The following is a 72,089-nucleotide window of genomic DNA, read 5'->3' as shown; positions in this document are numbered from 1 at the left end:
GTGAATCATCAGATTGTGTGCGGCTCAAAACTCACCAGCTCTTCTTGCACAGATGATCTGAAGAAGAATCACAGTAGGAGCAGCAAACACTGCGATCTCAACAATAATCACAATCACTGCAGGAAACATGAGAGGAAGAAGAGAAACTGTACATGACTGAAGTCAAGGGTATTCAACTATCAACAGTTATTGATGAAGCATTTACAGACTGACTGATAGTTTAATGTTATAAAGCTGTCAGTATAAATCGGGGGTCGGCAACCCGCGGCTCTAGAGCCGCATGCGGCTCTTAAGCGCCGCCCTAGTGGCTCCCTGGAGCTTTTTCAAAAATATGAAAATGGAAAAAATATTTTTTGTTTTAATATAATTTCTGTAGGAGGAAAAACATGACAAACATTCTTAAAACCCTTTCGCACGTACGATCACATCGGTGTGATTAGAACGGTCAGTGCATGACGTGATCAACTGCTAAATTCAAATGTGCTTTCGCGCGTTGGCTGGCGCTGAGCCAGAGACAGGCGCGCTCAGAGCTGTCATATAGCACAACTTTTCAGTGTTTTCAACCACATAATGTTTATTTTAGGTTTCAGACATATAAGTACTAAAAAAACAATACATTTAGAGTTTGTAAAATACACACTGATGTTAAAGGAAGAGGCAATAATAATCCTTTCCATTATAATTAGACACGTTTTATTCATATCAGATACACATTGTGTAAGTAACTTTAAAGTTTACTCTATTCTTCTCCCAGTTCACCAGCCACTTATTTTTATGTATTTCGGGAGAAGTGGATGAATTCACGTGTTGTAAATCCAACAGATCCGATTCTCTGAACTGCGTCTGCGGCACAAACTAAGATGGCGGCGCCCATCGCGCATACAGCTCAACTAACGCGATCGTTATAAAGGTGTTTAAACAACAAAACACTTCCACTTGCATATATTTGACAATCGGAATATCAGATATTTCATGCCATATCTAACAAATTTGTGAATATTTTGAATAAAAAAGGAAAAATGACATAAAAGCAGATCATCATTCATTCAGCTCTGTTGTTGCTGCGGTGTGTCACGTGACACGCAATGACGCGTCACCATGGAAACCATAAAGCGACACACGGTCGCCTTGAAAAACTCACGCTGGGGGGGTCAGTCAGAATATTTTAAACTTACGTGTGAAAGGGTTAAAGTTTTTCAACGTTGTAAAAATAATACACGAATAAATAAAACGAAACATAATACATTAAAATTATAATGGAAGTTAAACTTAAAGCACCGTAGTCACGTGGTGCGTCATTCTCTCCAGGATGCGCTGCAGGGAAATAAACATTTAATCATGAATGCTCATTATGTAACGTTATTTGTAGCCTTCTTAATAAAGCTAATATAGACACTTACAGCATGTGTTGCCTTCATTATAAGGCTTATATAAGGCTTTTAATTTTTTGCGGCTCCAGACAGATTTTTTTTTTTTTTTTTTTGGTCCAATATGGCTCTTTCAACATTTTGGGTTGCCAACCCCTGGTATAAATGAACGTGTCGTACCTCTGTATAATGATACAGCATTCACACAGACTTCAGTTTCTGATGCTGTATCAGCTGGATCTGTGGATCACGTCTGTTAGTTCAGTTCAACACATATACACAACATCATCATCACATAATACTTCAGCTTCACATCACAGAAATGATGAATATGTGCACGAGTCTGTCATCTATTATCTTCTTACTTCACTCTCAAGCTGTCAGGAGGAGAATGACTATCGCCATTCACCAAAGATAAATCTATTTATACAGTGATCATGTGATCATGAACCTTGTGTAGGAGCTGCTGCTTTAGTTCGGCTTGATGTCTTCTCAGAGTTTGAGCTTCTGACTGGAATCAGTGTTGGTGAAGCGACTGGAGATGCAGAAGATGAATGTTCAGACGCATCATCTGTAGGACATTAACATCATATGTTCATATCGATCATGACCTGCAGTTTGTGTTCCATCATCACAGTTTACAGTGGCAGTAGTTGAGAAGAGACTGTACTGTATTACTGTATAACTGTATTACAGTGTTACTGTATAATTTATTCCTGGTTTATATGAGAGTGAAACACAGTTGAGCTTCTGCAAATAAACCTTCAGTTTGAATGAAGGACATAAGCCTTATAATTCCTAAAGCCGACCTCCTACATGGGTCATACTAGGCTTTAATACACTCTGATTTATGCAATATATCATGTATGACCCATGTAGGAGGCCAATATTGGGAATTATAAGGATTGTTAAGCAGTTTATGACTTTGACCACTGATATTTTACAACTCCAAAACGTATGAAGCCATCAGAAAGAGTAGAGCCAATCTGTGGAAGTTTTCACAAATCTGTCAGAAAAGAGTGTTTTCTCACCTGAATACTTGACAGTGTATCTGACTGAGGTCTCAAGCTGATTTCTGTGAGTAAGCTGACATCTCCACTCTCTGTTGTCATCTTCATTCAGGAGTGTTGTAGTCAGACTGATGATACAGCGATCTGGAGCTGATGATGATGATATCTGATATCTGGAGTCTGTCTTCAGATCAACACCAGTCTGATTCACCCACAACAGCTCAAGTCCCTCAGAACTGACCCTAACATCACAGAAGAGATATGAATACAACTGACAGGAGAGAGTCACAGAGCGGCCTGGACTGATCTCAGTCTGTGAGGATGAAGATGATGATGATGATGATGAGGATGATGATGATGACACTGAAACTGAACACAAGACACAAATCACATACTCTTCAATCATCATCTGAGTTTAAAGGGAGAATCTGCACTTTTTAAATTGATCACATAATCATAAACTTACCATGAAGAACATACAGAAAAACAAAAGCAACAGGTTCTTGTTCTCCATTCACATATTGTCTGCAGTTGTATAATCCATAATCTTCTACTGTGACGTTCTTGATGTTCAGAGAGCAGTCAGACTCCAGACTCAGTCTCTCATGTCTCTCTGTGTCTTTATTCTTCATCCCTCGATAAATCAGTTCAACTACTGAATCTTCTAACCCTGAATCACTGTTCTCGTTTTTTTCCCATACAGCTGATTTGCAGTCAGAAAGAACATTACAGGACAGAGATACATTTTCACCAGAACTGATGAACACATGAGTCTTAGTCACTCCACTGGTTCCTGAAACACAGTATATCTCAGTGATCATTATGATATATATTAATAAATGAAACCATAAAACACACCAGCATAAAAAGCAGTTTTAAATCATAGTATTTTTTCCTGACTTAAAGCAAACAACACACTCTCCAGAATAAACTATTAGTCTTTATCAGAGAGCTGTTCAAATCACTGACACACTCTTAATATGAAGATAATTCTTCATCATCAGATGTTTGAGTGACACTATGTCCAGTATCAGGAATAATACAGTATGATCTGTGTGTATCAATACACAACTCTGAGATCACAACGTGAATGTGTGCAAGAATAAACTGAGCATGTTCAAATGAACTCTTTCCAGACTAATTCCACTAAATGTCTTTAGAGAAAATACAGATTTCTTTACCTGTGAGAAGTGAAGAGAGAATGATCAGTCCCAGCAGACACAGATCACACTTATCAGCCATTTTCTGTTTCTGTCAGTCTTGCTCTTCATTATATATAGTTACAGCTCCTCCTTTAAACATCATCAGCTCCTCCTGTGGTTATTAACTTCCTTTCATCTGACCAACCGAGTGTTTAAATGCGTTGCTATATAGTGACACTATACCAGTGTAACTTTGTCCTCTCTGTAGATTGGGATCATATAGACTCTGAACTGTGTACTTTAACACTGAGGATTTTGCTCTGTGGTCTTGAATGGTCTTGACTCTGAGTGACACTCAACTTTCCTCTACAGATGTATAGATGCTACAATTTGTTAATAGTTGCAATAGTTGTTCTCGAAATAAAAGAGAATGTGTGAAAAGTAGCTGGTTGAAAATGAAATAAAATGTTCAAATGAAGATGTGTTGAATTTGCAGGGCGAGCTCAAACTAAAGCCTAGTTTGAGCTTGGCCTGCGAACTTAAGGGTCATAGGAAGAGAGTGTATGTGTGTAGCTATAGTTACATGACATGTTTAGGGGTGTTTAAACCACATGTGTTTTTGAAGAGAGCTTGGAGCATCTCTTGCTTCACAGATAGAAAAGGTGTGAAGCCGAAGAGAGGACAAAGGGGCTGAAACAGGAACTTTTCATATAGAGCTTTTGGTGTGTGTGCTGCATAAGACAAGGGTGATACGATCTGTAGATAATCTGAATATGTGCTTTCACAAGCTTACGTTAATGAAAGTCCCAAGCATTACCTTATACGGGAATTAACTGTACTAAGGCCTTCTTGCAAGAATAAAGTACTTCAAAGACAAGTGGGTTTGCTTTTCACTGCAGTCTCACCACTAAATAGATCATTTCTGCAACAAGCGTGACAGCACCAACATGTGTGTTAGATGGTTTAAAAAGGCTTGTGTAGATAGTTCAGACATCAAATGAAGGAGATCTGGTCTGGGTCTCTTTGATTAACTCAGATAAGAAAATAAACAAACAGGCACACAGAGCACGATCGCCTTGGCAGAAGGCAAAACAAAACAAAACAGACAGTATTAATCTCTTGGCTTCGACGGGAACAGCGTGCGCGTGTGTCACGTGGAGACCCAGACTTCTCTCTCTCTCTGAGAAGCCCGCGGCTTTTATCCGCTCTCTCCACGGCAATTACTGGAATTATAAACAGGTGTTAATCATTCCCTCATTCCCCAACTCACATCACGCTGATCTCCCGACAGTTCTTCCGACTGCAGACCGTGCTAAACCACGCCCCCTCTGCCACATACCCCCACCGCCCGACTCAGGCCAGGGAGCCGTCCGAATATTCAGGTACAAACCTGCGATAATATCCCGTCAGCCCCAGGAACTGTCTCACCTCCTTTTTGGTCTTGGGCCTCGGGCACGTCGCAATTGCTGCAGTCTTGTCAATTTGGGGACGCACCTGCCCGTGGCCCAAGTGGAAGCCCAGATACCTAACTTCTACTCGCCAAATCGCGCACTTCTTCGGGTTGGCCGTGAGCCCCGCTTGCCTCAGCGACCTCAGGACCGCCCGCACATGCTCCATATGCCGCTGCCAGTCATTACTGTAAATGACGATATCGTCCAAGTAAGCAGCGGCATGCAGTGTGGGGCCGGAGGATCCGGTCCATGAGGCGCTGGAAGGTTGCGGGAGCCCCGAACAAGCCGAAAGGAAGGGTCAAAAATTGGTGTAATCCAAACAGCGTAGTAAAGGCAGTTTTCTCTTTGGATAATGGTGACAGGGGGATCTGTCAATATCCCTTAGTTAAATCCGATGTCGAATAAAATCGAGCAGTGCCTAGCCGATCAAGCAACTCGTCTACCCGAGGCATTGGATACGCGTCAAACTTTGACATGGCATTGACTTTTCTGTAGTCGACACAGAACCGGATGGAGCCGTCGGTCTTGGGAACCAAGACTATCGGGCTAGCCCAGTCGCTGTGGGACTCCTCGATTACCCCCAATTTGAGCATTGACTCCAATTCTTCCTGAACAACTTTTTTCTTGTGTTCAGGCAGTCTATAAGGCCGACTGCAAACTACCACGACTGGCTCAGTCTCAACATGGTGCTGAATTAACTTTGTGCGGCCAGGCAGAGGCGAGAACACGTTCAGAGAATTCCTTTTGCAACTTGGCTACGTCAGCGAGCTGTGACGGAGAGAGGTGGTCTCCACTAGGAGCCAGAGCGAGGGATTGGCGTTTAACATTCGCCTCTGGCCCGAGATCCTCCTTCTCGCCAATCACCGTCGCAAGCATCGCTGACTGTACTTCGTTCAACTTTTTAAGGAGGTTTAGATGGTAAATCTGACATGCTCCATCTCTGTCTGAACGACGAACCTCATATTTGAGATTACCAATGCGTCGTGTGACCTCAAAGGGCCCTTGCCACTTTGCCAATAATTTAGAGCTAGTCGTTGGGAGTAATACGAGTACTTTATCTCCTGGTGCAAAGCTTGGTTCCCCTATTGTACAGTCGAGCTTGTTTGTCCTGGGCCTGGAGCAAATTCTCCATAGAGAGCCACCCTAAAGTGTGGAGATTTGCTCGCAGGTCCAGGACATACTGAATTTCGTTTGTGCTGTTTGACGGTCCGTCCTCCCAAGTCTCCTTAACCCTCTGAGGTCTGAGCTGTTTTCTGGGCCCTGGAGGTGTTCTGACATGCTCTGACATTTCTGATTATTTCTGTTACTTGTGACATTTTCATGGCTAAAGTCTAATTACACTATATTCAGCACAAACTCTGCTACAATAATATATCAGCAGCATGTATGTAAAAGTTTGTAGTTTTGAGATAATGACATTTATGCGTGGTTTGTGAAAATACAAAAAAAAATTCTCACTGAAATAAGGCCATGAAACTCATACTGATTATTTCTTCACAAGACTTTTGAAAATTGTATGACGTAGCCTAGAATATTTGCTCTAAAACTATGTGAAAAATCACCCGGACTGCTCATTCAGATAAGACAATATATTGATTTAAAATTTTTACGACGTGTTTTGTGTGAAAAAGCTTTATGCGGAGGTCATTAATATGTAAGCTTTTCACACCTGAGAAAGACAAAGACCCTCCCTAACGGCCCTATTAGGAGCTATCAGGCCCTGTCATTCTGAGCAACCTTGCACAATACTGTAAATGAGGAGATTTAAAAAAGAATGGCTTTTAACCTGTTAAGCTGCAACCCCACTTTTGAAAAATCCCCAGAAATGACATACCCAAACTGAAACAGATACAGTTCATGAACCCTTTGCACTAAAAGCACAAGTATGATCTCGTTTGAAAGCTGACACCTGGCAGTTTATTGTAAATGTAGAATTATTGTCATAATGAAAAAAATTGTTATAAATAGCTTCAAAGTTTTGTAAAGTTATTAGAAATTAATTTTTATGAAACATCCTCATGAAAATAAAATTGAAGTTGGCACTGTAGCAATCTAGAAATGCACTACAGCTAAAGCCACGTCTAAACATTTTATGTTTAAAATCTGAAGATAATAAGTCCAAAACTCTGTATTTAGTTAAATGTTTTTCAAGACCATGTCAAATGACTTTATTTTGATTTGACGCTAAAATGCTACTGATGTTTATTGTCATCTTCTAACCATCTATCCAGTATATTGTCTCTATTGTTTTGCAAAACAATCCCCATTCAGTGTCAGTCTCCCCATGCACACATTCACACCTCTCCAGCCTGGTTATGGCTCTAAATATGCATTTCTTTTGTCTGCATTATAGTTACTAACGACTGGCTATTCACAGGCTATTCATATGGTTTCAGTCCCTAATTTCTTTTCTCAAAGTTCACCTCACATTTTAAACTGTATCAAATGCATTTCTTGAATAAAGAAACATTTCAGTAAGCATTCAAAAAATAATAAAAGTATAACTTCTAGGTGGCAGGTGCACCTAGGGCTAGCTAGCATGTTAGCTTAGCACACCATCAATACACGACAATTTATGAGATTAAAACCATGTTTGTGCTCCAAACTTACTTCATAACGCAAGTCGAGTATTTTAAATAATCTTCTGTGATCTAATTTGGCTTCAGATAAAAAAATCAGACAGAAAATATACTATTGGATAGTGTTCTGCACAATGATAGTCTATACAGATTAGCATTACATTATAAATATAATCTATTATTATGAAAATACCTGGCATGGCTTGAAAAACACAGGTAACTCAAATATCATTGCAATCATGTTTATTGTCTTCAAAACATCTTTATCTGCATGTTACAGCGCGATCTCTGTAGCTTTGTGTGTATCAGTGACGTCCTGGAATGTCACATGATCATGGCTCTTCTTCATGTTCTATATATGGACTATTATTGTGCATGTAGCGCCCTCAGGCTATTGGTATGAATTGAAAACACAGTATCAGAGTACCAAACGCTCATAAAGATTACATCGACGCATTTGGGTATAAATTCAATAAATATTATTCCTGTCTATAGAAATATGATGTAAATCTATGAGAATCTATCAATATTTCTCCAAATCTGCACATTTTTGAGCTAAAGCCCTGAGGGACGTTGTTTTGTGTATCGCTGTCATGACGACAGCACAGAGTTTTTTATGAATGAAAGCGGCTGACGCGCATAATTCATATTAAAGGTATCGACTCATTTTTTCATTTCATAACTCCTGACACAAATTAAGACATAACTGTCACTATGAGTTTCTCAGAATACAATAGTGGTCAAATACTGAAACTTGAGTATTATATCTTTTTAATTATGTATAGTTTGTCAAGGTATAACATTAAATCTGATAGTAATTTTGAATTAAATAAATAAATAACGCTTCAGTGCGCGGGCGCACTGGCAACGGTTAACAGATTAAATTGTTTGGATTTATTTACAACACAACATAATCCAAAGATACACAACAAATGCAAAAAAAGCACTTATTGAAAACAATGATCCAAAGACAGAGACCTTTGTGTCATTCCTAAAAACATTGTACATACCTTTCATTTCCAAGGTGTTTGATTTTCACTTTACCATGTTCATGTACAGAGACTCATGTGAATGTTGAAGACCTCAGTGGCATCTGGGCCCTGAAAAAAAAAAAGTGAACATACTGAAATCAAGAGAAAGGCCTGCACGATTTTGGAAATAAATATTAGATTTTTCTGGTTAAAATTGCTTTTTAAAATTTACAGAATACACACACACACACACACAAATGTTTCCAACAATATATAATATAATGAACACCAGGTTTGTTGTGCCTTGTAGGCATAAGCTATGCGCAGTGCTGGATAAAATAATAACAATTTCAGTACACAGTTTCAGTAATAATAATAACAGTTTCAGTAACAACTAAGCTAGAGAAAAATATATTGATTATCATGTTACTTCAAATGTTTCCATTCGTTATGATGATATGAAATGAGATAATTTCAAATGCGATCGCGCTGCAAAATATGATACATTCAAACGCGATCGCGCTGCAAAATATGATACATTCAAACGCGATCGCGCTGCAAAATATGATACATTCAAACGCGATCCTGTCAAATATAAAACATTATGGTTACCATATACATATCTACGTTTGAGCAGATATCCACAAACACAGTAACAGTAAACACTAGGGCTGTACTCAACCAAAGAAAATCTTGGTCGACTGAAGTCCTGAAATTTTCGACTAAAAATCGACTAAAATCGACTAAAAATGACGTTAGAAAAAAAAAAGTTAAATTAATTAGATGCGCACTGTGCGCAGTACTTGGTAGCCTTGTTGTCCGCCTAAATGAATCATAAATAAACAAACAACTAGTAGGCTATTTGCAGTATATTAAATCGTTTTTGACCTAATTATTTTGCACTGAAATGAGTCTGACACTTGAGTCTGTCAGCTCTGACAGCGCTGCATCACGTGCACCTGCGCAATATCATAGCTTATGATTTCCGAAAATAGTACTATGTTGTCAACTAGTGATATCATCACAAGAACTGTTGAGGAATATGCAACATAATTTAGACAATTATTTTTGTCATATGTTATAATAATAAGTTATAACTGTCAGACACTATCATTTCACCGTGCAACAAACCAGATCAAGAGCAGAAACGAAATAAAGTGCATAACTGAAAAATAGGCTCAAAACTAACACAACCAACAGCACAGCGCAATTGCGCATTAGGCTCCAAATAAAAAATAAAAAAGTTAGGTTATCACACTAAAACATTGAAATATGCAAATTCTGATATGTTCATATAGCCTACTCAAAACAGACAGGGCAAGCTAACGCAGACAAGTGAGCTTACCACTTTTAGATGATATGTCATGTTTGTCGTCGAGCTGTGGAAAACTTGCTTGCAAACTTTGCATTCGACCTTTTTCCTGTTATCAATTTTAACAAAATGCTGCCACACTGTCGATTTCTTTGTTGTTGACATGTTAGAAGAGGACTGACTATTAAACACTCTCACAATTAAATAAATAATATTCAGCATCAAACCTTCTATGCTCGACGCTCTCTCTTGGGTTGGGCTAATCCAAAAAAGATGAAAACAAGGGGGGTGTTTTGAAGACAGACTCTTACAGTGAAACAAGGGTACTCTGAAAACACCCCCATTAGCAGTTAGTGCTTTCCACCTGATGAAATGAGCGCGCCTCAGCGCGGCAAAACTGATGAAATAAACGCGGCAGAAAATCGACCAATCAGAATTTTGGTCGAACCAGAACGTATCGACCAATTAATCGACTAATCGACTAGGACAGTACAGCCCTAGTAAACACGGGTCTAAATATTATATTATTCCCCCATATATCTAGCAACAGTTCAACTGCAATGTGACATTTATGCAACAATAACAAACTAATATGTAAGAATTTCTTACCTTACATCTTTCTTGTCTTCAAATCGCGTTCTTCTTCTTCTGAGGTAGCCTAAATCCAATGTAAGCTCAGGCGCGTCTTTCAAACTCGACGAAAAGTGAAGTGAAGTGAAGTGGTGTTTTGTTGTTGAGGTTATGAGCGAGTTCGCGTTCCATGTGGAGATTTGCATGTCAATCTCTTTTGCGCGAGTGGGCGTGGCCAAATTAAATCTAATGAGCAAGCGTTTGAGAAGCTGGACATCTTGTTGGTTTTATACAAATTACTTAAACAGAGAATATTTGTTTTCGTTTTGAATTCGATCATTTAAAAGTACACACTTATATGTTTATAAAGGTATATGGCTCATAAATGTGTGACAAGTATTCGCTGAGTTTTGTTTCAGTTTATAGACGTGCTCAAGAAAACAAAGTTCACCGCGACGGAGAGGCAGAACGCACACCCTGATTATTTTCTTTATTTTACAAAAGCACAATGTTTTGATTTGATTGTAAGTGGACACATACAAAAGTAGAAATATCAAAGATTCTTTTTTTATATTTCTTTTTTCTGTATGACCATAAATGACGGAGAAATTTAAGTTTATAGTGCTACAATGTGAAGAAAATCCTCAGAGGGTTAACGACGTCCAGCACCCCACTGGGGTTGGCGGCCGTAAAGGAGCTCGAAGGGGGAAAACCCCGTGGAGGCTTGCGGGACCTCACGTACCGTGAACAAAAGGGGTTCCAGCCACTTATCCCAATTTTTGGCGTCCTCGTGAACAAACTTCCGAATCATGAATGTCAACGTGCGATTAAATCGCTCCACCAGACCGTCTGTTTGTGTGTGATAGACGCTGGTTTGGATCAATTTAATGCCCAATAATTCATACAGTTCGCGCAACGTGTGTGACATGAACGCCGTGCCCTGGTCCGTGAGGATCTCTTTGGGGATCCCCACGCGGGAGATTAAATGGAAGAGGGTGTCCGCAACACTCTTTGCTGATATGTTGTGGAGCGCCACTGCTTCCGGATATCGTGTTGCATAGTCTACGATGACTAATGCAAAACGATGTCATTGTGCCGATCACTCTAATGGCCCGAAGAGGTCCATCGCAATCCGTTCAAACGGGACCTGCATTAATGGAAGTGGACTCAAAGGAGCTTCTGGAGTGACCGGAGCATTTACAAGTTGCCATTCACGGCACGGCGCGCACCATTTACGTACATCACTGTGAATACCCGGCCAAAAGAATCGGGCCATGAGGCGAGTTAGTGTCATTACGTGACCTAAATGCCCGGCCATTGGATTTGAATGTGCCTTTTGGAACTAATAACTGGGTTGTAACCTCTTTTGATTGAGTGTCTTGCGACACTTGGTACAACCTGTCTTTTATAATTGCAAAATAAGGGTAAGTGATGGGGCGGTCAGGGTGGAGCATCTGTCCGTCAATAGCCTGGACCTGATCGAATGCATTGAGCGTCTCATCCTGCGACTGCTCCAGAGGAAAATCATCGTGTACAGAGAGAATTAGTCTCCCTGCCGAGCTCATTTCTCCTGGAGGTCGACAGGCAGGTCCCAGATCAGATTCTCCCACCTGAATCACCCTATCCTTACCCCAATGCTTTTTGGCGCAAGAGACATCCGCACATAAAGCCCTCGTCAAATCAGAAAAAGCAGGCCAATTGGTTCCCAAAATCAGCGGATGTCCGAGGTGCGGGTTAACAGCCACCTCTACTCTATGTTTTTGACCACTAAATTTAATCATCGCCGGCATTAAAGGGTAGCCCATCACATCCCCGTGTACACACCTGACCTGAACCGTGCGGCTCCTATCCAATGCCCCCGGCAGTATCAAGCTTTGGTGGTTGGAGGTCTGGTTACAACCTGAATCCACCAGAGCTCGATAGGTACCCCCCCGATACTCACCGGTATTTGGTACCGGCCGGCCTGATCGGGGGCAACCCGCTGGGGGTCCGGGACCCGGACCACTGTCCCCACCTCCATAACCGGGCAGCTTTCGGAAGTATGATCCGGATCGCCGCACCTCCAGCAGGTTGGCCCGGACTTCACCGCCACCCTAGTGGCCGGAGATGGGGATTGAGGTTTGCGTGGAGGAAGCGGAGGAAGCCGCGGGGCTTCTGAGACTGGCGCCCCGGAGTCCCTGGGCTGGTACGGACCTTTGTGGGAGAACGGCGGGTGGGACCGTGGAGTAGGGACCGGTCGTGCTGAGGTAGGGGTGTCTGGGGAACCTGCGGACACAGAGAGAGAGGAAGAAACAGAGAGAGAGAGAGAGAGCTGTTGGGGAGAGAAGTGCCGACCCGACCACGCCACCAGCTGATCCTCGGCCAGTTGGATGGCCGACTCCAGCGACGTCGGGCGGTGGCACTGGACCCATTCTGCAGTCTTCTTGGGCAGGCGGGAGATAAACTGTTCCAGTACCACCTGGTCGATGATTCCCTCGACGTTGCGTCCGTCGGCCAACAGCCACTTGCGGCAGGAGTCCCGGAGCTGCTGGGCGAAGAGGAAGGGTCTGACGAAGGGCCTGAAGCACTGACGATGTTCCTCTGGGCTACGGCCGACCCGCTGGAGAATGGCCCTCTTCAGATCAGTGAAGACCAGGAGGTTCTGGACCGGTAGCTGGTGGGCAGCCACCTGGGCTTCCCCGGTGAGAAGGGGAATTAGCCTCAGGGGCCACTGGTCGGTTGGCCACGCCGCCGATGTTGCTGCCTTCTCAAAAAGGTCCAGGAAGACTTCCGGGTCGTCTCCTGGACCCATCTTGCTCAGGGAGAGAGGGGGTGGCTCGGTCCGAACCTCCCGGTCTGCCCAGCTCCAGAACCTCTCGCGGCCCTCATGTTGGCCCTGCGCCAGGAGCTCAAAACGTCTTTCCATATCTGCTCGCATCCCGACGAGGGCCTGGTGTTACGCATGCTGGAGGGCCACGAGGGTGTTAATAACGTCCGCAAGCGGCGATACAGGTGAGGGAGACTGGCTGGCAGCGGTACTCTGGTCCATCTTCCTTCCTGGGTTTCGGCACCAGTGTAGATAGTTCAGACATCAAATGAAAGAGATGGACAGGGTCGGCAGGTCTGGGTCTCTTTTATTTACTCAGATAAGACAATAAACAAACAGGCGCACAGAGCGCGATCGCCTTGGCAGAAGGCAAAACAAAACAAAACAGACAGTATTAAATAATCTCTTGGCTTTGACAGGAACAGCGTGTTCGTGTGTCACGTGGAGACCCAGACTTCTCTCTCTCTCTCTGAGAAGCCCGCGGCTTTTATCCGCTCTCTCCACGCCAATTACTGGAATTATAAACAGGTGTTAATCATTCCCTCATTCCCCAACTCACATCAAGCTGATCTTCCGACAGTTCTTCTGATTGCAGGCCGTGCTAAACCACGCCCCCTCTGCCACAGCTTGATACATAAACATATACACACATAAATAAACATAAATAAATAAATAAATGAGTTCTTGTAAGTTTTGTTGTTTCATAATCTTGTAAGTGGGCAGTGCTTTTGTTGAACAGAGTTCTTTAGACTGGATAAAAGAGGGTGAAAGTGATTAATAGAGAAGGTCGTATGTGCTTATTACCACCTATAGTTACATTTTAAAGTCAAGCGCCCTCTAGTGCTGCTGTTAATAATGACAGTGTCGTGTGTACTTGTCAGGGTTCCACCAGATTCACTCACTCCTCCCACTCGTTCTCACTCCTCCCACTCGCTCATCATCTCCAGAGTACTAATCATCATCACCTGCATCTCATCATTCCACCACCCTTTATATTCAGATCCTCTACTCATACTCATTGTCTGGTCTCGTCTCTACATGACACACAGCCTCCCTAATGCTACTTACCTGCTACTCACCTGTGATTCATCCGAAGTTCCGTCTGCCTTCTTCAGTCATCAGCCATCCTCCTGAGGTCTTCCATCCTCCATTTGAAAACAGAGACTTTGATTATTCTTCAGTTAAGTTTCTGCCTGATTATCATCTGCTTGCATACTCACCATATCTCCATCTGGTTCCGTGTTTCTGTAAATAAAGCTACATTTCACTTACCACCTGTCTGACTCCTGTTCCATCTGTGACAGTATTTTGTACAAATACTATTTGTTGTACTATTTGATGTGCTTTTTTTTCCAAAAAAAGCCATATTGGAAAGTAAAGATCAAAATAATTAATCTTATTTAAAAAAAAATACTTTAAATTATAAATAAATCTTGTAACAAAGTAAAAAAAAAAAAAAAAAAAAAGCTGAAAATGTTTTAAAAGCACTGCAGATGATAAAACCATGATTTATATCATGATTTATATCAAATCAAATAATGTATTTATAAAGCACATTTAAAATCAACCTCGGTTGGCCAAAGTGCAGTACATGAAAAAAAAAACAGAAAAGGCAAAAATAACTAGAAAAAATAAAAATAAAAATGAAGACAAGAAACGCAGTAGAATTACAAAGAATTGAAAGCACAAGAGAAAAGATGAGTTTTAAGCACAGATTTAAATTCAGCTAGTGTAGACACAGGTCTAACATATAGTGGGAGGTTATTCCACAACTGAGGGCCAGCCACTGCAAAAGCTCGATAACCTTGAGCTGGCGGTGAGCAAACGGGCAGCCGCGTTTTGGACCATTTGAATACGAGAGATTGCAGACAGAGGAAGCCCAACATATAGTGAGTCACAGGAGTCCAGTCGTGTGGAAATGAAAGCATGAATGACTGTCTCGATGCTGTCTCTACTTAAAAATGATTTAACTTTGGCTAGCCGGCTGTAATGAAGCTTCAGGAGAGTGAGGATCCATTTGCAGTTTTATTATAATCTTGGTCGTACAATCAGGGGTCAAATCACCAGCAAACACAACATTAGAGATAAGGCAACTCGTAATCCAGAAACAGGCATAAGGTCAGGGCAGGCAGCAAACTTACAGAAATCAGTCCAGTATAGAATATAGTCCAGGGCAGGCAGCAAAGAATCAAGACGAGAATAGACAGTCCAAAAGTAATCCACGGGAAGAAACGCTCAGAGTTGATCACCAGGGTAAATACAAAACTTCGCAATGAGGGAGAGTCTGAAAGCACCTTAAATAGTCCACTGATGAAGGTCAGATGCAAGGTAATTAGTGCCAGGTATGTGGGAAATGTAGTTCAAATGGTTTAATATTCAGGAGAGGGTTCCCTCTGGTGGTGAGCAGGAGGAACCGCGGGAGTCTCGATTGTGACACCGGCGAAGGTGATAAAAACTAGCGCTAACTGTGCTGTTAATTTGTTTGTTTAATTTAAGACTGCTATCAAGATAAAAACCCAATTTTTTACGTTGGTTGTGAGGGGTATGACACACCAAATCTACTCATGATAGTTCCCAGGGGTAACATATACAGAGAGAACAGTAGCGGTGCCAGGACCGATCCCTGGGGCACACCACAGGTGAGGTGGGTCGCTGAGGATGTGTGAGTGCCAGTCGAGATAAAAGGATCTTATGATCAACGAAATCAAATGCTGAGTTCAGATCTAATAGCACCAGGGCTACAGTGTCCCCAGCATCAGTAGTCATGAGGATATCATTGAGGACTTTTAGAAGAGCAGACTCAGTGCTGTGAAGCGGTTTGTAGCCAGACTGAAAGATGTCAGAGATAGAGTGAATGAGCTAATAATTCTGCAGCTGCATAAAAACAGATTGTTCTAGAATTTTAGATATGAATGGCAGGTTGGATACAAGTCTATAATTCTCATATACAGCAGGATCAAGTGAGGGCTTCTTAGGAATGGGAGTCACAGTGGCGACTTTAAAACAGTTGATAATTGTTGATAATGTTCAGAAAGTCAGATCCAACAGTATCGATAACCAGTTTTAAAAAGCGAGAGGGAAGAATATCTTGGGGAGAGAAGGTGGACTTTAATTTCAAAGTTATTTCCCTGCATGTCTGGAGGGAAACCAGCTCGAATTCGCTCCACTATACCCAAGAAAAAATAGGATCGGGTGCCAGCTGATTGAGAAATGATAAACTGTGATTTAACAGAGGGGTTAAGAACAGAGTCAATGGTTGAAAAGAGAGTTCTGGAGCAATGTGAATTCCTCTTACTGATATCAGACAGGAATTTGATCTTTGCTGCCCTTCCTGCCTTTTGAAAATTATTTAACGAGGCAGTCAGCATCTCGAATGATATTTGGAGCATGTCTTTCTTCCATTTTCGTTCAAGCCGTCTGCACTGCTGGCGTAATGTCTTTTATCCATGGCTGAGACTTATGTTTGTGATGGATGAGCTTGCAAGGTGCGATGGAGTCAAGAATGTTGGAGCATTTATCATTAAAGTCTTGTATTAGTTCACTAACATCTAAATCTGGAGTAAAGGAGCCAGACATTAGAGCATTATCAGCCTCCAGGTGCCGGTCAGAAAACATGTCCTGGGAATGTGAGGTTAGGGTGCGAGACCAACGTACATGAGATGGTGCTGTATTGGGTGGAGCTGGAAGAAGTGTAGAAGAAAATACTGGTCTGTGGTCTGAGAGTGGAAGGTCACTGATTTCAATATCAGCCACCGATAGACCGTATGACAGTATTAGATCTAGTGTATGACCGTGACAGTGTGTGGGACCATTTACCCATTGAGCAACATTTATAGAGGATATTACATTTAAAAAGTCTTAAGCTAAAGCGCTAGCAGGGCAGCATACATGAATGTTAAAATCACCAGTTATTAAAATATGGTCATATCTCATCAAAGCATCCCCCAGGAGATCAGAAAACTCATTGATAAAGTTACTAGATGAAGCGGACGATAGATTAGCAAGAGTAGAATAGGATAGAGGGAATTTGAATGAATTTCCTGGACTTCAAAGCTCGTAAAAGTGGCCGTTGACAATAAATGATACTGAACATTGTTTTAAAACCCTTGAAGTCCCCCTGCCCTGCCGGTTAACCGGGGAGTGATAAAGAAGTCATACTCCGGGGGAACCAGTTCGGAAAAAGGACTGATATCACCTGCTTTTATCTACGATTCCGTCATGAAGAAATAGTCCAGATTGTTAGAAGAGATGAGGTCGCTGCAGATGAAGGTTTTGTTTACTACAGATCGAACGTTGGCGATGGCCATCCTAAGTTGCGGTGGATCATGTGACGAGTCGGAAGCTCTGCGAAGTGAACACAGGTTGTGATGATTCACATTCCTGCGTCGGAGCCATGGAGAGATCCGTCGAGTCAGCCAGAAGGGTGAAGAGGGGATAATCGACCGAATCCACGATGATTTTGGTCCGCGGCCTTTCGAAAATGTGATAATGCCGGATTGAATCCGACGAGGTGGAGTTCGACACCGAGGTGAAGCCCAGTGCCCAGGCTGACTTCAACCGAACCGCAACGCTCCCCGTTTTCAATCGTCTCCGCCGGCGTCTCCTGCATGGAAGTTCACAGACACGCCAGCATAGGTGGCCGGGTGAGTAAAACTCATAGTTGTTTAGATCGGGATAAGTTCCGAGAAGCTTTGGCATGGCATGATGAATATCTAAAAGTTGTTGCCGATCATAAGCGATCAACGAGTGACAACGTAGAAGCAGCAAAGTCCATAAAAACATAACAAGTAACGCAATGGGTAGACGGCAAGCCGCACACACTATCATCTTCAACCTTCATGATTTATATATTTATATAAAGGTAATGTTGTTAACAGTATCACCATTTGACCATGTGCTGTTCTTGTGGTGCTGAATAATGAAATGCAATGAACCAAGAGGAAGATGAAGAAAGATAAGAAGAAGGGAGGCGTGGCCAGGCGTTTTCCTGACAGTCGTAGCTAAGGTGTGAATTTTAAGTGTGTTGTTTCATTTTTTTATATTTATAAGTAGTCGTGTTGATTGTTTGCAATTCATGTGGAACTAAGTAAGTGCATCTTGACGTTTTGGTTACAAATCAGCTGTGAATGCCATCTCTCTTTCTCTATCTCTCTTTCTTTTTCTTGTTTATCTCTTTCCTTATTGTATTTCTTTGAGCTTTTACTTTATCATTTAATTATTTCTCTTTAAAAAACATCTACAAATGGCATCAGAGTCATTAAAACAATTTAATGAATGTCTGGAAGCGGCAAACACCATTGCTGATGAGTTGGAAAAAGTTACGTTTTTCATCATGCCATTTACCTAAATTTAAAGAAAATGGCTCTGCACATGCCTCCCCAAAATATATCATTTAGTGTTTAGATTTAGACTAAAAAGAAAAGAAAGAAAGGGAACTGAAGTCTCCAATGTTTAGAGACCAGCACGGGAACATCCTAGCACAACGTGTTTGGAAGAATCGATCTGGTCAGTAAAATATAGTAATACTGTTGTTCAGTGATGATGCCACTTTTAAACTTTTAGCACACACATTGGATTTATCATCTTCCCAAAGTCAGACTCAAGAGTTTTGAGTCTGGAAATTAAATATTTTTTTAAGTAAAAGTCATTCTAACCCTGAGCTACTGTGTCTGCTGTGTTTTTCTTACACCAACATGTTCTAATTTTTAGCAGATTGGATAACAGAAGACTCTACATTACCCATGAGCCTCTGCATTACCCATGAGCCTCCACATTACCCATGAGCCTCCACATTACCCATGAGCCTCTACATTACCCATGAGCCTCTGCATTATCCATGAGCCTCAGCATTACCCATGAGCCTCCACATTACCCATGAGCCTCCACATTACCCATGAGCCTCTACATTACCCATGAGCCTCTGTCACCATCGTTACAGAGACACAGCTAGCACAGCTTGATTACTTTTATATTTCAGATTTTACATGTGGCATTACATTACACCTCACCTGTTACATAATTGTTATTATTTATTGCACATTTAATAAATATTTATATTCACATAGCAATATATTTCATATTCATTTGTATACACAGACTTAATATTTAATCTCAAGTTTTATATCCCATTTTAAAACATTTTAAAACATTAAGTAATTTGTAATTTGTAAATTAATAGTGAATAAAAAAGTTGAGTAAAACAGTTAGTGGCATTAATCTGGTGTCTCAGTGAATTATTAAAATACACAGTCAACAAACATCACATGGTGTCAGAGGAAAACCATGGAGCAGTTGAAGCCTCCTAACTCCATATGTTCACCAGAGCACAGGGACCGAACCAAACCATTGATGCACACGTGACTCACTTGAAGAATAAGGCGAAAGACTGTGAATGTGGACGATTAACTGATGACTTGAGTAAAGGTTGCATTGTCTGTGGTGTTAACAATGACACCGTGAGAGCTAGGCTTCTCAGGGAAACGGGTTTGAACCTAGCAAAGGCAGTGGATATCTGTCGTGCCAATGAAATAACACAAAGCCATATTATGAAAGTGAAGAAGAGGCTGTGAACAAAATCACGAGAACAAAGTTAACTGTCAGACAGGCGAATTTCAAGCACACAGGGAAAGAGAAGGAAGAGTGCACGAGGTGTGGTTACGTACATGAGCCAAGGAAGTGTCCGGCTTATGGCAAAATGTGTAATGAGCGCTCGCGGAAGAACCATTTTAGCCACATGTGCAAAACACCACAACAAAAAGGCAAACCTAGAAGATTGTAGAAAAAAGTCCATGAGATTGAACAACAAGAAGATGCTGAATTGTTTATACAGATGGTGGACAACCAGAATGCCATTTAATATCATAAATATTAAGGATCTGTATAACGTGGGTTTTTAATACTCAGCTAAACAGGCCAATAAGAGACTATTAACTACAGATGGTGGACAACCAGAATGCCTATTACCGCCGCGCCAGCCGCCGCGGCGAAATCACCGCGGCGAAAATAAACCAGCCGCATTTCAAAGTCGTTCCCGAAATGACCGCCAGGTGGCGCAAAGGGACATTGTGCAAAACAGCAGCAATTGCCGTATTTTAAAATGTAAGTGGGTTAAATATAAAACCCTAAGCCTAATAGGCACATTTTTCATATATATAAATAGGCCTATTAGGCTACAACAGAATAGAACCAAAGATAGAATCAATTTTAGAACTGAAAAAAATAGAATCAAAAGTTAAAAATAGAGACGATATTAGGAGCAATGACGCTGAATATTTTTACTATTCTATTGAGGAAATAGATAAATGAAGAGCTCTCGTGAGCGATACAATTGCATAGTAATTTATAGTGATTTCAAAAGCACTCCTTAAAAAAAAAAATACATGGAGTAGTGTGGCATAATTTTTGAGAGACTACGCGGAACGCGTTTTAGTTAAGATCCTGGTTTCAATGCCCTTAATGTATATAGGCTAGGCTACTGCTTTAAAAAAAATGTCACAACGCGTTTTGAGATTGTTTTGAATTAAACATTGAAGTTTAAATAGTGTTTTGGCACACCAGGCCGAGTGGCATTACGCATTGTTCAAAAATCAGGTTTTATTCTGGCATGTTGAATTGGCGTTAGAATTTTTTTTTTAGATTTATTAGATTTAGATTTTAGATTTCGTTAGATTTATTTTTCTCATAACAGCTAAAATAACTTAATATATGCCTTGTCTTAATATGACCTACTTAATATAGGCAATAGGCATATAATAATAAATTAGCAAAACTTGGCCACTAAATATTTAATTTTCAATTATTTTAATTATCACAATTAAAGTTTTAATTTTATTAAATTGAACAAGCGCAACAATCAGCATTTAATCAAATATTCTAAAAGATGTATTATTAATAATAATGTTATTTCAACATAATATTTCGTTTTTTCGACATAATATGTGTGCGTGCAACAAGCAAGATGTGTTTGTAAATCCGGTGATGCGTGCATTGATTTTTATCAATAAACTAGTGTTTTCTGACAGTGTCGACTGCAAAGATGAAGTTGACGATCGCCATATTTGTAGTGAACGCACCTAGAGAGAAATGCACATAAAGACATAATCAGAGAGTAGACTTTTTCTTTTCGTTTTGAATTATTTCGTTTGAAGACATTTCAAGCTTTGTGTATTTGATGTATTTATCATATCTGTGTGAGGCATACGCAGAGTTTCGTTAAGTTAGGAGGATGAGATGCGCTCCAGCTGACGTGCAATGCAAGTGACCGCGCGGGCGCCTCCATGATTAGTGTCTGTTATATTTGCTTCTTACTTATTAAATCCAGGCAATTGGTTGATGAAAAATTGATTAAAATTAAGATACAATATATAGAAAACGAAATTCACTTTAAAGAAAGGTTTTCTACTAAACAAAACTTAATGAAGTGGTCAAAATCATGTCTGACCCACTCCATATCCATCTCTCGATATAATGCATCCTATCTTACTCGTGCTGTTCACTTTTCATATTCAACATAGATGGAAAAAAATAACATTATAATATTTTAACAAATATGATACTAAATGAGATTATTTAATGGCTACGACAGTATAGTAGGCCTATAGACTCTATTTGTACAAATTGCTGCACATTAATTTAATTAAATTAAACCTTGTAACGAATTCACACTGTAGGGTAGACTGTGTACAGTTGAGACACCTTAAATAACTTGCGTTCGCAGCAAGCACAAGTTGTGATTTTTGCTGTGCACTTGCATATTAGTGTCAGCTGGGAAGGAAATATAGAGACCAGACCTCTTGGAACTTTAATTGAATACATAGCGTTGGTAAAGCATACTGAAATTACATCCCTACAAATTTATTAGGCCCTACTGAAAATAAATGTATCGAATTTAAGCAAAGTAGCCTAAATGTTAAGACTGTAAGCCCTTTGCTTTTTTACGTAGCCTATAAAGGACTCTTATAGCCGACTTTGTGTTAATTTAATTTGTAGAGGATTTTTTTAACTCAAACATTAACACTGAAATAAATTAAACTAAATTATTGTAATTTTTTTGGCACACCACGACGAGTGGAGCTATGCATTGTTCTAAAGCCAGGTTTTATTCTGGCATATTGAATTAGTGTTCGACAAACGCGGCGGCGCGTTCATTTGAATGAAGAGCGCTTCTCGCTCGTGTGAGCGAACACTGGAACGTTAGGCCATGTCCCAACGAGTGAATCGTGGCCGAGTGGTTGAACTTACGTTACAATCATTTAGATGACACGGGTTCGAATCCCAAACTAACTTGGACTACTGATATTTTTATGTTAGCCTATTAATGCATTTTATAGTCTATTGTTGATGCAGAGAGATTTGTCTAGTTCTAAAACATAGTTTTTTGCTTATAGCCTATTTACAAAATAAAATCACCATCCATTTCCATTTTACACTAAGGAACAAAGTATTCTGTTGCGTTCATGGTTCCAGTGGCAGTAATGAATCCACGGCTTTTCAAAATGTCACAAAGCGTTTTGAGATTGTTTTGAATGAAATATTGAAGTTTATAATTAAGTGTTTTGGCACACCACGACGAGTGGCAAACTCTTTGTTTTGTTTTGCAAACTCAGCTAGCCTGTGGGGGGTTTGGAGAAGGCAATAGTTGCTTTATCGTGGGGGTGCAGGACAGAGGTGTTAATGTTCCGTCTTTCATATGGAGAGTGTCGGAGCCAGCCTGATGAGCAGGCAAAGGCAAAATTATTTTAAGGATTAATCTCAAAATCTCCAAAAGTCCATAGCCTATGTACAGTAGGCCCTATATCTTATTAAATTATATATTGTAGTTTTATTGATTGTATTTAAAGGTTTTCCACACACAATTTCAATTTAGCAGATACAGAGCTCTTTAATTCGCGACCCACCTCATTTTATTGTAAGGTGAATTCAGCAAGGCATGTTGTATCTTTGAAGGAACAAAAGCTATTTGTTACAGTTTTTTCTTTCGTGATTTGTGTGGATGACACACAGCGACATATACAGTATTATCAGCTGTATGGTGTTTTTTACGCTGAAATGCTTAATTTCGAGAAAGACCCGCCACGTGCAGTGAGGGAGACCAAACTTACTAAAAAAAGATCCAGCGCGCGAGAGAGAGGCAAAGAAAAACGCCTGTTCTTAATTTATGTTGCTTTGAACTTTTTTCGTTTTGTACCGTTTTAATTGTTTAATTTAGCTGCAATTTCTTTGACAATAGAAATTTAAAATGTTGCAAGAATAAGATTCTGTGTTTCTTATTTTGCATCACAAAGGGAATAAACTCTATCGATGCAACCCTGTTTAAATAAATAAACTGTCCCGACACTTTATTTATACCTTGAAATGTGTGATGGGTTTTCAAACTTAATTAATTTTCTTTTTCTTTTACATTTTCATTGTTTATTTTTTAATTAAAAGCAATACTGTATTTAAAGTATTTTGCTGATTTGTTCGATCTGTTTTGAAAAATGTCTTCCGTTGCTATGGCCGGGTATCACTGTCAGTCATCTCAATCTCATGAATGATTCACACACACAAAAAAAATAATTTAGCAGATTAAAGACGAGCTTCATCATCTTCATTTTCTGGTGCAATCGGCTGACAGTCTTCCTTCATCAGATGTGTCGTCTTTGCAGCGGCTCAACTGGAATGTAGCAAATTTATGTTGTAATGTACAATTGATAATTAAACAAGATGATTGACTTTAATAAACAGATGCATATTTAAGCATCAAGAACGGAAAAACAAACACTGTCGGCTACACTGAGATTCGATCTCAGATCGTTTGAAGCTCCGAGAGGCTACTGTTAATGCATTGACCACAGAGCTATCGTCTGAATAGCCTAGCTCTACTATTTTCTCTGTTTTAAAAGTTTGTTAAATTCTTTTTTATTTTTTTATTTTTTTAACATTGGCAATTTACTGTCTCGAAATTATGTGTCAAAAAAATTAAAAAAAAGTGTTTTTACAAGACCTTGTGCTGTTTATTTATTATTATTATTATTATTATGCAGATGTTAATTCAGCCATTCTGTTGGATAAAAATTGTCCCTAATGTAAAATGGAAAAGAATGGTAATTTTATTTTATAAATATAAAATATTTAATATAGGCTATAGGAGAAAAAAACAATATGGTGTAGCAATATTTTAGAACTATCAAATCTCTCTGCATTAATAATAAAAAAGTAGCCCATGTTTGTTCGGGATTTGAACCCGTGTCATCTGAATTATTGAAATGTAAGTTATAGCCTACCACTCGGCCACGAATTTGTTTTGTTTTATTTTGTTTGAAATGTATTTTTACATATTTTGCTTTCGTTAATGTTAACCAATTCTGTTGTAGCATAATAGGCCTATATTTTTTCCCTAAAAGTTTGTTTTATTCTGTGACCTCAGCTCAGATTACTGCCGCGGCAGATTACGTCATAAAGAGAATAAACTGACACTTTTCAAAGTCTGTGATTACAGCGCCACTCAGCGGTAAAAGGCAGCAAATACACATCCCAATTTTGCCGCCACGGGAACGGCGGCGGTAAAAGTTACCTGGCTTTCCTGTAGCTCAAACAGTAGAGCGTTGGCGCTTGCACGCCAAGGTCATGGGTTCGATTCCCAGGGAAAGCAAGAACTGATAAATGTGTAAATGAAAAAATAATGTAAATGTGTACTTTGAAATGCAATGTAAGTCGCTTTGGATAAAAGCGTCTGCCAAATGCATAAATGTAAAAGTCTCATTCATTACATATTCTGGCCACACGATGGAGACAAAGGGTAAAGTAAGGCTTAAATGTGGTTACAAATGCCTCGTTTCCACTGAGCAGTACGGTACGGTACGGTATGCATTTATTTGCGTTTCCATTATCAAAAGTTGTGAATGGTACCAAAATGCCGAACCGTACCGTACCACTTTTTAGGTACCCTTCCATTGGGGTACCTAGCACAGTGGAACGGTACTAAAAGGTGGAGCTAGACTCACTGCAGGACGTTGATTGGTTGACAGAGAATCGTCACTTGCGCGTGCTACAAGGGGAATGACAACATAAGAAGCGCCATTTTTTAATATACAGTTTAATATAATACTACTGTTACTGTATCACGAAATGTAATTTTAAGAGTTTTTCAGGCGAGAATGTAGTTGTTTAAAGCTCAAATCTGTGGTTTATTTATAAAGATGATTTTTTTTTTCCCGGTTGTGAGATCCATGCGTTCAGCGGGGCTCGGCGCTCATGTTTCCCGGCTGGATGAGCCTTTCCTCGGCTAATCTTCTGACGTTCGTCGCTTACTCCGACGGTAGTGGTTAAACATGAGATATAATTCGTCTTGTGTAGACCTAACGGGCGATCTTTGCTCTCGTGAATATATAATGAGTTCCCTGTCAATCGTTTTGGCTGAGGGCTAAGTTTAGTTTCATATTATAGTTATAGGCTATTTGTATTTAACTTTACTTGTAATGTTAGACTAGAGCGCTGCATTTGGATATTTGACTGAATTGTTTGCTTTATTTCTTATTGTATAGCTTCTTGTACCTTTTACTTAAACTTTTATATTGGCTATTATTGATAAAACTGAAATTTTACAAAAAGAAATATGGTTTCTTGTCATTTTTTTATTACAAGATTATCACTGATGTTTATTGCAACATTTGTACAAACGCATATATTGCCTGGAATATGTTTAATTATTATTTTTTTTTAACGAAAAGAGGTAACGTTAGGGTTGTGTTTTAAATTTCGTTTTGTTATAAATAGAATAACGTATAACATGCAGTGAATAATCAATATGCGTTGCGCATGAACCACATTTGTGTCCCTATAATGTTTAATTTATTTAAATGAAAACGAAAAGAGGCAGAGTGGTGTTTTATAACATATTTCGTTTTATTGTTGCTTAAAATGTACATACAGAGCAAGTTAACAGAGATAACCGGAGTAGCAGAGCGAGCTGAGTGACGCTTTTAAAAACGCGCTGTACCATTTGCATGTAGGAGTCGCACATGGCAAGTAGCCTACAAACTTTGCGTACTTGATATTGAGAAAAGCCTAATGTCGGCGCTTGTCTTCTTGTGACAAACATGTCGAGGAGCAAGAACAAGATCTGCTGCATGTCATCCATTGTAGTTTACTATGTTCTTCTTCGCGCGAAAATGACGTTGATCGAAACACCACGCCTATCAAGTAAGGGTACTGTTGGCAGTGGAAACGCTAGCCAGATCATGGTTAACAGACCCGAACCGTACCGTACTGTCCCGTACCGTACCGTACCGTACTGCTCAGTGGAAACGAGGCAAAAGACAATGAGTTTGACCTAGAACTCCACATTGTAGAAGAGGATTCACCAGCAATCCTAGGAAGAGAAGCATGCTCAAAACTCGGACTGATTAAAAGAGTGTACAAAGCAGAGAACAAAGACCAGACTGACATTCTGAGTGAATGCCAAGATGTGTTTACTGGTTTAAGATGTGTACCAGGACTGCCCCAACTACAGCTCAACCCAGATGTTGCTCCAGTCTTAAGACTTAATTTTGTCTTCAGGGAAATCCTGGAAAACTTTAAAAACGCAATGTATGCAGTTCTGTCCTACCCATTCAGAAAACTCCTTTTCCTCTGTTTCCAGGTACGAAACGATGGGATGGCTCGCTCGATAAGAGTCCACAGCCAGGACAGGATTCAGGATCACAGCAGCAATTATTCAGACAATCACAAAAGAGAAAAATAAAACACAAGAAAAAAACCTGGCCTTGCAAAAACAAAGCCAAAACAATCATCAGTAACTCATTCAAATAAACAGTTTCTAATGACCAAAATGTCTGTTTCAATTATTTGGATATAGGCAACACATACATGCTAGTCACCATGTGCTTGATTAACACACTAGAGTCTGTGTACAGAGCTAGCAAAGCTAGCAGCGCATGGCACACACTTCACAACAGAAAAAAATAATCTTTCAAACATTTAAACATAACTATATGCACTCACAGATTGTATTAGAAAACACTTAAAGCATTTTCAAACATTTTTTATATCACTCATCACATTTTCAAAAGTATTTTTCACATTAAGAGTCCAAAAACAGTATCCACATTACCTAAATACATCTCTTATGAAGAAATTGGAACTCACCAAGAAGAAATATAAATTTCAAGAGACAAAAAAAGTATTTTCTCAAAGAAAAAGATTTAGTTCAGATCCTATCACGTCAGTGTCTTTTCTTCTCGTCGCGTTCAGATTCACATCGCACTCTTCTCAAAGCGTGGGCTTTTTAAAGAATTAATACCTCATAAATCTACTTCTCAACTTGTTAATAATCTATTGCTGGATTATTAAACAGTTTGTTCTCACTCAAATCACTCAATCGCATCTGCTCTCACTCTCGTGTCGTTCGCAATCTCTCTACATTTCTGCTTGTGCGCGATCTTCTGGAACTCTCCAACAGGGGGCGGGGCTAACCTTTCCCCTCACCAATCAGCAATCAGTTCAGGAACCTTTTCTTTCTTTTGGGATTATTTATAATAAAATAAATACATTTTACTTCATGTTCTTTTCTTACTATTAGTTTTATAGCAATATAAATAAAATAATACTAATTTTAATATTAGTGACCCGAGTTAATGACCTGGGTCACATAAATCAACTATTTAAATGTACATTCATACATCTTATTATTCAGACATGTGTCAATAATTAATGGTTAATTCAGGTAGTTATAAAGCATTTAGTTGTGGTCAGTTAACTTTTTTTGTGAGCTCATCTAAAGTGAGGACTAGTTATGCCTTGTAAAGCTTTTACAAAGGAGATTTTACAGTTATCTTCTAAACAGAAAAAGGAAACAAACACAACACAGTGATACAGAACATACAATATTTAAGATGTATGAATGTACATTTAATCGTTTATTAATCGTTTAATTACACTTTCTAAGTGATCTTATGAACCACTGACAACAACTCCTAAATAACCAGTTTGTAAATAATGCAATACTTAATTTAGAAATTATAAATTGATCATTAAAAAGTAAGAAAATACAATTATTAAACACATTATAGTTATGCTTATTGTATATTATGATCGTTTCGCTAGATAAGACCCTATTCCTCAGCTGGGATCGTGCAGAGCTCTTTGAAACTGCATTGATTTGGATTTCAACAATTTGGTGACCGTTGAAGTCCATTGTGTGGAGAAAAATCCTGAAATGTTTTCCTCAAAAACTTAATTTCTTTTCCACTGAAGAAAGAAAGACATGAACATCTTGGATGGCATTGGGGTGAGTAAATTATCAGGAAATTTTCATTTTGATGTGAACTAATCCTTTAAGTAATGGGGGAATGTAGTGTTTGTGTATTAGTCAGGAGATGGCGCTGTAGTCCACATGTTGTCACCTATAAAGGTGTAGAGCAGGGATAGGCAACTCCGGTCCTGGAGGGCCACTGTCCTGCAGAGTTTAGCTCCAACCCTAATTAAACACACCTGAACAAGGCAATCAGTGTTTTCAGGATTACTAGATAGATACAGGCAGGTAAGTTTTTATCAGGGCTGAAGCTAAACTCTGCAGGACAATGGCCCTCCAGGACCGGAGTTGCCTATCCCTGGTGTAGAGTAAGAGTTGAAGTGTGTTGTACATGCTGACCATTATGTAACATCTGGCACTGTTGGATTGCTTTAGGATTTTAATAAATCTATAAGAATTGACAATTTTCTTGGCCTCATGCTTACCAGGATTTAAACATTACAACATCAGCAATTGCTGGTATACTGGAAATCTCTGAACACATCTAGTGTGTGTAATCAGAAATGTCCTGTATCTGATCATCTCTGTGCATCTCAAGTGTATGGACGTGTTTCACTGAAGTTTCACTGAAATGTCCAATGTCCAATTAAAACCGTATTGAGGACAAATGCCAGCATTTTCCTATTTCCATGTTGTGATGTGTATAGTCACAGCGTGTTCAAATAACAAGGTCACATGAGACACAGCCTCTTCTAACCGTACACACACTGGGAACTATATTCTCAGAAGGCGAAGCACTGCTACTTCTGCGGAGTGATTGAATCGGATATTCAGTGTAGGATTGAAAATAATCCAGGATATCTGAAACGAACAAAGACATTTGCTTTACTGTTTTCCACCCCTCTTTCTCCCACAAGGAGCATGGCTGATAGTGATCAAGGCCTGTAGGCCCAGATGTGTGTACTTCGGGGTCGATGAACTGTCACACCTTTAGTGCGGTGGAGGGAGATGTGATTATCTGATTGGCCAGTTTGAACGTCTCTCATTTGGGTTAAAGTCACATGGTCAGGAAAGGATAAAACAAGATTGCAACTGTTGCTCTGTCTCTTCTTCTCTGGGTCCCTTTCTTAGGGGTCTCTCTCTCTCTCTCTCTCTCTCTCTCTCTCTCTCTCTCTCTCTCCCTCTATACATACTCTCTCTCTCTCTCTCTATCTCTACCTCCTCTTTCCTCTTACTGTCTACACTCTCTCTCTCTCTCTCTCTGTCTATCTCTCTACTCTCTCTACCTCCTCTTTCCTCTTACTCTCTCTCTCTCTCTCTACACACTCTCTCTCTGGTAACATTTTATGCTGGGTAGGCTACAATTAGTGGTACAAGTATCATCATCTATTTTGTAACTATTTTAAGTGTGACCATAACCATATTTTCATAACCTAACTCTAACAGGGTCTAGAGGGCAGGTGGTAGGATGACTGGAGATTAGGCCCAAACTCGAGGCACGATGCGTCCACTGAAAGAGCAGATAAGACAGATCGCCAACTCTCTGGACCGATGCCAGAACCAGCAGAAGGGCAGTCTTTAAATTCATCAACTGGGTTCAGAGATGATCACGGCTCTATTGTGATCAAACTGTGAGTTCTCTCACTCAGCAGTAACATGTTTCCAGACCTCAACAGTGAGATCACAGCTATGAAAACACTCAGGAAATCATGTAATGTCACACTTAGAGCACAGCCCACTGACACCTTGCTGTAAAGAGAAATCTATTTATTATAAACATTCTCATCATCTGGCAATGGAATTTTGCTAAATAGTCCTTTCTTAAAATTAAACTGAACTAAAATAATCGTTAATGAAACCCAAAATAATTTTTTTTACAGTTCCCATCCCTGATCATTATCTCCTTTGTTTCTGCAAAACTGACTGCAGTCTCATAATTACTGCAAGCTGACAGGTAATTAGCAGTTTAAGAAAATAGATGATTTAATGAGAATGATCTAAAAGAGTAAAACTGTCCTCATTTTCTAGCCTGCACTGTGTTTCACAAACAACAGTCTATTTTAGCCCATTATGGCCCATGTCGGAAGTCACTTTTAGGAACTGAATGGCTTAGATCAGAACTATTTCACAATGACAGTATGTATGAAGCCAGAGTCAAAATTAATCTCTGAAAGTTTTGTCTGTTTTCTCACCTGAACTCTTGACAGTGTGTGTGTCACCAGGTGACCACATGTTGTGGGGCGGAACTAAAATTACAGAGTTTTGTTTCCCATAAGGAGGAGGCATTTAAAGACGGACCAAAACAAAGCCGGCAATTTACACGTGATGTCCTTATCGTTGACGATGGACAGGTGTGCAAGAGGGAAGTGTGGGGTTTAGTGATTGGCTAGCAAGACTCGTCAATGTGTTTTTAAGCTTGTGACTTACAGTCTTTGAGTCGAGAGAGTGTGGGGTGAGACGGATTCGCGGCGAGTTCTGGATTTCCGACCGGGTGCTGGCTGGGGACGCAACGGTGGAGTTTGTAATCAAGAGAGGATAACGAGCACGAGTGACGTAGAAGCAGGACTGCCTGGGGCTGTGGATTATCGAATCTGACGAGGCAAGAGAGAGATCGGCTGAGCTACGATAAGCTAAGTGAACATTCCTACACAAACATACTGCTGTCTTGCTGGTGCTGTAGCCAACGATTCACCTGCCCCATTGCACTGTTCTATTGACTTCCATACTGGATGTGCATACTGCTGTCTTGCTAGTGCTGTGGCCAACGATTTACCTGCCTCATTGCACTGTTCTATCGACTTCCATACTGGATGTGCATACTGCTGTCTTGCTAGTGCTGTAGCCAACGATTCACCTGCCCCATTGCACTGTTCTATTGACTTCCATACTGGATGTGCATATTGCTGTCTTGCTAGTGCTGTAGCCAACGATTCACCTGCCTCATTGCACTGTTCTATCGACTTCCATACTGGATGTGTATATGGCTGTCTTGCTAGTGCTGTAGCCAACGATTCACCTGCCCCATTGCACTGTTATATTGACTTCCATACTGAATGTGTATACTGTTGTCTTGCTAGTGCTGTAGCCAACGATTCACCTGCCTCATCGCACTGTTCTATCGACTTCCATACTGGATGTGCATACTGCTGTCTTGCTAGTGCTGTAGCCAACGATTCACCTGCCCCATTGCACTGTTATATTGACTTCCATACTGAATGTGTATACTGTTGTCTTGCTAGATTTGTAGCCAACGATTCACCTGCCTCATCGCACTGTTCTATCGATTTCCATACTGGATGTGCATACTGCTGTCTTGCTAGTGCTGTAGCCAACGATTCACCTGCCCCATTTCACTGCTCTATTGACTTCCATACTGGATGTGCATACTGCTGTCTTGCTGGTGCTGTAGCCAACGATTCACCTGCCCCATTGCACTGTTCTATTGACTTCCATACTGGATGTGCATACTGCTGTCTTGCTAGTGCTGTGGCCAACGATTTACCTGCCTCATTGCACTGTTCTATCGACTTCCATACTGGATGTGCATACTGCTGTCTTGCTAGTGCTGTAGCCAACGATTCACCTGCCCCATTGCACTGTTCTATTGACTTCCATACTGGATGTGCATATTGCTGTCTTGCTAGTGCTGTAGCCAACGATTCACCTGCCTCATTGCACTGTTCTATCGACTTCCATACTGGATGTGTATATGGCTGTCTTGCTAGTGCTGTAGCCAACGATTCACCTGCCCCATTGCACTGTTATATTGACTTCCATACTGAATGTGTATACTGTTGTCTTGCTAGTGCTGTAGCCAACGATTCACCTGCCTCATCGCACTGTTCTATCGACTTCCATACTGGATGTGCATACTGCTGTCTTGCTAGTGCTGTAGCCAACGATTCACCTGCCTCATCGCACTGTTCTATCGACTTCCATACTGGATGTGCATACTGCTGTCTTGCTAGTGCTGTAGCCAACGATTCACCTGCCTCATCGCACTGTTCTATCGACTTCCATACTGGATGTGTATATGGCTGTCTTGTTGGTGCTGTAGCCAACGATTCACCTGCCCCATTGCACTGTTATATCGACTTCTATACTGAATGTGTATACTGTTGTCTTGCTAGTGCTGTAGCCAACGATTCACCTGCCTCGTCGCACTGTTCTATCGACTTCCATACTGGATGTGCATACTGCTGCCTTGCTAGTGCTGTAGCCAACGATTCACCTGCCTCATCGCACTGTTCTATCGACTTCCATACTGGATGTGCATACTGCTGTCTTGCTAGTGCTGTAGCCAACGATTCACCTGCCCCATTGCACTGTTCTATCGACTTCCATACTGGATGTGCATCCTGCTGTCTTGCTGGTGCCGTCGCCAACGACTTAACAGCCTCACTGTACTACTCTATCGACCCCCATACTGGATGTGCATACTATCGTCGTGCTAGTGTTGTATTTAACGACTTAATTGCCTCACTGTGCTATTCTACTGACTTCCAGATTGGGCGGGCATTGCTGTTGTGACCCACCAGCCTTACTGTAATATTCTATCCTGTGTCTCGCTATCATCAGTCTGCATTGTCGCTTAAGGATCCCAGCTCTTTGCTCCAGCCAGGCAACTGTAAATCTATCATCCAGTTTGTCTCCTCCCTGACATGTAAATAATGGAATAGTCCATCTCAGTGTCGCCGGCGCCGCCTGCCTGTCATTGTTCCGAGTCGACCGCCTGCTGATTATTGGTGTGAAGATTGTGGTGAGACCTCACTTGAACCTTGGGGTGTTGTGGTATTTTCTTCTGTTTCAAAGAGTATTCTACGTTTGCTGTGGATTCCCCCCAGGCTTCGTTGACGGGGCTGTGGCAGACTAAGCGGTCAGCTGAGGGTCAGGGAGCAAGCCGGTGACACCACACTGCTGGTTACCTGCTGTGGGAGGAACCAACTCAGCTGAGTGGCAGCACCCTCTAAGTGGGGGAGCGTGGAGGAACTTCGGACTTAAGCCGGGCTTGGAGACACAACGTGGAGAAAAGCAGTTGTTCTGCTTCAAGAGATATATCGTAGTAGAAGACAGTTGCCTTGCTTCCAGAGACATTTTAACTATTGAGACTTCAATAAATTCTTTGTTTTAAACTCACTTGACAAGCCTCTGAACTTTATTGGTGGGTGTGGTTTGCTCCTCGGGGTGGTAGGTTAAAAGAAGGGAATAACGCCCTCATCTCCTGGTCACATTTGGCGTAGTCGGCAGGATCACTGCCCTGAGTGGAGCAACCACCCCTCCAGTATGGTAGATGAAGAGACGCGCCGACCTGCAGCAATGCCTGTTTTTATGGGCGCCCCGTGGGCACCTAGGTTTGGGGGCCGGGGCTCAGAGTTGACGTTTGGGGAGTGGATGTCGCAGACCAAGTACCTCGCAGGCCTACAGGGACTGAGTGAACAACAACAAGTTCAATTCGCGCTGGGATCCCTAGAAGGAGAAGCGAAGAGAGAGGTGCTAGCAGTCGCTGTAGGCGAGCGTAACACGGCTGGAAAGATTTTTGGCCTCCTTCAAGAGTTGTATGGCGATAACACTCCAGCGGCAGTCTTGAGGGCACAATTCTTCAATTGCCGTCAGACGCCTAAACAGTCACTCCGTTCTTTCTCGCTACAGGTCAGGGAGCTGTTTACTCGGCTGAGGAGCCGTGATGATTCAGGGTTGGCAGAGGACGACCACTTGGCACGTGATCAGTTTATTATGGGGTTGCGAGACGGCCCCATCCGACAGACTCTGAAGCTACAGTTACGGCGGGATCCAACTTTGAGTTTCGAAGCCGTGCGGAAGGAGGCTTTAGCGCTGGAGATGGACCAGCTGGAAACTGGTGGGCCGGTCGCTGACTGCATGGCTGTGAGTTCCACAGCCCCAAACCCAGTTCCAGTGGCTGAGTGGAAGAGAGAGCTACGAGAGGAAATTATGAAGGATGTAAAGGAACAGATGAGTGAGTTGTCAAGAACTCTCCTGGCAGAACTTCGAGATACCCGTCGCCTTGGTCCTCCTTTACCTCGTGAGAGGTCCCACTCAGATGGAGCATGGAGGGGTAGACTGCAGCCGGGCCGACCATCTAATTCCAGGTTTCAGTGGGACGAACAGGGCCAACCCATTTGTAATCGCTGCGGACTTGCTGGACATATCAGCCGCCATTGCACCTCTCGACGCGCCTCCCAAGTGGATTTTTAGATCGCCCGGCCACTGTGGGGCAAGTGTCCGGGGAGCCATCAGACAATCCCTTGTTTTATCCGAAGAGTGCCCTAGTTGGGCAATGCCCTACAGTTGAGATCCGTGTAAACAACCAAACGGTCCGGTGTTTGGTTGATACAGGATCACAAGTCACCCTGTTCTCTGAAAGCCTTTGTAAGGAACTGTTCGACCAACCGCAGGTACAGGGGGGTGAGATCCCTTGGCTGACCTTACGGGGAGTAAATGGGCTTGACATACCGTATGTGGGCTATTTGGTTACTGACCTACAGATACGAGGCATTCAGGTGCCTGAAAAAGGAATTGTCATTGTTAAAGATCACTGTTTGGGAACTCATCGAGCTTTGTTAGGTATGAATGTTCTCACAGTGTGTTGGAGGAATTTGTTCCCAGCTAGCTGCCCCACTGGGACCAGTCACACAAGAACTCTGGAAGATAAGGACTGGGAGCCGGTCTTAGCTGACTGCCGTCGGATCTCGACTGCCATGGCCCACAACGAACGTGTAGACACCGCTCGGGCAGCATGTCGTTATGCTATCACCATCCCTGGTTGCAGTGAGGCACTGATTTGGGCCAGACTACCAGCCCGGACGTATGGACTGGACGGCTGGGTGGTCGTGGAGCCGCATGGTGGGAGTCCAAATATTGAAGTAGCCCACACCCTGGCCATAGCGCACCGGGGCCGTGTTCCAGTAAGGGTGCGAAATGTGCAGCCATACCCGGTGACTATCCATCGGCATCAGGGGCTTGCCCAGGTTACCACCGTAGGGGCCGAACAGGTGAGGGAAGGGAGAGACATCCAATGCACCTTAGTGAGTCCCGGGGTGGTTGAAGTTGGGGTCCTACAGACCGGACTACGAGTAGATGGGCGGGCGGTTGACGTACCTGAACATCTATGCTGTGAATCCTTGCAGGGGGAAGCTCTGGAGGTGGACCAGAAAGTAAAGCTGCAGCAGTTTTTGACCCAGTGGCAACATGTCTTTTCTGCTCATGAAGAGGACTACGGGTGTACTAGTGTTGTCAAACATCAGATCCCCACTGGCGACGCAGCCCCTGTCCGTGAACGTTACCGGCCTGTACCTCCTACGTTATATCAGGAGATCCGCACCTTGTTGCAAGGTATGTTGGAAGGGGGCATTATCCGTGAGAGCAGTAGTCCATGGTCGGCTCCCATTGTCTTGGTGCAGAAAAAAACTGGGGCATGGAGATTTTGCGTGGACTACAGAAAGCTAAACAGTTTAACTAGGAAGGATGCCTTTCCCCTCCCTAGAATAGAGGATTCTCTTACTAGCCTGACCCAGGCAGCATGGTATTCCACCTTGGATCTTGCCAGCGGCTACTGGCAAGTGCAAGTGGAGGAAGGTGATCGGGAGAAGACAGCATTTACAACCCCGTTTGGTCTCTTCGAATGGGATAGAATGCCTTTTGGTTTGTGTAACGCCCCGGCCACCTTCCAGAGGCTCATGCAGCGGTGTTTGGGGGGCCAGCTAGCTGAGTCTACCCTTGTGTACTTGGATGATGTTATTGTCTTTTCTGCAGATTTCACCACCCACCTGACCCACTTAGAGGAGGTATTCCGTGCCATGGAACAGTATGGATTGAAGTTGCGGCCAGAGAAATGCCAACTCTTCCAGAAAGAGGTCAAGTACCTTGGCCACTGTGTGAGCTGTGAGGGTGTGTCCCCCGACCCAGAGAAGGTCGCAGCTGTGCAGGAGTGGCAGCCGCCAACCACTGTCCGACAGGTGCGGTCCTTCTTGGGGTTTGCGGGATACTACAGGCGCTTTATTAAAGACTTCTCCAAAATTGCGAAACCTCTAAACGAACTGCTAGTGGGCACTGGACGTCCCAGGGGTCGAGGGTCTCCCCACATAGTGTGGAGCCCCGAGTGCGCTATAGCATTCCAAAAGCTCAAACAGGAGCTACTTCAGGCACCCATCTTAGCATATGCAGACTTCACAAAACCCTTCATCGTCTACACTGATGCTAGCAATTGTGGACTGGGGGCAGTGCTGGCTCAACACCAAGGAGGGGCAGAGCGGGTGATTGCCTATGCTAGTCGGAGCCTGCATCCAGCTGAGCGCAATGACTCTAATTACAGCTCTTTTAAGCTTGAGCTTTTGGCTCTGAAGTGGGCGCTGACGGAGAAGTTTAAGGATTATTTGTGGGGGGCAAAAGTGACTGTAGTGACTGACAATAATCCCCTGGTTCACCTGCGCACTGCTAAACTGGGGGCGGTGGAACAGAGATGGGCCGCCCAGCTGGCCAACTTTGATTATGACATCAAATACCGGCCCGGTAGACAACATGTTAATGCCGATGTACTCTCTAGGCTCCCTTCTGCAGGCGAAGGCCCTTCCGGTATTACAGCATATACAGTTTCAGAGGAAGGTGGGTTGCTGGTGGGGATTGTGGAGGCTCCAGGAACAGCTGAAGGCCCTGTCCCTACCATTTGGGGTTGGAACCCGGGCCGTTGGCAGGATCGTCAGAAAGAAGATCAGGACTTGGCCACCGTCTGTCGGTACCTCGAGAAGAGGGCACTGCCGGCAGCACCGGAGAGAAGAGCTCAGACACAGATGGTGAGGAAACTATTGGGGCAGTGGACGCGCTTGAGCCTACGAGAAGGAGTGGTATGCCGCAGTGTTCATGAACATATGACTAACGCTACGCTCTCCCAGATTGTGGTCCCCCAGACCCAGATTCAGTCCTTGCTAGAGGCCTACCATTCGCAGATGGGCCATCAAGGCCAGGAACGGACTCTGTCCTTGCTTCGCCGTTCCTTCTATTGGCCACGGATGGAGGCCTCGGTGCATCAATTTATCCAGAGATGTGCTCGCTGTACCCTCCGAAAGACCAGACCCAATGATAGGGCCCCTTTAGTCCCAGTAGTGCCCAAAGCTCCTCTCCACATCCTAGCTACAGACTTTCTGACCCTGGGACGACCAACGGACAGATATCAGAACATCTTGGTTGTAACAGACCTCTTTACTAAGTATGCATGGGCCATTCCTACGGTGGACCAGACTGCCCTGACCACTGCGAGAGCACTCTGGAACAATGTGATCCAGTCGTTTGGTTGCCCTGAAGTGTTGCATTCTGACCAGGGGCCAAATTTTGAGTCGGCTGTGATCCGGGAGTTGTGTCAAGTCTATGGGTGCAAAAAGACACATACCACACCTTACCACCCCCAGGGGAACGGGGGGTGTGAAAGATTCAACCAGACCTTGCTGAGCTTGTTGGGAACTTTGGAAGTGGACCAGCAGAGTAGGTGGGTGGAGTACCTCCCCTCGTTGATTCAGGCATATAACAACAGCGTCCATAGTTCCACCAGTTACGCCCCCGCCTACTTGATGTTTGGACGGCATGTGCGCCTTCCCATTGATTTACTCCTGGGCACAGCCGGGTCTGAAGGAGTCCGGAGCCTGACAGAATGGGTGAGTCAGCATCATCAAAAACTTGAGTATGCTTATCACAAAGTTTCTGAACATCTAGGGGCTGCAGCAGCGCGGAACAAACATCAGTATGATCGGACGGCCCGAGATGCACCTTTGCTTCCTGGGGAGCGAGTGTTGGTTTTAGACAACCGTCGGCAAGGGAAAGGAAAGCTCAGCGACCGCTGGGAGCAAACACCATATGTGGTGGTGAGCCGTTCTAGACCAGACCAGCCAGTCTATAAGGTGAGACCTGAGGGGAGATCGGGACAGGACCGAGTTTTACATCGTAATTTGTTACGGCCATGCCCCAACTACCCTGAAGTGACCCTCAGGACTCAAGGACAGCCGGCATCCGCACCAGAACCATTGATGGCATGGGCTTGGGCTCCAGTTACCATGGGGCCAGCAGAAGGAGGGAATAACCCGGACCTTGACCCTGAACCCAGACGGGCCCGGCGAGTCAATCAAGGGAGACCTCCGGAGAGGTACGGTAGCTGGGCCACTTAAGCACGGTCCTCGGGACGAGAACATTTGAGTGGGGGAGGATGTCACCAGGTGACCACATGTTGTGGGGCGGAACTAAAATTACAGAGTTTTGTTTCCCATAAGGAGGAGGCATTAAAAGACGGACCAAAACAAAGCCGGCAATTTACACGTGATGTCCTTATCGTTGACGATGGACAGGTGTGCAAGAGGGAAGTGTGGGGTTTAGTGATTGGCTAGCAAGACTCGTCAATGTGTTTTTAAGCTTGTGACTTACAGTCTTTGAGTCGAGAGAGTGTGGGGTGAGACGGATTCGCGGCGAGTTCTGGATTTCCGACCGGGTGCTGGCTGGGGACGCAACGGTGGAGTTTGTAATCAAGAGAGGATAACGAGCACGAGTGACGTAGAAGCAGGACTGCCTGGGGCTGTGGATTATCGAATCTGACGAGGCAAGAGAGAGATCGGCTGAGCTACGATAAGCTAAGTGAACATTCCTACACAAACATACTGCTGTCTTGCTGGTGCTGTAGCCAACGATTCACCTGCCCCATTGCACTGTTCTATTGACTTCCATACTGGATGTGCATACTGCTGTCTTGCTAGTGCTGTGGCCAACGATTTACCTGCCTCATTGCACTGTTCTATCGACTTCCATACTGGATGTGCATACTGCTGTCTTGCTAGTGCTGTAGCCAACGATTCACCTGCCCCATTGCACTGTTCTATTGACTTCCATACTGGATGTGCATATTGCTGTCTTGCTAGTGCTGTAGCCAACGATTCACCTGCCTCATTGCACTGTTCTATCGACTTCCATACTGGATGTGTATATGGCTGTCTTGCTAGTGCTGTAGCCAACGATTCACCTGCCCCATTGCACTGTTATATTGACTTCCATACTGAATGTGTATACTGTTGTCTTGCTAGTGCTGTAGCCAACGATTCACCTGCCTCATCGCACTGTTCTATCGACTTCCATACTGGATGTGCATACTGCTGTCTTGCTAGTGCTGTAGCCAACGATTCACCTGCCCCATTGCACTGTTATATTGACTTCCATACTGAATGTGTATACTGTTGTCTTGCTAGATTTGTAGCCAACGATTCACCTGCCTCATCGCACTGTTCTATCGATTTCCATACTGGATGTGCATACTGCTGTCTTGCTAGTGCTGTAGCCAACGATTCACCTGCCCCATTTCACTGCTCTATTGACTTCCATACTGGATGTGCATACTGCTGTCTTGCTGGTGCTGTAGCCAACGATTCACCTGCCCCATTGCACTGTTCTATTGACTTCCATACTGGATGTGCATACTGCTGTCTTGCTAGTGCTGTGGCCAACGATTTACCTGCCTCATTGCACTGTTCTATCGACTTCCATACTGGATGTGCATACTGCTGTCTTGCTAGTGCTGTAGCCAACGATTCACCTGCCCCATTGCACTGTTCTATTGACTTCCATACTGGATGTGCATATTGCTGTCTTGCTAGTGCTGTAGCCAACGATTCACCTGCCTCATTGCACTGTTCTATCGACTTCCATACTGGATGTGTATATGGCTGTCTTGCTAGTGCTGTAGCCAACGATTCACCTGCCCCATTGCACTGTTATATTGACTTCCATACTGAATGTGTATACTGTTGTCTTGCTAGTGCTGTAGCCAACGATTCACCTGCCTCATCGCACTGTTCTATCGACTTCCATACTGGATGTGCATACTGCTGTCTTGCTAGTGCTGTAGCCAACGATTCACCTGCCTCATCGCACTGTTCTATCGACTTCCATACTGGATGTGCATACTGCTGTCTTGCTAGTGCTGTAGCCAACGATTCACCTGCCTCATCGCACTGTTCTATCGACTTCCATACTGGATGTGTATATGGCTGTCTTGTTGGTGCTGTAGCCAACGATTCACCTGCCCCATTGCACTGTTATATCGACTTCTATACTGAATGTGTATACTGTTGTCTTGCTAGTGCTGTAGCCAACGATTCACCTGCCTCGTCGCACTGTTCTATCGACTTCCATACTGGATGTGCATACTGCTGCCTTGCTAGTGCTGTAGCCAACGATTCACCTGCCTCATCGCACTGTTCTATCGACTTCCATACTGGATGTGCATACTGCTGTCTTGCTAGTGCTGTAGCCAACGATTCACCTGCCCCATTGCACTGTTCTATCGACTTCCATACTGGATGTGCATCCTGCTGTCTTGCTGGTGCCGTCGCCAACGACTTAACAGCCTCACTGTACTACTCTATCGACCCCCATACTGGATGTGCATACTATCGTCGTGCTAGTGTTGTATTTAACGACTTAATTGCCTCACTGTGCTATTCTACTGACTTCCAGATTGGGCGGGCATTGCTGTTGTGACCCACCAGCCTTACTGTAATATTCTATCCTGTGTCTCGCTATCATCAGTCTGCATTGTCGCTTAAGGATCCCAGCTCTTTGCTCCAGCCAGGCAACTGTAAATCTATCATCCAGTTTGTCTCCTCCCTGACATGTAAATAATGGAATAGTCCATCTCAGTGTCGCCGGCGCCGCCTGCCTGTCATTGTTCCGAGTCGACCGCCTGCTGATTATTGGTGTGAAGATTGTGGTGAGACCTCACTTGAACCTTGGGGTGTTGTGGTATTTTCTTCTGTTTCAAAGAGTATTCTACGTTTGCTGTGGATTCCCCCCAGGCTTCGTTGACGGGGCTGTGGCAGACTAAGCGGTCAGCTGAGGGTCAGGGAGCAAGCCGGTGACACCACACTGCTGGTTACCTGCTGTGGGAGGAACCAACTCAGCTGAGTGGCAGCACCCTCTAAGTGGGGGAGCGTGGAGGAACTTCGGACTTAAGCCGGGCTTGGAGACACAACGTGGAGAAAAGCAGTTGTTCTGCTTCAAGAGATATATCGTAGTAGAAGACAGTTGCCTTGCTTCCAGAGACATTTTAACTATTGAGACTTCAATAAATTCTTTGTTTTAAACTCACTTGACAAGCCTCTGAACTTTATTGGTGGGTGTGGTTTGCTCCTCGGGGTGGTAGGTTAAAAGAAGGGAATAACGCCCTCATCTCCTGGTCACATGTGTGTCTGTGGTCTTGACTTTTATTTTATTTTCAATTGCTTTTTGAATTTTACTATTTTATTTAAAAGTACTTAAAGTTTCTATTTCTCTTACAAGACTTTGTGGTTATTTTAGTCTGTTCATAAGCACACCAATATTGAGATAAGGGTTTATTGAAATAGTTAATAATATTCAGAGGCTACTAAGAGAGATCTAATAATAAACTAACCCAGGACCCCTCCCGCTTAAATCTAAGGGAGAGGGCGCTACATGTGTATATGTTAAAGTATCATGAACCATGTAATGCACATGTTGGCGCTGTTGCACTCCTGACAATCTGAGTGTGTAAATCATGCTAGAGTTGATATTTATTGACACTATACCACAGTTAAGTGTCTTTACATGTGTGTGAAACATGTCTGAGAAGTGCATATTGTGAACCGCACTGGCTCAACACACATCTACTCTGAACACAAGGATATTCTTTTGCACACGAGAGCATTTCTGTTAGTTTCACTTTCTTATTTTAGCAGTTTCCTGCATGCCGTTAAATTCTAGAAATAAAATCATTAAATTATTAGTGATAAAATTGTTTTGTTACTTAAAAGTTATCCACTATCCATGAGTCCTGAATTATGAAACAGTTTTTAAAGTATTTTAAAAGTAATTATTAGCATCAGTTCCAGTTTGGTCAAACAGAAAGTATTTGCACACACTACATGAGCGTCTCTAAAGAAGAGATTAATCTGTCTCAGGGAGTGTTTCTACACATGGATTATAATGTGCTGTTTACTCTGAGGAACAAAGATCAGATCCAGCCTCCTTTATCAACACTACAGATGTTCTGGAAGATAGATCTGGGATGTGTTTCTCAAGCACCACTGATTTAACTTTCGCCTCCCTGAACTTCTGGACCACTGTCTCAATGGTGTTATTAAAAGCCCGGAAGACTTTTATTCCTCCTTGAGCCCCAAAAGGTTTACCCACAGATGCCACTCAATGGCAACTATTGCAGGAAGAGAGCGGCCGATGGCTCAAGACTTCAGGAGGTCTGTGGAGCGCCGGAGCTCCAGGACTGCATCTGGAGACACTCCCTCACCTTGATGAGGTCCTTCATTTAGACGGATTGCAACATCGCCTTGGTGTGCAACAGGAGTCGCCTCCAGCCGGGCCCACTGCCACACATGCCTGGCAAGGAATCACTCCTCTAATCTATCTGGAGGAGATTCCTCTTTTCCACCGGCCATGGCAAGGGTCATCATGTCCAACTCCTAGAGAGAGGGAGGAGGACAGGCTTACTTAAAACATCTGTCTCAACTCTCCTCAGAGATAGACCGGGCCAACAACATGCTCTCTGCCGGATCGGACGGGCCTGCCGATGCTTCTGGTTTGGGCATGAGGAGCTAGCGGCTGAGTTTTGATAAAGGCAGAGATCCGACTCAAACTCCTCCGCCAGCTCCACCTGTGAGCCTCATAAACAAAGCAGTGGGACTGGACCGCTATGTGCAAATGCTTTGCTCCCATCCCTCTTAAAGAAAGCCAGGCGGGAGCGGAGCTTCTTCACTGTGAATCGATCGCATTGAGTACAGCCAGACCCCCGAGAGTTAACCCAGCGTGCTTTGCTCCAAAACAGATCACACAACATCAGGTGTAGTGGAGCATTTCCATGACGTGATGCACTTTTTAACCCAGCCAGCCATCTGTGTGACACTTTTACAGACAACAGAAAGAAAACTTCCATTGACCATTGATTTTTTTTCCTACTATGGAAGTCAATGGTACCAAAATCTGTCTGGTTACTAACATTCTTCTAAATATCTTTCTTTCTGTTTGCCAGCCATCTGTGTGACACTTTTACGGACAAACAGCTTTCTGAAGACGAAAGAGCTGATGATGTTTTACAGTCTATCAGGGCACCTGTGATGTCATCTGACTGCTGTAGCCAATCAGAAATCGAATTTCTTCTTCCTTTCACTGCTCGCCTAACAGACATTTCTTGCTGGATGAAGGACCTTCAACTAAACCTTGCTGAGACAGAACTGCTCATGGTGTCGGCCAGCCCAACACTTCATCACAACTTCTCCACTCAGCTATTGGTGATCAGTTGAACTCCACAGACCACATTGCTAGAACTGCAGATTAGCCTTATACAACATTAGGAGGATCAGGCCCTTCCTATCGGAGCTTCACAACTCCTTGCCCAAACGCTTGTTCTCTCCAGACTGGACTATTGTAATGCTCTCAATGACTTGACTACAGAACAACCACTGGCTCTGCTCCTCTACACCTAAACTCACTACTCCAGACCGATGTGTCTCCAGAAGCTTGTGTTCTGCAAGTGAACGGTGTCTTGTGGTGCATCATCTCAAAGAGACACAGAATCACTTTCACAGACCTTCACCTGGACTGTTCCTGCTGGAGGAACGACCTGCCGAACTCAACCTGAGCTGATGAGGCTTTAGCCATCTTCAAGAAACGGCTGAAAACGCATATATTTCATCAATACTCGACCCATTAATACTCACACATACTATTCTATATTACGATACATTACGAGCTCATGAAGGGGAACAAACATCTCAGGAAAGGAGAATTATTAAACAACTGCAGAGGTTTTATTAAGACAATTGTAGTAATTATTCAAAATGAAGAAAGATGCTAAAAACAGGAATGAACAGACAAGATCCAAGAATCCTCAAATCAGCTCCATCACACAGAACAGAGAGAGAGAGAGATTATACAGTCTGAGTCTGTCCATTACTGTATTAATATTATATTTAAAGCAGTTTACATATGAAGCGCAAGAGAATGACTTTCAACACTGTAGGCAAATATATCCATAAAATCCATATAAATGAAAATAAATCTGGCTATTTATATGTAAAAAACTACAAGTCACTATAAGTTTTTTCTCTGTTTTCTGAGAAGAAGAAAATAAAACAATGAACAATCCTCTGTAAGTTTTTGCTATTGTAAATATTGCTGCAGATTGGCTCTAAACTCATCAGTATTTTATTCTAATATTGTCGGCATCTCTATTTCCTCTGGGTGCTTCGAGTCCTTCCTCCCTGCAAAATAAAAGCATTGACTGACCTCTCGTATGTGTTTTTATCATGATTGCAGATTGTTCCAGATCAGGGGCCTCATTTATAAAACTGTGCGTAGGAACCTTACTAAAAGTGTACGTGCGCCCGAAAGCCAAAAATGGCGTACGCAAAAAAATATTCATACTTATAAAACCGTGCGTACGCCAGAACCTGCGCAGAATTCACTTTATAAATCCCAGTCAGCGGAAGATTGTGCGCACATGCGTCTCCACCCGAAATAACCATATATGGAGCTTACAACGCCTAGTTTTACTATGCAGATCCTCATCTACATATCATTTGCATATGATTATTCATCCACATGATAACTTAAACGTTATCACGTGGATGAATAATCATATGCAAATGATATAAACGGTACAAGAAACATTACATTAATACAAATCAAGTAGTTGCCTATCCTTGCCTTGTTTTTGAATAGCCTACATAAATCAAATAGTGTAAAATACATTTCAGAGAAAGTTTTTCTCAATCTTTTCCACTTGCCGAATTGTATTTTTAATTTATTTATATTTTTAATGGAAACAGATAGGCCTTGGGCATTATTTGCACGAAACTATTTTCTCAGACAATCTGGTATTATCATGATAAGCAATTATCTCTGTGGTTAAAACATTAAAGCACGCCACAGGAAAAGTGTTCAAAAACAATCGCATCCACAACAAATATTTCTAATGATTGAATTTAAAAAAATGTTGTAACTTCAGTAATGATTTCATGTTTAAGTGTTTAACTCCATTAATTTGAATGGCATATTTAATATAAATGTTTATATCAGAAGTATTTTATTTATTTAAACTGTTATTTGCGTCAGTTTCACTAAACGGCTCAACACGCTCGCTGCCGCAGACATTTAAGAAGGAATGGATATTTGCTTCAAGTGACAGGCTTGGTGATTGAAATTGTATTTGTATAATCTTTCTGTATATGTTTAATTTTCTTTAGATTTTCTGTATAAAAGTGACCAAAAATACATTTAACTCCAGCTCACCATCGGTGTCGCCAAAGTGCTCCATCTCCAAAACGTTCGTACGCATGGGTCAGAGTTTGCGTGCAGGTGCGCAAATTTTCCCGCCAAGTTTTTCTTTATAAATCCCACCTTTTGCGCAGGAACTGGCGTACGCATGTTTTCAGCCCCGTTTTGTGGGTACGCAAGCTTTATAAATGAGGCCCCAGATGAGTGTGAATCATCAGATTGTGTGCGGCTCAAAACTCACCAGCTCTTCTTGCACAGATGATCTGAAGAAGAATCACAGTAGGAGCAGCAAACACTGCCATCTCAACAATAATCACAATCACTGCAGGAAACATGAGAGGAAGAAGAGAAACTGTACATGACTGAAGTCAAGGGTATTCAACTATCAACAGTTATTGATGAAGCATTTACAGACTGACTGATAGTTTAATGTTATAAAGCTGTCAGTATAAATGAACGTGTCGTACCTCTGTATAATGATCCAGCAGTCACACTGACTCCAGTTTCTGATGCTGTATCAGCTGGATCTGTGGATCACGTCTGTTAGTTCAGTTCAACACATAATGCCACATATACACAACATCATCATCACATAATACTGGAGCTTCACATCACAGAAATGATGAATATGTGCACAAGTCTGTCATCTATTATCTTCTTACTTCACTCTCAAGCTGTCAGGAGGAGAATGACTATCGCCATTCACCAAAAATAAATCTATTTATACAGTGATCATGTGATCATGAACCTTGTGTAGGAGCTGCTGCTGTAGTTCGGCTTGATTTCTTCTCAGAGTTTGAGCTTCTGACTGGAATCAGTGTTGGTGAAGCGACTGGATCTGCAGAAGATGAATGTTCAGACGCATCATCTGTAGGACATTAACATCATATGTTCATATCGATCATGACCTGCAGTTTGTGTTCCATCATCACAGTTTACAGTGGCAGTAGTTGAGAAGAGACTGTACTGTATTACTGTATAACTGTATTACTGTGTTACTGTATAATTTATTCCTGGTTTATATGAGAGTGAAACACAGTTGAGCTTCTGCAAATAAACCCTCAGCTTGAATGAAGGACATAAGCCTTATAATTCCTAAAACCGACCTCCTACATGGGTCATACTAGGCTTTAATACACTCATCTGATTTATGCAATATATCATGTATGACCCATGTAGGAGGCCAATATTGGGAATTATAAGGATTGTTATGCAGTTTATGACTTTGACCACTAATATTTTACAACTCCAAAACGTATGAAGCCATCAGAAAGAGTAGAGCCAATCTGTGGAAGTTTTCACAAATCTGTCAGAAAAGAGTGTTTTCTCACCTGAATACTTGACAGTGTATCTGACTGAGGTCTCGAGTTGATTTCTGTGAGTAAGCTGACATCTCCACTCTCTGTTGTCATCTTCATTCAGGAGTGTTGTAGTCAGAGTGATGATACAGCGATCTGGACCTGATGATGATGATAATATCTGATATCTGGAGTCTGTCTTCAGATGAACACCAGCCTGATTCACCCACAACAGCTCAAGTCCCTCAGAACTGACCCAATAATCACAGGGGATTTCAGTATATGAATACAACTGACAGGAGAGAGTCACAGAGCGGCCTGGACTGATCTCAGTCTGTGAGGATGATGAAGAAGAGGATGATGATGATGGAGACACTGAAACTGAACACAAGACACAAATCACAGACTCTTCAATCATCATCTGAGTTTAAAGGGAGAATCTGCCCTTTTTAAATTGACCACATAATCATAAACTTACCATGAAGAACAAACAGAAAAACACGTGCAACTTCATTCACAACAAAATATTGTCTGCAGATGTATATTCCATAATCTTCTCCTGTGACGTTCTTGATGTTCAGAGAGCAGTCAGACTCCAGACTCAGTCTCTCATGTCTCTCTGAGTCTTTATTCTTTATCCCTCCAGTAATCAGTTCAACTGCTGAATCACTGAATCTGTTATCATAGGTCCATGTAGTTGATTTGCAGTCATAAAGAGCTTTATTACAGGACAGAGAGACATTTTCACCAGAACTGATGAACACATGATCCTCTCTACTGGTTCCTGAAACACAGTATATCTCAGTGATCATTATGATATACACTGCTCAAAAAAATAAAGGGAACACTTAAACAACACAATGTAACTCCAAGTCAATCACACTTCTGTGAAATCAAACTGTCCACTTAGGAAGCAACACTGACTGACAATCAATTTCACATGCTGTTGTGCAAATGGAATAGACAACAGGTTGAATTTATAGGCAATTAGCAAGACACCCCCAATAAAGGAGTGCACAAAGGCAGAGGTAGCGGTCCTGCTGCTGGGTTGTTGCCCTCCTACGGCCTCCTCCACGTCTCCTGATGTACTGGCCTGTCTCCTGGTAGCGCCTCCATGCTCTGGACACTACGCTGACAGACACAGCAAACCTTCTAGCCACAGCTCGCATTGATGTGCCATCCTGGATGAGCTGCACTACCTGAGCCACTTGTGTGGGTTGTAGACTCCGTCTCATGCTACCACTAGAGTGAAAGCACCGCCAGCATTCAAAAGTGACCAAAACATCAGCCAGGAAGCATAGGAACTGAGAAGTGGTCTGTGGTCACCACCTGCAGAACCACTCCTTTATTGGGGGTGTCTTGCTAATTGCCTATAATTTCCACCTGTTGTCTATTCCATTTGCACAACAGCATTTGAAATTGATTGTCAATCAGTGTTGCTTCCTAAGTGGACAGTTTGATTTCACAGAAGTGTGATTGACTTGGAGTTGCATTGTTGTTTAAGTGTTCCCTTTATTTTTTTAAAGTGTTCAAATAAACACGAACGAACAATAGGTGTGTTGAAAGATACAGTACAACTTACCGAAATGTATATCCCTCGTTCTGTCAGGATACAGGCAAGGAGACAGAGGTAAGTGAATCCAAACACAGCTTTATTCAAGTTGACAAGAGTGCAAGGTGAGTATTCAGTGAGTTCAAGTGCAGATTCAGTGAAGATCACTCGGTGCGGGTCAGACAGCAGGTAAGCGCGTTCACTTCAGGTTTGTTGATATCAAGCCGTCACAGTTAATTAATACTTGTCTTTTCTCTTTCAGATGCAGTCGACAGCAAGCAAGCTCGGAGGAAACACTGGAAACTCGGGAGAACACAGGATCACAGGCAACATGGAATTGAACAGGATTTCTGTAGACGGCAGAACAATGACACAGAGGTTAGTGTTTCAGGTGAGTATACGTTACGTCTCGGAATCTTGATGCATCAGAGGCTCAGGAGACAACGGATCATGGTCTGTTCCTGTTGGAGGCTTGACCCTGAACTGAGGCTAAGTGCTTTAATTGACAAATTAGCTAGAGGAGTATTTTGCTACATATGTTCACTATATTACATTTTTTTTTTTTTTTTTACATATATCGTTAATAAAAACCCTATTATATTTCAGTTGAGTTGTTTTAACCTTTAATAATAATAAAAGCTGACAGGGCATTATATTTACAGCATTAGGTGAGATATTTTTTTTTCTTGAGAAAAATTAACATGTATCTGTACCTAATATTTATCTAAATTAATTGATATTCAATCCAAATCGGATTCAAATCACAAGAAATTAAACATTTGTGCCTCCATCTAAGAGGCAGCGCAGTGAATCTGGCTTTTCTGGAGACAGAGCGCTCTATGATAAGTGGCGGCTTTCACAATATGCTCAAAGGAAAGACTATCTTCTCGGTAAGTCTCCAAATCTATCAATACAGCATTGGCACCCATTAATTCGACATTGATTCACTGTGACAAATGACTTGCATGAGTAAAGTCTTGTCATTCTGTCTTTCAGGTTACTTAAGTCTGCGGAGGCCTTCAGCCGCAAAAGTGGCAAGGCTGATTGGTCAGGAGGGGTGGACGACCAATTGCCCCAAAGCAGAGGAGGTAGTCAAGATGTGGAAGCCGTCCACCAAGCAGAAGGTCGAAACCGACCCTTATGTGCAGCACTGTGTGGCTGAGCAGGCCTGGACAGGTCTTGCTATCAAAGATTGTGGTCCTCCCAAAGGTTTCGGTAAGAAAACCTTTCAGTTATTTTTAAGACAAGACAATACAAAAATGTAAATTGTACCTTTTAACAGCCATTAACTGCACCAAGAACTAGAATTAAATCCTAAAACGTTTGTCTACATGCAAAGTATATTCAGTAACTCGAAATGTAATGTTTTCCTAATTACAGAAGTGTTTGCGACCAGAAACTTTTTTTAGTGGTGACATTGTCTGTGATTACCACGGCAAGGTCATCATCACAGCATCTGAGGGGAGAGCTATGATGGAGGATCTGAAGGAAGAGGCAGGGTTTTTAAATCCGGGGAGAAAGGCCTGTGCATTGATGCCCAGACCTTCCCTTGCAGCTGTCACCCACTAGCAGACACGTCTGGCCGCCGCATCAATCATTCCTCCAAGTCGGCCAATATAAAGCCATTCTGCTGGAAAATGGTTGTTAACGGAGAAGACCAGGAAGTGGTTTTATTTAAGGCTCTGCAGAACATCCCCGTTGATCAGGAGGTCAAATTTCACTGTGGGGTGAGTCATAAATCGTTCCGTGGGGAGGGGTTAGATCTCGAGTGGCTGGACGAGTACGCCCCAGTCCATTTTTTTTGTTCAAAAGTTCACTTCACTATTTTAACCCTCTGAGGTCGACAAACGCGCCGGCGCGTTTTGCTGGGTTTTTTTTCACATAGCAGCAACATAAACTTAAAAAAATCTGTCATTTGTGGTCATATAAATAAAATAAAATAAAAATAAATAAAAAAGCGCGCTATTCATAAGATAATGTGCTGACGTGATCTATGCAAAATAAGGTAAACGCCCCCTGAAATGCCTTAAAACCAGCAAGTTTCATTCATTCACTTTCCTGCGCTGTTGGAAGATGACGCGAGTTCAAATTTTCCTCAGAAGAAGAGCGGGACTCTGACGATGAACGTTTGTATTTTGAGCGACGAACGTTGAGCGACTTGATCCAGCCGTGGATAATATTTCGGATGAGTAAGTATTTTTAAATTTACTTGCATTAGTTGACACGTGTTCGCATTTATGAGGAAAAAACAATATTACGTGACAGTTCTCCATGAAAGCAGCACTAAAAGACTTTCAAACTTTCACAGAGACCTCAAAACAGAAAGCACAAATCCTTTCTTTAAAACGAATTTCGTTTTGTATTAATTGTATCTTAATTTTAATATTATTTTCATTAACAAATTTCCTGGATTTAATACATAAAAAGTAAATATAGGCTAGCAATCACAACATAAGGTGCTTGAACTGGAGATCATCATGAACCAGACCGTAGCCTACTCGCCTCACAGGTCTAAAAAATGTGAAATATTTTTACAGAAAGCTGGTTCTAAACAAAACCATCCAAAACAAAAAACTATGTAGCCTAATAAATGTGCATTTCTACGGTGCGTTCACCAGCCTACTGCGAAGATCGCGAGTCAATAGCCTATCGTCAACTTCATCTTTGCCAGCAGTTAATAAACAATTAAAATGTCTTATTGCAATATTTTACATATTCATAATCATTACTTTTGGTGGATCTTTGAGGCAGCTTTTTAGGTTTATGGCGTTTTGGAAAAGAGCTCTTCACGTAGGCTACAAACACCGTTTCACCAAGGCACAGCGGCCCTTCAGCACATAAGAAAAAAAAAAGAGAAAAAGCACGGACTTACTAATTACGAAACTTTGATGTGGTTGAACAGGTGAAACAGTCACAAATTCCTCTGCAACTCAAACCTTCTCAGTACGAGTTATGAAGGAAGAGAACAGCATTACAGTTTTCAGCGCGTCCTCCTCTGATTGCTGTGTTCTGCAGGAGCACATGCGCAAAACGTAGGTTTGTAAAATGTCCCTTTTTTTAAAAATGACATATGATAAAATAAAAATAATTCATATATCATTTTACAAAATAGTTTTGCGCATGTGCTTCTGCGCGCACTATTTCGAATTTACGTATGTGTTTTTGACGACACGGGACCATGGGCTGGGCCACTCGGAGGTTGCTTCCGGGAATAGTAGGCTACTGCCCTACAGTATTAAAAATCGCATATAATTTATAACATAAAATTGTTTAGAAGGTTATAGTGTGCGTTATTTGTTTTCTCTTTAACTTCTTTCAGCTCTTTTCATGTTTGGGGGGTCGGATTGTACAAATTACTTTTGTTTATCGCTCACAATTGCTTTGTTTATAGCAGACTGATTATTTTTTTATTTTGCTCACATTTGATTTGCTTAGAGCAAATTTAGAACATTATGTTCCTCCACATAGAGGAATTACAATAAAACAGATTGAAAAACAAAACCTCCTCTACTTCTTTGTTCAGGCTGCGATGGGCCATTAGTCATTGGGGGGTGTCTATGTCACACCCCTGGTCTGAATCTCATTAATATTGATAGGCCATTACCACTCCCATGCATAAACCTCTTCTGACAAAAAAACTGTTTTACAACGTTTAAATCAATGTATTGTTTCATGTGAACGATTAGGCAGGATGATTTTCACATCATTTTGAAGCCGAAGTGACAACTCGAAGTGACAACATCCATTAGTCAAAAGTCTTATTGACAGATATTTAGTATGTGTTTTGTGGTCTTATTTCAGCAACTTTCATTTTTATTTTTTTTCAATAACCACGCATAAACATTATTCTCTTAAAAATTCAAACATATACATGCTTGATAATCACATATTATGGTAGCCCTGTTTGTGCTATATAGAGTGAATTTACACCTTTGTCATTAACATGTTTATAAATAACTGAAAAAAGCACAAATGTCAGAGCATGTCAGAACATCTCCAGGGCCCAGAAAACCCCTCAGACCCCAGAGGGTTAACCCTCTGGGGTCGAGAAACGCGCCCGCGTGTTTTGGTGGATTTTTTTCACATAGCAGCAACATAGACTTAAAATACGCCCAGGCAAATGTCTTAAAACCAGCAAGTTTCATTCATTCACTTTCCTGCGCGCTTGGAAGATGACACGATACACCGGTGAGGAAGCCCTTCAGCTCGTCCTGGATAGTGACGAAGAGTTCGAATTTTCCTCAGAAGAAGAGCGGGACTCTGACGACGAACGTTTGCTTTTTGAAGAGCGACTTGATCCAGCCGTGGATAATATTTCGGATGAGTAAGTCTTTTTAAATTCATTATCACATGGGTTAATGAGCTGATGAGTTGAATCAGGTGTGTTTGATTAGGGAGACAAAGAAAATGTGCAGTGTTGGGGTGCCGGCAGGACAGGTTTGGGAACCACTGGTTTAGATCATAGGCCTAGTATGTATGAAAGTTAGAATTTGGAAATTAATTTAAAAAATATTATGTTTAGATTATATTTTGACTATAGCGTTTATGCTGCCTTATTATCATCAACGAAGAGTGCTTGCAAATATCTGTTGCAAATGTGTGTAAATGTGCTGAAATGTGTAAATATGCCCAGCTGATGAATTGCAAATGTGTTAATGTTTGCGTTGTGCTATCTCCGGTAATGGCCCATTGACACGCAATATCTAGGCATACAGCACGTGTCTACAATTATTTGCATCAGTTATTCATATAGACTAATGGTACTATACTTATGTAATGCAATGAAATATTTATGTAATAATAGTTTTCAACTTTTTTTAAAAAAGGAATGTAGCTGCATCACCTTCACCTGCAGCTCGGAGGGCGCGCACTCCGCGCAGCAACACAGTCGAAAATCAGAAAGAGTAAGTACATACTTACCCATGTTAGTTCAATTTTGTTTATATACTTAGATAATACAATATGAGCCTGTATGACTTTATTATTTATTTTTGGAGATTGGTTGATAATGTTACATAGGCTAATGTGTTATCAGCATTATAATGACCATCAGTTGTGCATGTGCTGGAATAGTAAAATATATTATAATAATAGTTTTTAACTTTTTTTAAAAAGGAATGTAGGTTGCTCACTCTCACCTCTCACTGCAACTCGCACTAAGAGGGCACGCAGCAACACAGACAGAAATCAGAAAGAGTAAGTACATATTTACCCACTATTTTACAGATGTTAGTTCAATTTTGTTTATATACTTTGTGATGATACAAATGTACATGTGCCTGTGTGGCTTTGCAAAAATTGTGGTGTCATGTATGCACAATATTACAATTAGTGATTGGTAATGTTAACATAAAATAGCTTATTTTTGTTGTTTTATCAACATGCTGATTGCCCATCAGTTATGCATGTGCTGGCATAGTACTTTGTTAAACCTTTATTAATATTATAATTGTTTTAGGAATGTGGTAGCATCACTCTCACCTTCACCTGCGACTCGCACTGGGAGGGCACACGACAGGTGTCGTTCAGTTTTGAGAACAACTGAAAAGTAAGTACACTTATTCCCTTTCTTTCAGATATTAGTACAATTCTGTTTACATATTCCGATTTTACATAGTCCATACAAACATTATGTGTCTGTATGGCTTTGCAAAAAAAAAAAAAAAATCCATCCATATCTTTTCAATATCTGGGCACTATTACTTTTAGTGATTGAAATACAGTTGTTGTATTTTGTGTAATAAACATGCTCACAGTTGTTTGTTTGTTTTACAGCTATAAAGATGATGGTGATCATCAGACACCTGTTGCAAAGAGGGCCAAGACAAACATTCAGACAAGCAACAAGCAGTCTACTCTATCATGGAAAACAGAGACTGACATTGATATGGTTCCACAGACTCTGGGATTCCTGCCTGCACGGGAACCTGGACCACAGCTGAGTCCTGCTGATGCACACACTCCTCAGAGTCTCTTCAAAATGTTTTTTTCTGAGAATGCAGTGTCAACTCTGTGCCACTACACCAATACTCAGGGCATAAGCATTTACTGTGAGATACCTGCCTTTACTTTTGTTTATTTATCGCTCACAATTGCTTTATTTATAGGTGACTGATTATTTATTTCTCTCAAAACTGTGTGCGTTGAACTTTTGCATTTGGATGGCTATAACAGGGTCATTTAGAAAATGAACTCGAAAGCCTTTAAATCCTAAACAAAAACTTTGGGAACTTTTGGGATACTGGAAGTACACAACTGCAGGAAATATATCACACTTTGCAAGTGATTTTTGGTTATTTTATTTTTTAAAAAAACAAATCTTACATATTGTAGCTTTAAACACCTTACATTTTGATTCCCTGTTAACTGTAGTAACAAACTATCAGAATAATATACCCATTTATTGACATTTAGCGAGAAACCTTATAATTTAGAAAATAAAATCGTATGTCAGAGGTTATGTCTACCTTCAACAATAAGTGTGTCCTCCCTTGAGATGTAGCCACATCCTCCAGTGTCATATTGCATCAACCAAAACCATTGTTTTATGGTTTTGGATGGTTTTTAAACCATCATTTAAAGAAATAGTGTTTCTTTAATTAAAGACCATTGTCATGCTCTTAAAGTGTTAACCCATTGAGCACAGTAAATCAAACTAAACGGCCCACTTTGCCTGCATTCACCCTACATTTATTTTTAAGAGTGCATTTACTATTGGAAGCTATGGCCAAAAAGCCTCTGAAAAGACCAAGAAAAAAAAAACATGGGAATGTTCAGGTTATGAAATATACTTTAATGTAGGACACATACAAAGAATACACAAGGAAAATCATGATTATCCTATTTGAATCTGCCCTTCCACCATATCCGACTCCCTCATCTTTGACTCTCAGTGCCTTCCTCCACATATTTTCTTGGGGGGCACTTCAGTCTTCTGCCACAGACTTGGAGTAGTAATACCAATCACACCGAGAGCAATTATCGGTCCAGCATTCCCACTGAGTTTACTCTCCTCATCTGAACCCGTTCCCAGATCATCCTCCTTCTCATGAACCGCCACCGCACGTCCCAGAATGGAATAAGGCCCAAAGAGCTTGCCGTCTGGAAGCGTCAGGAACTGCCTTATAACTCCTTTCTCGGAAGCAAAGTTGCCCAGGTCTCCAGGATGATGAGGGTGGTCAACGCCGTTTGGATTATAATGAGGACCAACAGTGATGCAGCCTTGACTGAGGTCTCCATACTGATGGATGTGCATGGCACGCTCTTGACGATCGATGGCAGGCAAACCACGGAGGTTGATTTTCACTTCTAAATCTCCATTGGGGAAGACCTGCTTGAAGAGGATTTGACCAAAGATCTTTGGCTGGTTACGTGGCAAATTGGAGCTGGGAGTTACTTCACTAGTGGCATAGATTGTGTTGTCAAACTCCACGACTTCCGGCTGTGGAGCTTCGGCAGGCAAACACTCCTCGTTGTGGAACTCTCCTCCTTGTATATGCAGCACCAGCAATATCAGAGGGAATATTAGGATGATTTTCTCCATGTTGATCTTTAAAGCCTACAATGAAGAGTGGATTCAGTGAAATCATGCCATTTGGTTTAAGAATGTAATATTTTTGATAAAAGGTCAAAGCTTTGTTGCAGGGAACTTTGAGAATGGAAGTTGCATTAGGTAAAATAGCACAACCAGATTAGTTTGCAACGGAAAACCATACAAGAACCCAGACAGCAACCAGATCCGGCCCACATCTGGGCCGTGTGTAATCCATGTGTACCAGATGTGGGCCGACACCATGTTGCTGTCTAGAAAACTCTATAATTTTTGAATTGCTATGTACCCTTGTGAAAATAATAAAATAAAAAATGCGCTTATTGGTATTGGATGTGTACCTGTAGTATCTTGAAAGTACAATAATAATAATAATAATAATAATAATAATAATAATAAATAATAATAAAAAACCTGTAGGTCCACTTGCAGATAATAACACTGATGAATTATAAAAAGCCACTTAAGTGTACACACATACACTTTCATAAGCGTCACACCTGCCAGCCAAAGTGCCTATGATACAAACCAATGACATACAGGTGGATGTAATCACACTAAAATGAGTCCAGGCAAAGGTTTATGGAAATGGAAAAGGTCTAGGGAGAAGTGCCCTCTGGTGGCCATGATAGGGCTTCTGCTGGCAGGAGTGACATTAAGTACATGTACACTTTAAAAAAAAACTAAGAACTAAGAGTTTTACTTTAAAGTACATTAGGTTTTAAAAATCTTTTTGTTGTGCTTTAAAGTACACTTAATTTGATCTGTTGTAGCCTACATGTTATTCAATATTAAATATAAAGTTAAGATTTTTTGATTCTGATATTTTTCACAAGGACAGGTAAAATAAAAGACAATATCTATACTTTTACTTAAACTAAACTTTTTTTTAGTTGTACTAAATCAAGTCAGTTGATGGAGAAAATGGAATGGAGAAAAAAAAACAAGCCTAAAACAGCAAAGGTGCACTACCGTACAGCTGAAAAGTTGTCCTCAATCCGTGTGGAGCCTGAATATTGCAGTCACAAAAATACTACAACGCTTAATCCGTGTGCAGTCCTGACCTGGGGTTGAGAGAATGTTCCTTTTGGCTGCTCTTATAGGAACTCATGTTGAGCTACAAGTTAACCATGATAGTCTGTTAGTCACTAATTAAGTTCACCTGTGTTTCATTTAGCTCCCTTTGTTTGTCTGTTTATATATAGCACTCAGTTTATTCAGTTCTTTGTCTTGCATTGCACAATGTGTTCTCCAGTGTTTTGTGTTTATTAAAAGAAGTACTGCTATAGATTCCTCTTCTCTTCATTTGGTGGCTCATTTGTGACTCATTCATTCTTAGTGTACAATTCCACTTGACGTTCATGCTTGACACCACTTCTTATAGCAGATATTCATCAAACATAAGTGAATAGCTGACAGTTCTTCCTTTTCAAGAAACCATTTCTACAGACTCTGATGTACCAAGCCTGACAAGCCTATATTACACATGCAATTGGACTGTTATTTGCAGTTTTTTACGATTGCTATGACAGATTTTTCAATACTTTTAACAATTTTCCAAAACTCTTAACACGGTTAGTTAGCACTACATCCGTCTATGTAAGCTATACTATTAACACATTTCGTGTTGCTTTAACACAAAATGCATACAATTAACACAAATTTAAAATGCTTGAACTTCTTTTACACACAAGCTCAAACAAGACCAAAACAATGGATTTGTACTGCCAAATTTACCAATGCTTTAACACTGATGTCAGAACAGATAACACCATGTTCTAAACCTAACCTTACAGGCTAAAGTCAAGGTAAACAGCTGTTTATATTGTGAATTGAAACACAAATATATCCCCTGTATTTTATCCTATTGTTACTGAGAAACAGCTGATTGAATTATGCAATAATATAAATCACAGCTGATTCCCATCTAGGAAACACACTCAGGTGTTGAGGTTCTTTCAATCGCATGACCATATGGTATACTGTAACCGTACATTCTATAAAGCACTCTGAGATGGGTCTTTTTTTATTGAATTTCTGCAGCAAAAGACCTACAGTAAACCCAATAAAACAAAAATGTAGAGAGGCTTCAAAAGAAACTGCAGTGCAAAACACAATCTATGATCAATACAATATACTGTCTGTTGTATAAGGGCATACCTGACACGAAGACAATAATGCAGTTTCTGTAATTCCATCTGATGTTAGTGTTTTTATGACATTGTGCTATGATTGACTAAATCTTCCTGTTGGACGGCTATGTTATTTGATTTTGAGACATGTTTGCAGTGTTTTGGTAGGCATAGTGTATTATTGTATTTAGAAAATTAGTGTTGGAGCTTAGTTTACGGTGTGTGATTTTGAGCATGAAATGAACTGTTTTGCCAATTGTGTGTTGTAGGTGTGTTGGTGCGTTAAGAGTTTAGGAAATTTGTTAAAAGTATTGAAAAAATTGTCATAGCGATTGTAAAAAACTGTACTTGTCTTTGAAGACAGAAGTAAAAATTTCTGAGGGAATGATTCTTCTATGGCATCGATGTTAAAATCCCCTTTTAGTAGACTGAATGCAGGTAAGGTGGGACACTTGTCATTTAGATACAGTACCTAGATGTTTCTTTCTTTTTATTACTTTTGTTAACTTTAAGGTCCGACTTTAATATTTCATTTTGAATACAGTTGATATGTGTTATTTGCAAGGTATATACCAATAAACATTTTGAGATCATGCACTCCAGACAAATTTCTTTTTTAGGTAATGTGACCCATCCCTAATTTATCAAAAATGATCCTGGATCTTAAAAACACATGATTTATTAACACATCACACAAACATATTCCACAGCATATTTAACAGACCCAAAAGCACATAGATAGGCTATGATGAGTAATACTCATCAGTTCACTCAATGCATGTGTAAAGTTCAAAACAACTAGAACATGTTGTGTTGACATGAAATTTTATGAAATTTGAATTTCAGATATCTTAATGAACTCTACAACATATTACAAATGGAACTACAACACATGCAACAACAAATAGGCTAACAAAAATTCAATAAGAGGAACATTTTAAATGGTAACCATATTGTAAAACTTTTTTTCTGTCTGTTTTCTCTAAACACTGTAGATGAACTTAAATTGTGTCCATATTTTAAAGCGTTATATTCTGCATCTACATTTTAATAATAATAATAATAATTCGTTACATTTATATAGCGCTTTTCTGGGTAATCAAAGCGCTTTACATGGAAGGGGGAATATCCTCAACCACCACCAATGTGCAGCATCCACCTGGATGATGCGACGGCAGCCATATTGGGCCAGAACGCCCACCACACACCAGCTTAATGGTGGAGAGGAGACAGTGATGAAGCCAATCAGTATATGGGGATGATTAGGAGGCCATGATGGACAGAGGCCAAGGGGCAAATTTGGCCAGGATGCCGGGGTTACACCCCTACTCTTTTTCGAAGGACATCCTGGGATTTTTAATGACCACAGAGAGTCAGGACCTCGGTTTAACGTCTCATTGGAAGGATGGTGCTCTTTGACAGTATAGTGTCCCGATCACTACACTGGAGCGTTAGGTCCCACATAGACCACGGGTGAGCACCCCCTGCTGGCCTCACTAACACCTCTTCCAGCAGCAACCTGGTTTTCTCAGGAGGTCTCCCATCCAGGTACTAACCAGGCTTGCTAACCTCTTACAATAACAAAGGTGTAGGTTGATGACGCATAAGCGGAATTATGGAACTTGTCGTCATGCCGATGGATCTAATAATGTTTATGGGTGAGTGAGTACATTGATGTTTTTAACATGACTGTGGTATGAAGCAGGTCGCGATTGCCAATGAGAGACAGATATCAGAGCCACATGCGAGTCCCGCGGATATAAAGGAATAAGGACATTTCATTCTACTGATCTACCCGCAAGTGCTGAATTAATACTCACACATACCCCTTTTCCACCAGCATGAACCAGGTGCCAGTTCAGAGCTAGAGCTACAGTATTGCCAGTCCGGAGTTGGTTCGTCTGACGAGCTCTCTAAGATCCGGTTTGCCTTTCCACAAGGTCACTGTATACATCTCATGTTGCCCAGCAGCGCTAGCGTGGCAGCGCCAAACACAAACACACCAGGCTTGTTCGAGATGGTTCGGCTTCTCGCAGACCGATCGGCTCATGACATCAAAGCACTGCGAAAGCAATCCAAAAGCACAAGGACTCGTTTGCTCTCCAAACACTCCCGCTGCTCCGATCGGTCCGTGCCGCTCCGATGCATCTCGAACAAGCCTTCCATCAACAATGGAAGTCGTTGCGTTACTATTGATGCTCATGGCTTTGCGAACCTACATCGGCATCCAAACACAGCGAATCCAACGTGTTTGTGCAGCTCGCCGTAACTTGCATAGACGGAGATTACAATCAAGCTGCTATTAGCTCGATTAGCTGCTATTTGAAAAATGGCGGTCACAAGTTTCTGTTCGTCTTGTTGGTCTTACTTCTAGACCAGCAATGTTTTGGTGCTACTTAAGAACCACTTTTCCTGGTTCAGAGCTGGTGCTCTGGGTGTCGAAAAACAAAGAACCCATTTGAAACTAGGCTCTAGCCGTGAACCAGCACCAGCACTGCCTTGGTGGAAAAGGGTTAACAAGTCAGTTTATTTGGCGAATTAAACTTGTGAGGTAACGCAGCGCTGTTTCACTTGGTCTGCACTATCACACTAAACTGCATTTGAGTGTGTTGAAAGTTATAATGTTATTCTATGCGTTTGTTTGTCTGTATGAGACTAGCAGTAAGCTAGATGAACATTAGAATAACATACTGATCATATTCTAACATTTCATCATGTTGAGCTATATGACATTGATTAGTTTTATGTACATTTGCTCAACTGTCTGATAAAGTACATGCAAGACGTCTCTGTCAAATCGAAGTTTGCGGCATCTCGAAAACACCACGCCGATATTGATCCTCGTTTTAGTTCTCCTTTTGTCCCAAAGTCTGCTTGCCATGGTCCATAATGTTTGAACGAAACAACTCCATGAGCGTGCCGCTAGACGTAACGCAGTTGTCGCCATGGTTACTATGGCAGTACGAGCGGAAACCAGGGATAACGCGGATATTACGTCATTGACAGGCGACAAGTGAACATGGACGAGCCATTATTAGGGGTTCAAGCACGAAGTGCTAAAACCCTATTGTAATTGTTAGGGTTTTTATTATGATTATTCCGCCTTAAAACTGATCGTGCAGCCCAAACCGTAAACGCTGGAGTCTTGAAACTTGGCCAAATGGTAGTCCTCAATTTGGGGTGAACCTATCAAAGTATGTCCCCGATTGGCCAATAGGTGGCGCTACAGCAAGCAAAAGTATGAAATTGCTCATAACTCCTAGACGGTTTGTGTATATTATATTGAATATTCACGATTATGTCAAAAACCTACTTTTGCGAACTTGCAACCAAACCAGTCTAGAACAATTCTCTGGACTCTCTAGATCAATAATTATCAAAAAAAATTGAACTTTTGCATTTGGATGGCTATAACAGGGTCATTTAGAAAATGAACTCGAAAGCCTTTAAATCCTAAACGAAAACTCAGAACTTCACGAAAATTGGTGAGCATATGTGAAATAACATTGTAAACAAGCATGCACAATTTTATGGAGATCAGACCATAGGTGGCGCTATAACTGTTAAAAAGCTTTGAAAACCATATATTTCCCATGTTAAATTGGCTGGAAATGGTCTTTTCCATGTATGATGTCAGTGGTTAAATGGTTGCCAAATAAAACTTAATGTCTTTTTATGCATTTGTGCTTAAAGGCCTTAAATGCTTGAACCCCGATAAATGCTGCTTGCAGCTTTAATTTAAAATTGGAATTTCTCTGAAATTAAAAAACTTTGGGAACTTTTGGGATACTGGAAGTACACAACTGCAGGAAATATATCACACTTTGCAAGTGATTTTTGGTTATTTAAAAAAAAAATTTTTAATAAATCTTACATATTGTAGCTTTAAACACCTTACATTTTGATTCCCTGTTAACTGTAGTAACAAACGGTCAGAATAATATACCCATTTATTGACATTTAGCGAGAAACCTTATAATTTAGAAAATAAAATCGTATGTCAGAGGTTATGTCTACCTTCAACAATAAGGGTGTCCTCCCTTGAGATGTAGCCACATCCTCCAGTGTCATATTGCATCAACCAAAACCATTGTATCATTTAAAGAAATAGTGTATCTTTAATTAAAGACCATTGTCATGCTCTTAAAGTGTTAACCCATTGAGCACAGTAAATCAAACTAAACGGCCCACTTTGCCTGCATTCACCCTACATTTATTTTTAAGAGTGCATTTACTATTGGAAGCTATGGCCAAAAAGCCTCTGAAAAGACCAAGAAAAAAAAAACATGGGAATGTTCAGGTTATGAAATATACTTTAATGTAGGACACATACAAAGAATACACAAGGAAAATCATGATTATCCTATTTGAATCTGCCCTTCCACCATATCCGACTCCCTCATCTTTGACTCTCAGTGCCTTCCTCCACATATTTTCTTGGGGGGCACTTCAGTCTTCTGCCACAGACTTGGAGTAGTAATACCAATCACACCGAGAGCAATTATCGGTCCAGCATTCCCACTGAGTTTACTCTCCTCATCTGAACCCGTTCCCAGATCATCCTCCTTCTCATGAACCGCCACCGCACGTCCCAGAATGGAATAAGGCCCAAAGAGCTTGCCGTCTGGAAGCGTCAGGAACTGCCTTATAACTCCTTTCTCGGAAGCAAAGTTGCCCAGGTCTCCAGGATGATGAGGGTGGTCAACGCCGTTTGGATTATAATGAGGACCAACAGTGATGCAGCCTTGACTGAGGTCTCCATACTGATGGATGTGCATGGCACGCTCTTGACGATCGATGGCAGGCAAACCACGGAGGTTGATTTTCACTTCTAAATCTCCATTGGGGAAGACCTGCTTGAAGAGGATTTGACCAAAGATCTTTGGCTGGTTACGTGGCAAATTGGAGCTGGGAGTTACTTCACTAGTGGCATAGATTGTGTTGTCAAACTCCACGACTTCCGGCTGTGGAGCTTCGGCAGGCAAACACTCCTCGTTGTGGAACTCTCCTCCTTGTATATGCAGCACCAGCAATATCAGAGGGAATATTAGGATGATTTTCTCCATGTTGATCTTTAAAGCCTACAATGAAGAGTGGATTCAGTGAAATCATGCCATTTGGTTTAAGAATGTAATATTTTTGATAAAAGGTCAAAGCTTTGTTGCAGGGAACTTTGAGAATGGAAGTTGCATTAGGTAAAATAGCACAACCAGATTAGTTTGCAACGGAAAACCATACAAGAACCCAGACAGCACGCGTGTAATCCATGTGTACCAGATGTGGGCCGACACCATGTTGCTGTCTAGAAAACTCTATAATTTTTGAATTGCTATGTACCCTTGTGAAAAAAAAAAAAAAAAAAAAAAAAAAAAAAAAAAAAGCGCTTATTGGTATTGGATGTGTACCTGTAGTATCTTGAAAGTACAATAATAAGAATAATAATAATAATAATAATAATAATAATAAAAAAAAACCTGTAGGTCCACTTGCAGATAATAACACTGATGAATTATAAAAAGCCACTTAAGTGTACACATGTACACTTTCATAAGCGTCACACCTGCCAGCCAAAGTGCCTATGATACAAACCAATGACATACAGGTGGATGTAATCACACTAAAATGAGTCCAGGCAAAGGTTTATGGAAATGGAAAAGGTCTAGGGAGAAGTGCCCTCTGGTGGCCATGATAGGGCTTCTGCTGGCAGGAGCGACATTAAGTACATGTACACAAAAAAAAGAAAAAAAAAAGTAATGCCAAACTAAGAGTTTTACTTTAAAGTACATTAGGTTTTAAAAATCTTTTTGTTGTGCTTTAAAGTACACTTAATTTGATCTGTTGTAGCCTACATGTTATTCAATATTAAATATAAAGTTAAGATTTTTTGATTCTGATATTTTTCACAAGGACAGGTAAAATAAAAGACAATATCTATACTTTTGCTTAAACTAAACTTTTTTTTAGTTGTACTAAATCAAGTCAGTTGATGGAGAAAATGGAATGGAGAAAAAAACAAAACAAGCCTAAAACAGCAAAGGTGCACTACCGTACAGCTGAAAAGTTGTCCTCAATCCGTGTGGAGCCTGAATATTGCAGTCACAAAAACACTACAACGCTTAATCCGTGTGCAGTCCTGACCTGGGGTTGAGAGAATGTTCCTTTTGGCTGCTCTTATAGGAACTCATGTTGAGCTACAAGTTAACCATGATAGTCTGTTAGTCACTAATTAAGTTCACCTGTGTTTCATTTAGCTCCCTTTGTTTGCCTGTTTATATATAGCACTCAGTTTATTCAGTTCTTTGTCTTGCATTGCACAATGTGTTCTCCAGTGTTTTGTGTTTATTAAAAGAAGTACTGCTATAGATTCCTCTTCTCTTCATTTGGTGGCTCATTTGTGACTCATTCATTCTTATTGTACAATTCTACTTGACGTTCATGCTTGACACCACTTCTTATAGCAGATATTCATCAAACATAAGTGAATAGCTGACAGTTCTTCCTTTTCAAGAAACCATTTCTACAGACTCTGATGTACCAAGCCTGACAAGCCTATATTACACATGCAATTGGACTGTTATTTGCAGTTTTTTACGATTGCTATGACAGATTTTTCAATACTTTTAACAATTTTCCAAAACTCTTAACACGGTTAGTTAGCACTACATCCGTCTATGTAAGCTATACTATTAACACATTTCGTGTTGCTTTAACACAAAATGCATACAATTAACACAAATTTAAAATGCTTGAACTTCTTTTACACACAAGCTCAAACAAGACCAAAACAATGGATTTGCACTGCCAAATTTACCAATGCTTTAACACTGATGTCAGAACAGATAACACCATGTTCTAAACCTAACCTTACAGGCTAAAGTCAAGGTAAACAGCTGTTTATATTGTGAATTGAAACACAAATATATCCCCTGTATTTTATCCTATTGTTACTGAGAAACAGCTGATTGAATTATGCAATAATATAAATCACAGCTGATTCCCATCTAGGAAACACACTCAGGTGTTGAGGTTCTTTCAATCGCATGACCATATGGTATACTGTAACCGTACATTCTATAAAGCACTCTGAGATGGGTCTTTTTTTATTGAATTTCTGCAGCAAAAGACCTACAGTAAACCCAACAAAACAAAAATGTAGAGAGGCTTCAAAAGAAACTGCAGTGCAAAACACAATCTATGATCAATACAATATACTGTCTGTTGTATAAGGGCATACCTGACACGAAGACAATAATGCAGTTTCTGTAATTCCATCTGATGTTAGTGTTTTTATGACATTGTGCTATGATTGACTAAATCTTCCTGTTGGACGGCTATGTTATTTGATTTTGAGACATGTTTGCAGTGTTTTGGTAGGCATAGTGTATTATTGTATTTAGAAAATTAGTGTTGGAGCTTAGTTTACGGTGTGTGATTTTGAGCATGAAATTGAACTGTTTTGCCAATTGTGTGTTGTAGGTGTGTTGGTGCGTTAAGAGTTTAGGAAATTTGTTAAAAGTATTGAAAAAATTGCAAGGTATATACCAATAAACATTTTGAGATCATGCACTCCAGACAAATTTCTTTTCAGGTAATGTGACCCATCCCTAATTTATCAAAAATGATCCTGGATCTTAAAAACACATGATTTATTAACACATCACACAAACATATTCCACAGCATATTTAACAGACCCAAAAGCACATAGATAGGCTATGATGAGTAATACTCATCAGTTCACTCAATGCATGTGTAAAGTTCAAAACAACTAGAACATGTTGTGTTGACATGAAATTTTATGAAATTTGAATTTCAGATATCTTAATGAACTCTACAACATATTACAAATGGAACTACAACACATGCAACAACAAATAGGCTAACAAAAATTCAATAAGAGGGACATTTTAAATGGTAACCATATTGTAAAACTTTTTTTCTGTCTGTTTTCTCTAAACACTGTAGATGAACTTAAATTGTGTCCATATTTTAAAGCGTTATATTCTGCATCTACATTTTAATAATAATAATAATTCGTTACATTTATATAGCGCTTTTCTGGGTAATCAAAGCGCTTTACATGGAAGGGGGAATATCCTCAACCACCACCAATGTGCAGCATCCACCTGGATGATGCGACGGCAGCCATATTGGGCCAGAACGCCCACCACACACCAGCTTAATGGTGGAGAGGAGACAGTGATGAAGCCAATCAGTATATGGGGATGATTAGGAGGCCATGATGGACAGAGGCCAAGGGGCAAATTTGGCCAGGATGCCGGGGTTACACCCCTACTCTTTTTCGAAGGACATCCTGGGATTTTTAATGACCACAGAGAGTCAGGACCTCGGTTTAACGTCTCATTGGAAGGATGGTGCTCTTTGACAGTATAGTGTCCCGATCACTACACTGGAGCGTTAGGTCCCACATAGACCACGGGTGAGCACCCCCTGCTGGCCTCACTAACACCTCTTCCAGCAGCAACCTGGTTTTCTCAGGAGGTCTCCCATCCAGGTACTAACCAGGCTTGCTAACCTCTTACAATAACAAAGGTGTAGGTTGATGACGCATAAGCGGAATTATGGAACTTGTCGTCATGCCGATGGATCTAATAATGTTTATGGGTGAGTGAGTACATTGATGTTTTTAACATGACTGTGGTATGAAGCAGGTCGCGATTGCCAATGAGAGACAGATATCAGAGCCACATGCGAGTCCCGCGGATATAAAGGAATAAGGACATTTCATTCTACTGATCTACCCGCAAGTGCTGAATTAATACTCACACATACCCCTGTTCCACCAGCATGAACCAGGTGCCAGTTCAGAGCTAGAGCTACAGTATTGCCAGTCCGGAGTTGGTTCGTCTGACGAGCTCTCTAAGATCCGGTTTGCCTTTCCACAAGGTCACTGTATACATCTCATGTTGCCCAGCAGCGCTAGCGTGGCAGCGCCAAACACAAACACACCAGGCTTGTTCGAGATGGTTCGGCTTCTCGCAGACCGATCGGCTCATGACATCAAAGCACTGCGAAAGCAATCCAAAAGCACAAGGACTCGTTTGCTCTCCAAACACTCCCGCAGCTCCGATCGGTCCGTGCCGCTCCGATGCATCTCGAACAAGCCTTCCATCAACAATGGAAGTCGTTGCGTTACTATTGATGCTCATGGCTTTGCGAACCTACATCTGCATCCAAACACGGCGAATCCAACGTGTTTGTGCAGCTCGCCGTAACTTGCATAGACGGAGATTACAATCAAGCTGCTATTAGCTCGATTAGCTGCTATTTGAAAAATGGCGGTCACAAGTTTCTGTTCGTCTTGTTGGTCTTACTTCTAGACCAGCAATGTTTTGGTGCTACTTAAGAACCACTTTTCCTGGTTCAGAGCTGGTGCTCTGGGTGTCGAAAAACAAAGAACCCATTTGAAACTAGGCTCTAGCCGTGAACCAGCACCAGCACTGCCTTGGTGGAATAGGGTTAACACCTCAGTTTATTTGGCGAATTAAACTTGTGAGGTAACGCAGCGCTGTTTCACTTGGTCTGCACTATCACACTAAACTGCATTTGAGTGTGTTGAAAGTTATAATGTTATTCTATGCGCTTGTTTGTCTGTATGAGACTAGCAGTAAGCTAGATGAACATTAGAATAACATACTGATCATATTCTAACATTTCATCATGTTGAGCTATATGACATTGATTAGTTTTATGTACATTTGCTCAACTGTCTGATAAAGTACATGCAAGACGTCTCTGTCAAATCGAAGTTTGCGGCATCTCGAAAACACCACGCCGATATTGATCCTCGTTTTAGTTCTCCTTTTGTCCCAAAGTCTGCTTGCCATGGTCCATAATGTTTGAACGAAACAACTCCATGAGCGTGCCGCTAGACGTAACGCAGTTGTCGCCATGGTTACTATGGCAGTACGAGCGGAAACCAGGGATAACGCGGATATTACGTCATTGACAGGCGACAAGTGAACATGGACGAGCCATTATTAGGGGTTCAAGCACGAAGTGCTAAAACCCTATTGTAATTGTTAGGGTTTTTATTATGATTATTCCGCCTTAAAACTGATCGTGCAGCCCAAACCGTAAACGCTGGAGTCTTGAAACTTGGCCAAATGGTAGTCCTCAATTTGGGGAGAACCTATCAAAGTATGACCCCGATTGGCCAATAGGTGGCGCTACAGCAAGCAAAAGTATGAAATTGCTCATAACTCCTAGACGGTTTGTGTATATTATATTGAATATTCACGATTATGTCAAAAACCTACTTTTGCGAACTTGCAACCAAACCAGTCTGGATACTGGAAGTACACAACTGCAGGAAATATATCACACTTTGCAAGTGATTTTTGGTCATTTTATTTAAAAAAAAAAAATTAAATAAATCTTACATATTGTAGCTTTAAACACCTTACATTTTGATTCCCTGTTAACTGTAGTAAACTGTCAGAATAATATACCCATTTACATTTAGCGAGAAACCTTATAATTTAGAAAATAACCTCTGACATACGATTTTATGTCTACCTTCAACAATAAGGGTGTCCTCCCTTGAGATGTAGCCACATCCTCCAGTGTCATATTGCATCAACCAAAACCATTGTATCATTTAAAGAAATAGTGTTTCTTTAATTAAAGACCATTGTCATGCTCTTAAAGTGTTAACCCATTGAGCACAGTAAATCAAACTAAACGGCCCACTTTGCCTGCATTCACCCTACATTTATTTTTAAGAGTGCATTTACTATTGGAAGCTATGGCCAAAAAGCCTCTGAAAAGACCAAGAAAAAAAAAACATGGGAATGTTCAGGTTATGAAATATACTTTAATGTAGGACACATACAAAGAATACACAAGGAAAATCATGATTATCCTATTTGAATCTGCCCTTCCACCATATCCGACTCCCTCATCTTTGACTCTCAGTGCCTTCCTCCACATATTTTCTTGGGGGGCACTTCAGTCTTCTGCCACAGACTTGGAGTAGTAATACCAATCACACCGAGAGCAATTATCGGTCCAGCATTCCCACTGAGTTTACTCTCCTCATCTGAACCCGTTCCCAGATCATCCTCCTTCTCATGAACCGCCACCGCACGTCCCAGAATGGAATAAGGCCCAAAGAGCTTGCCGTCTGGAAGCGTCAGGAACTGCCTTATAACTCCTTTCTCGGAAGCAAAGTTGCCCAGGTCTCCAGGATGATGAGGGTGGTCAACGCCGTTTGGATTATAATGAGGACCAACAGTGATGCAGCCTTGACTGAGGTCTCCATACTGATGGATGTGCATGGCACGCTCTTGACGATCGATGGCAGGCAAACCACGGAGGTTGATTTTCACTTCTAAATCTCCATTGGGGAAGACCTGCTTGAAGAGGATTTGACCAAAGATCTTTGGCTGGTTACGTGGCAAATTGGAGCTGGGAGTTACTTCACTAGTGGCATAGATTGTGTTGTCAAACTCCACGACTTCCGGCTGTGGAGCTTCGGCAGACAAACACTCCTCGTTGTGGAACTCTCCTCCTTGTATATGCAGCACCAGCAATATCAGAGGGAATATTAGGATGATTTTCTCCATGTTGATCTTTAAAGCCTACAATGAAGAGTGGATTCAGTGAAATCATGCCATTTGGTTTAAGAATGTAATATTTTTGATAAAAGGTCAAAGCTTTGTTGCAGGGAACTTTGAGAATGGAAGTTGCATTAGGTAAAATAGCACAACCAGATTAGTTTGCAACGGAAAACCATACAAGAACCCAGACAGCAACCAGATCCGGCCCACATCTGGGCCGTGTGTAATCCATGTGTACCAGATGTGGGCCGACACCATGTTGCTGTCTAGAAAACTCTATAATTTTTGAATTGCTATGTACCCTTGTGAAAATAATAAAATAAAAAATGCGCTTATTGGTATTGGATGTGTACCTGTAGTATCTTGAAAGTACAATAATAATAATAATAATAATAATAATAATAATAAAAAACCTGTAGGTCCACTTGCAGATAATAACACTGATGAATTATAAAAAGCCACTTAAGTGTACACACATACACTTTCATAAGCGTCACACCTGCCAGCCAAAGTGCCTATGATACAAACCAATGACATACAGGTGGATGTAATCACACTAAAATGAGTCCAGGCAAAGGTTTATGGAAATGGAAAAGGTCTAGGGAGAAGTGCCCTCTGGTGGCCATGATAGGGCTTCTGCTGGCAGGAGTGACATTAAGTACATGTACACTTTAAAAAAAAAAAAAAAGTAATGCCAAACTAAGAGTTTTACTTTAAAGTACATTAGGTTTTAAAAATATTTTTGCTGTGCTTTAAAGTACACTTAATTTGATCTGTTGTAGCCTACATGTTATTCAATATTAAATATAAAGTTAAGATTTTTTGATTCTGATATTTTTCACAAGGACAGGTAAAATAAGAGACAATATCTATACTTTTGCTTAAACTAAACTTCTTTTAGTTGCACTAAATCAAGTCAGTTGATGGAGAAAATGGAATAAAAAAAATAAAAAAAACAAGCCTAAAACAGCAAAGGTGCACTACCGTACAGCTGAAAAGTTGTCCTCAATCCGTGTGGAGCCTGAATATTGCAGTCACAAAAATACTACAACGCTTAATCCGTGTGCAGTCCTGACCTGGGGTTGAGAGAATGTTCCTTTTGGCTGCTCTTATAGGAACTCATGTTGAGCTACAAGTTAACCATGATAGCCTGTTAGTCACTAATTAAGTTCACCTGTGTTTCATTTAGCTCCCTTTGTTTGCCTGTTTATATATAGCACTCAGTTTATTCAGTTCTTTGTCTTGCATTGCACAATGTGTTCTCCAGTGTTTTGTGTTTATTAAAAGAAGTACTGCTATAGATTCCTCTTCTCTTCATTTGGTGGCTCATTTGTGACTCATTCATTCTTAGTGTACAATTCCACTTGACGTTCATGCTTGACACCACTTCTTATAGCAGATATTCATCAAACATAAGTGAATAGCTGACAGTTCTTCCTTTTCAAGAAACCATTTCTACAGACTCTGATGTACCAAGCCTGACAAGCCTATATTACACATGCAATTGGACTGTTATTTGCAGTTTTTTACGATTGCTATGACAGATTTTTCAATACTTTTAACAATTTTCCAAAACTCTTAACACGGTTAGTTAGCACTACATCCGTCTATGTAAGCTATACTATTAACACATTTCGTGTTGCTTTAACACAAAATGCATACAATTAACACAAATTTAAAATGCTTGAACTTCTTTTACACACAAGCTCAAACAAGACCAAAACAATGGATTTGTACTGCCAAATTTACCAATGCTTTAACACTGTATGTCAGAACAGATAACACCATGTTCTAAACCTAACCTTACAGGCTAAAGTCAAGGTAAACAGCTGTTTATATTGTGAATTGAAACACAAATATATCCCCTGTATTTTATCCTATTGTTACTGAGAAACAGCTGATTGAATTATGCAATAATATAAATCACAGCTGATTCCCATCTAGGAAACACACTCAGGTGTTGAGGTTCTTTCAATCGCATGACCATATGGTATACTGTAACCGTACATTCTATAAAGCACTCTGAGATGGGTCTTTTTTTATTGAATTTCTGCAGCAAAAGACCTACAGTAAACCCAACAAAACAAAAATGTAGAGAGGCTTCAAAAGAAACTGCAGTGCAAAACACAATCTATGATCAATACAATATACTGTCTGTTGTATAAGGGCATACCTGACACGAAGACAATAATGCAGTTTCTGTAATTCCATCTGATGTTAGTGTTTTTATGACATTGTGCTATGATTGA

The 72,089-nt window shown here is 41.2% G+C and overlaps 4 protein-coding genes and 1 long non-coding RNA gene across 6 annotated transcripts; 1 reads left to right on the top strand and 4 right to left on the bottom strand.

Moving 5' to 3' along the window:
* Positions 1–44,557: 44,557 nt before the first annotated feature.
* Positions 44,558–48,262, bottom strand: LOC311082340 (uncharacterized protein; the record flags this gene model as incomplete). The annotated part of the gene is made up of 5 exons (XM_084113108.1): positions 44,558–44,714; positions 45,971–46,051; positions 46,197–46,256; positions 47,061–47,278; positions 48,117–48,262. 5 exons carry the CDS (start codon positions 48,260–48,262, stop codon positions 44,659–44,661), a joined length of 561 nt encoding a protein of 186 aa, XP_083969234.1. The 3' UTR covers positions 44,558–44,658.
* Positions 48,263–53,403: 5,141 nt separating this feature from the next.
* LOC311083560 lies at positions 53,404–54,130 on the top strand. Its single transcript, XR_014606316.1, has 3 exons — positions 53,404–53,483; positions 53,695–53,775; positions 54,038–54,130. It is a non-coding gene; the product is annotated as an uncharacterized lncRNA (long non-coding RNA).
* A 1,183-nt stretch (positions 54,131–55,313) lies between these two features.
* On the bottom strand, positions 55,314–57,209 carry LOC311089405 (uncharacterized protein). 2 transcript variants are annotated; one of them, XM_084124076.1, is made up of 2 exons: positions 57,106–57,209; positions 55,314–56,137 (listed from the first exon to the last, which is right to left on the bottom strand). In XM_084124076.1, exon 2 carries the CDS (start codon positions 56,120–56,122, stop codon positions 55,469–55,471), a length of 654 nt encoding a protein of 217 aa, XP_083980202.1. In that variant the 5' UTR covers positions 56,123–56,137; positions 57,106–57,209; the 3' UTR covers positions 55,314–55,468. The 2 variants fall into 2 exon arrangements, with proteins under 2 accessions (XP_083980202.1, XP_083980203.1); XM_084124077.1 differs by having other exon boundaries at positions 57,101–57,195.
* Positions 57,210–62,524: 5,315 nt separating this feature from the next.
* Positions 62,525–64,406, bottom strand: LOC311098485 (uncharacterized protein). Its single transcript, XM_084138704.1, has 2 exons — positions 64,312–64,406; positions 62,525–63,341 (listed from the first exon to the last, which is right to left on the bottom strand). Exon 2 carries the CDS (start codon positions 63,324–63,326, stop codon positions 62,673–62,675), a length of 654 nt encoding a protein of 217 aa, XP_083994830.1. The 5' UTR covers positions 63,327–63,341; positions 64,312–64,406; the 3' UTR covers positions 62,525–62,672.
* Positions 64,407–69,022: 4,616 nt separating this feature from the next.
* Positions 69,023–69,969, bottom strand: LOC311098479 (extracellular superoxide dismutase [Cu-Zn]-like). The gene has a single exon (XM_084138690.1). It carries the CDS (start codon positions 69,844–69,846, stop codon positions 69,193–69,195), a length of 654 nt encoding a protein of 217 aa, XP_083994816.1. The 5' UTR covers positions 69,847–69,969; the 3' UTR covers positions 69,023–69,192.
* Between the last annotated feature and the right edge of the window lie 2,120 nt (positions 69,970–72,089).

The sequence above is a fragment of the Abramis brama genome, assembly GCF_963993115.1.
Source record: "Abramis brama genome assembly, chromosome: 1".
NCBI classification, from domain to species: domain Eukaryota; kingdom Metazoa; phylum Chordata; class Actinopteri; order Cypriniformes; family Leuciscidae; genus Abramis; species Abramis brama.
The sequence above is the reverse complement of the archived record's forward strand: the minus strand, read 5'-3'. Positions and strand labels throughout refer to the sequence as shown.

What these genes read in the sequence shown, in the direction of transcription:
- LOC311089405 (XM_084124076.1), bottom strand. Translation starts at nt 56,122, where the DNA reads ATGGAGAAAATCATCCTAATATTCCCTCTGATATTGCTGGTGCTGCAT.
- LOC311098485 (XM_084138704.1), bottom strand. Translation starts at nt 63,326, where the DNA reads ATGGAGAAAATCATCCTAATATTCCCTCTGATATTGCTGGTGCTGCAT.
- LOC311098479 (XM_084138690.1), bottom strand. Translation starts at nt 69,846, where the DNA reads ATGGAGAAAATCATCCTAATATTCCCTCTGATATTGCTGGTGCTGCAT.